Genomic DNA, 72089 nt, shown 5'->3' with positions numbered 1-72089 from the left:
CCTCTCTTTTGAATGCGAGTAGCTTTATCACTAGAGCTTGAAAAATACCACTGCTAGGAATTGTCGGACAACTAATCTAAGGCCCTATATGCCTCATCTCCCATCAAACTCATAAATGCACCTCCATTCATTGACTCGATCATACTATGGTTGGATTGAGTCAATCCTTGGTAGAAGAACTGCACGAGTCTCCACTTCTCATATCCATATGGAGGGCACTTAATTAGTGTATCTTGAAATCTCTCCCAACTCTCTTAAAATTTCTCATCCTCTTTTTGAGTAAGTGAACTTATTTCCTTTTTACACTCATTCACTTTGGACATTGGGAAAAATTTATTGTAAAACTTGTTCAGCAAGTCTTCCCAAGATGTGATAGATCTAGGCATGTTTGAATCCAACCATGCCTTGGCTCTATCATGAAGTGAGAAAGGAAATAGCCTAAGGTGCACAAACTCTTCGGAAAAATTTTGAAATTTAAAAGTTGCACAAATGTCTTTGAATTTCTTCACATGGCTATAAGGATTCTCAAGGTCTAAGCCACGGAATGTAGGTAGGAGTTAGATGACATGAGGCTTTAGGTCAAAATGGGTGGCATTGGTCAGTGGCAAAACTATACACGAAGGAGAGTTTGTCGCAATCGGTGCAACAAATCCCTAAGTGATCTAGTGTGGTCTACATTTTCTCCCTTTTGCCACCCATTCTCTCCCACGTTCATGTTATCTCCCATCTCAACAAAATCTTTAAGTCTTCTCCTAAGAGTCCTCTCAATTTCGGGATCTAATGATGTCAAGTCTAAGTTCAAGGATCTCCTACCAAGCATACACAAAACACACACAAAACTTTAACCAAACTAAAATAAACTACAAGAAATAAAATAAATAGTAAAATAATGTGAAACAGTAAAAAAATAAACTAAACCGAAAATAAAAAGAAAATTTTCCATATCTACTTCTAGTCTGTTGAAGCTGCAGACGTGTGCTTGAGCTTAACTTCGCCTAGGCTCGAGCACTTTTGCTTAGGGACCTTGTTGTCCGCAAGCGCTCGAGTGTGCTCGAGCGTGCTGGCTGTGGTACAGTACGCTCGAGCTCACCAGGGGTGCGCTAGAGCTGTGTTACAGAAACTCGGATTCTGTAGAAAATGCAGAAGCAGAAGCAGAACAGAAACAAAAATAAATAAATAAATAAATAAAAAATTGTTAGTTTATAAAAACATAAACAAAATAATATTTACAGAAAACAAAAATCTAGCTAACTAGTAGAAAAATAAAATCAATCAAACAAAAACCTATTTTTGAACTGATTTCTCCAGCAATGGCGCCAAAAACTTGTTGTAAGTTTCAAATGTACTCGCAAATACAGGAATCGTTTGCACTAATGGGTTTTACAAGTGCGAGGTCGATCCCACAGAGAAATGGTCAAAAATCAGGGTTTTGTTCAATTAACCTCATTTTAACCTAGTTCCAAATGCTGAGGTTCAAACATGCAAAATAAAAACTAAGTTAAAGATGATGAAAAACAAAATATAAAAAGAACTAAGGCTTAAGAATCCACCAAACTAAATCCAACAACACGCACTCTTGTTTTCCATTTGAACACCCAAAGAAAATTTAAACTTTGCATTGTTATTTAAGTATTTAACCATATATGTTAGGACTATTTAATGAGTCTCAACTTAGATCACAAAGAGTACTCATTTGAAATCAAATCATCCATTGTACCCATTCAAGGAACAAATCACAATGGATACCCTCTTTCAATCCGACTCGATGTACCCATTGGTTGAAGCACATCAAATACCCTACTACTCCAATAAATTCACATTCACTCTAAGGAATAAGCAATAAAGAAAATGAAACTTGAATAACATTTCAATAAAAGTTGGAATGTACAAATAGCATAACAAGAGTGTGAGTGTTATCAATGGTAAGGCTTCATCCTCAACCTTAGTTGAGGGTTCTAGCCTACCATGACTAAAAACGCTACAAAAGCTTGAATAAACAACATAAAATTAAATGAAACTTAATAGTAAAGAGTTACAAAATGGAAAGAGCTACTGAGACTAAGCTAAACCTGAAGAGAAAATGGCCTAAACTACTGTCCAACTCGTTGGGTTTGAAAAGGGAGGATGCTATGGCTTTATAGAGGAGCATTAGGGTTTGAAGGCCATATAGAAAGACTCCTCTACCCCCTTCTAGGTTTCCTCTCTTGCAAGAGACAACCAAAGTCACGAAACTAGCGTGCTCTACTACGAAAATCAGAGGGAGAAGTGCTTTTGTCATAAGAAATTGTCTGATTGGAGTTCTAGTGCAAGTTTGCATTTTTACCAGTTCTGCAGGGTGCACTTGAGCCAACAGGTTTGCGCTCGGGTTCACTCGGGCTTGAATGACTTCCTTGCGCACATCATGGTGCTCTGATGGCTGCTGGTGGACAAGTGCACTCAGGCTTAGCAGGGCTGTGCTCGAGCTCACTTGGCTAAAAGGCTCTTTTGTGGCGCATCGTTGCGGGTTGATGGCATGCTGTGGGCGCATGCCCTCGAGCCTAGTAGGGCTGTGCTCGAGCCCATTGCCTTGAAATCTGAATTTCCAACCTTTTGTGCAATTTTGCCTTAAAACCTCCATTTTTCACTTAATGACCTGCAAAATGCTAAAACACCAAAACTACAAAATACATCAGAAAATAACAAAGTTAAAGACCTAACAAGTGCAAATTAAGGAGTCCAAATATACAATATTTGGCACTCATCAATGCCAATGGGACTCTAACCCAACTGGTCTTACACATGAGCGGCTAATGGGACTTCAAGCCAAATTGTCTTACGTTCAGCATTCATGATTTCGTTCCATGCCCATGCTTTCCTGCTATATAATTATCATGTCCATACTTTCACACACTTATGCATCAATTAACATCAAATATTTTTCATGTCATTTCAATTGTATCATGAAATCCATAACTCATCATAAAATTCATACAACACATCTCAATTCTCGATTTTCATAAGACATATTTTAAAACTCATAAACTATCATCAAATCATATCTCAACATAATTCATAGTATCTAAAGCATTCTTAAAACACATATTATCCAAAATATTATCGGCTCGAATTAAAACAACTATAGCATTTTTGTATCAATATAAAACCATCAGAACTTAGTATCTTTTCTGAGTGAGTTAAATACTCACCTAAACTGCTTGAGTGGGAGCTTATGGAGGAATCGCCAACGTAAGCCTTACAATGTACCACTGCATTTCACATTACAACAACACATTATGACTAACACAAAACATTTCTAACTCTAAACCCCACTTAGGTTCTTGATTTGTCTCAAGAGCCTAACACTATGGAAACCTATAAAGTTTCCAGTGTTCCATTTGACAACCCGACAACTAAAAATACCAATCCATAGGAAAATCCTAGGGCTAGACACAAAAATCCATTATTACAACACTTTAGCAAAAACACAGGATTTGGGTCTTAGCTTGATTTCCAACCAAAGATGAATCCGTCTTCGAAATTATTTAGAACTCATCTAAACATCGAATACCTAGAGAAATTTGAGGGGTTAAGCTCAAACTATTAGAACCAACAGAAAATGTGAGAAAAACCAACACAAAATGTGAGAAAAGTTAGGGTTTGTGGAAATATTTACCTAAAACCAATCTGTTAGTTTGTAATTGGCTACATTCTATTGGACAAAATCACTTCTTTGTAATGATGCATTTAAACAGGGATTCGGCTATTCAGAATTCTTCTAGAAGATTCTGCACAGTCTACAAGCCAGAGAAATTGAATCCCTTGCAGCCGTCCGGACGACATGATATACCGTCCGGACGTCCAACTGTCGAAAGCATCATTCGTCCGGACGACGAGAACTTTCCGTCCGGACCTTCCTCTGTGTCAAGAAGCTTTGAACTATTCCAGCTTGCATCCATCCGGACGTTTCAGCAGCACATCCGGACGACACTCAGTGTTCGACCAGCTATGGGATTTCTTTCCAAAACACAGATATGGGAAGATCACTACAACTGTCCGGACGATGTGGATTCCCATTCGGACGCGCTTATCCATCAGGCAAGTTGCACATTCAAAATTTAGACATCCGAACGACAGCATTCATGGTTTGGACTCGCGAGCTACATATATCAAAATTGTGTGCATCAAATCAACCGTCTGGACGACCATTCCCTTGGTTTGGACACGCGAAGCCTTAATATGGAAATTGCTTGCATCTGAAGCGCGACCGTCCAGACAACAGGGCAACACCGTCCGGACGCGGCTCAAATTAGGAAAGAATTTCAGCGAAATTTTGGAAAGCTGATCACACAATTGTCCATTCGAACGCCTTATGTCTACTATTAGTTTGTAATTGGCCACATTCTGTTGGACAAAATACTTCTTTGTAATGATGTTGTTTAACAAGGATTCCGCTATTCATAGTGCTTCTAGAAGATTCTGCACAGTTTACAAGTCAGAAAAATTGGATCCCTTGCAGCGGTTCAGACGACATGATATACCGTCCGAACGCCCAACTATCCAAAGCATCATTTGTCCAGATGGTGAGAACTTTTCGTTCGGACCTTCCTTTGTGTCGAGAAGCTTCGAACTGCTCCAGCTCGCATCCGTCTAGATGTTTCAACAGTACGTCCGGACACCACTCAGTGTTCGACTAGCTATGGGATTTCCTTCCAAAACACAGATATGGGAAGATCGCTGCAACTGTCCGGACGACGTGGATTCCCGTCCGGATGCGCTCATCCATAAGGCAAGTATCGCATTCAAAATCCAGACGTCCGGATGCCAGTCTTCATGGTCTAGACGCGCGAAGCCTTAATATGGAAATTGCGTGCAGTGAAGGTGCCACAGTTCGGACCCGGCTCAAATCAAGAAAGAATTTCAGTGAAATTTTGGAAAGTTGATCGCACAATTGTCTGTCCGGACGCCCTATGACTACCGTCCGGACGGCGCCTAGGTTTTATCAAGCCAGGCGCTCATTTGAACCTGCAGCCTATAAATAGAGGTCCCTAGGCTTGAGAACAGCAAGAATTCGATATTGAATTCCTTCGTGCTTAGAGAGTTATATTATAAAGTTATTGTGCTGAGTTAGTCTCTCTGAAGCCATTGCTATGTGTGCTGTTGCTGGGCTGATCTGAAGTCTATCTTAGGGGTTGGCTCTAAGGTAAAGGATTCCATTGAGACCCCTTCAAGTAGGAGACCTAGTTAGGAGGCGTTCGTGTTGGGTTACACGTTAGAGTTCAAGGTACGACAAGTGCATTAGGGGTATGTGAGTGCTACTACTTTGTAACTAGTTTTGTCTTCTGAATAGTGGATATCCTGGGTTTGGCTGCCCCGGAGTGGTTTTTCTTTTGACTGAGTTTTCACTTCGTTAACAAAATATATGTCTCCTTTAATTCCGCATTTTGATATTTTGTTATACACATCTTTGCACACACTTTTTTTTTATATTAGAAGTCATTTTAATTTTTCATTTGGTATCAGAGCTTGGTACACTCTGTTTAGATTCAATTCTTGAGTGTTACTCTTTTTGACTTCTATTTGATAAAATGTCTCAAAGTCTGAAAATTGTTCCTTCCTTTGATGGTACGAACTATGGCTATTGGAAAGCTCGTATGCGGTTCTTTTTAAAATCTATTGACTGTTAGAGTATTGTTGAAATTGGTTGGACTAAGCCAGCTGATGCAACTCTCGAACTAGTCACTGAGAAAAACGCGTGACTTTCCAATGATAAAGCCCTCCATGCTCTTTGTCAAGCACTTTCACCATCTGAATTCGCAAGAATCTCAAATAGTGAATCCGCTAAAGAAGCGTGGCAAATTTTGGAAACAACATATAAAGGCACCAAACTTGTTAAATCTGCCAAACTTCAAATGTTGATTTCCAAATTTGAAGAAATTAAGATGTTGAAGGATGAGACATTTGGAGAGTTTTACTCCAAGATGAGCAACCTAAGAAACCAAATGGTGAGTCTTGGAAAAAACCGTTTCGGATGTAAAACTCATCCTTAAAATTCTAAGATCTTTGCCTGAGCGTTTCAAGATCAAGGTAACTACAATTGAAGAAAGCAAAGATCTGGAAGAAATGAAGATTGAAGAGTTGGTGGGATCTCTTCAAACTTAGGAGCTGTCCTTGCCCCCAGTTAAGAAGCTAAAAACCATTGCTCTGAAAGCTTCCAAGAAGAAGGTCGAAGTCTCATCTGGAGACAACTTTGAGGCTGAAGAAAAAGTTGTGGCCATGCTGGCCAAAAATTTCAGAAGATTAATGAGAAATGAGCGGTTCAAAAAGAAGTTTTCCGAAAAAATGAAAAAGGTCCCCAGAGAAGCTGAACCTGAGGAAGCCGAGAAGAAGGATCCCAGAGGCCCAATATGTTTTGAATGCTCAGGGTTTGGGCATATCTGAGCTGATTGTGGGAATCTCAAGCAAGGTAAGGGGAAGGCTTATAACGCAACTCTCAGTGATGAGTCCAAAGAAGAAGAAGAAGCTCCTGAGCAAGAGAAATTTCTAGCCTTTGTGGCTCCGCATGTAGAAGATGAAGATTCTTACTCAGAGCACAATGATGATGGGGAAAAACTCAAGGAAGCTTATAAAACCCTCTATGTGGGGTTTGAAAAGTTGAGGGAAGGTCGCAAGCAGCATATTCATGATCTGAACAGTTTACAGACTGAGAAAAGTTCATTGCCTTGCAAAATACAGGAGCTAAAGGAGAAGCTACTAGAGACAACTCTAATTAGAGAGAGTCACTGATGAAAAGCTGACTCGCATGCTATCAATCCAGAAGAGCCCAACCGACAAAACTAGTCTCGGGTATGTAGCTCCTCCTTCTGATAATCCCTCTACTTCCAAGACTGTCTTTGTTGAGCCTACAATCCCAGAGCATCCCCCCACTGTTGAGGATAAAGGGAAGCACAAAATTTGTTAGGTTTTGATTGGCTACATTCTGGTTGACAAAATCACTTATATGTATAGATGCTTTTATCAGGGATTCCACTATTTAGAGTGATGTCAGAAGATTCTGCACTGCTTACAAGTTAGAAGATTTTGATTCCCTGTCAGCCGTCCGGACGATGTGTCATCCCTTCCGAACGCCCATCTGTCCACTATTCCATCCGTCCGGACGACGTGCCATACCGTCCGGACCTTCACTGTTTCGAGAAGCTACTGTTTCAGCTTGCATCCGTCCGGACGTTTCAGCAGCCCGTCTGGACACCTCTCAGTAATCGATCAGCTTCAAATTCTTTCCAAGTTCAATTTAAGGGATGATTGCTTCAACCGTCCGGACGACGTGGATTCCCGTCCGGACTCATTCATACATAAGGCAAGAATCCCAATTCAAATATCATCATCCGGACGACAATCAACCTTGGTCCGGACGCGCGTTCTTTAGTTAAGGAAATTGCCAATTCAACTTCAACCGTCCAGACGACTGCCTTTCATGGTCTGGACGAGCGCATAGCAGATATGGAAATTACGTGTTGAAGATCAGCCGTCCAGACGCTAATCCCCCATGGTCCGGACGCGTGAAAGCCTTATATGGAAATTACTTACCGCAGACGTGCGACCGTCCGGACGATAGTGTCTCATCGTCCGGATGAGGCTCTTAAACAGGAAAGATTTCTCAGTGAAATTTTTGGAAAAATCTGTCGCACAGCTGTTCGTCCGGACGGCCCATGTCCACCGTCCTGACGGCACTCACATATATCACTGCAGTCGCCCATTCTATACCTCAGCCTATAAATAGAGGCCTCTGGGCATTGAGAACTTCAAGAATTCGATATTGAATTCCACAAGTGCTCAAAGAAGTTATTTTGAGAGATTGTTGAGCTGATTAAGTTTCCTCTGAAGCCATTGCAAGTATGCTGTTGCTGCGCTACAACTGAAGTCTATCTTAGGGGTTGGCCCTAAGGTAAAGGATTCCATTGAAGACCCCTTCAGGTAGGAGACTTGGTTGGGAAGCGTTCGTGTTAGGTTACACGTTAGAGAGCAAGGTACGACCACTGCATCGGGTATATGTGAGTGTTACTATCTTCTATCTAGCTTTGTCTTCTGAATAGTGGATATCCTGGGTTTGGCTGCCTCGAAATGGTTTTTCTCTTAATTGAGTTTCCACTTCGTTAACAAAAATCCTTGTGTCATTTATTTTCCGCATAGTTATTTTTGTTGACACTTTGTGCAGACACTTGCTATTTATTTTAGAAGTCAAATTTCATTTTTCAAAATTAATGGCGATGTTCCAGGCACTCAAAAGCCCCCTTCCATCAAAATATCTTCTATATGCCATCACTGCAGTTTAAGTGGGCATGTCCAACCCTAGTGCTCCCTCCTCAAAGCCCAGAAAGCGAAAGTCAAGAAAGAAGTGCATAGGCAAGCAAATTATGGCACAAGACCTTTGGCCCAGCATCAGACTCCATGGTATCAGGCTCCTTATCATGCTCCATGGAATCAAGCATCAAGGCATCAGGCCCCTCAATATCAAGCCCCTTGGCCTCATGCACCACGGCACCAGGCATCTCAGCATCAGCGGCTTCGCAGCGATTTGTACCTGCCAATCATAGTGGCAAATCCATGAACAAATCCAAGCACTTTAAAAGGCCACAAAAAGAATAAGATCTATACTACAAAGAGCCACCTATTTGGATGCAAAGCATGATGGAGTGGATGGGTCAACAGATGAAGTCCTGCCAACAACCACTCATAGGAAGGCAGACTTGGGTCAGAAAGAAGGAAGATGTTCACCCCATGAGGGGGAATAGACTCACCTAGTTGGTGAAGGTACTTGTTAATTTGTAATTGGCCTCATTCTGATTGGACAAAATCACTTGTATGTAAAGATGCTTTTCACAAGGATTCTACTATTCAAAAGTGCTTCAGATGATTCTGCATTGTTTACAAGTCAGAGATTTCAGTTCCCTGCCAGCCATCCGGACGAAGTGTCATCCCGTCCGGACGCTCATCGGTCCATAGTTCCAGCTGTCCAAACGACGTGCCATACCGTCCGGATGCCCGACAAACCAAAGCATCATCCGTCCGGACAACGTGGATTTCCGTCTGGACACTCATCTGCATCGAGAAGCTTCTGTTCCAGCTTGCATCTATTCAAACGTCTCAGCAGCCCGTCCGGACGACTCTCAGTGATCGAGCTTCAGATTTTCTTTCCAAGTTCAAATAAGGTTAGATTGCTCCAACCGTCCGGATGACGTGGATTCCCGTCCAAACGCACTCACACATAAGGCAAGAATTGCAATTCAAATTCAACCGTCCGGACGCCAATCTGCCATGGTCCGGACGTGTGCTCAACAGATATGGAAATTGCGTGTAGAAGATCAACCATCCAGATTGCCATCCCCTTGGTCCGGACACCCAAAGCCTTAGTAAGGAAATTACTTGCAGCGGACGTGCGACCGTCTGGATGACAGTGCCTCACCGTCCGGACGCGGCTCTCAAACAGGAAAGATTTTCAGTGAAAATCTCAGAATTTTGGTCGCACAGTTGTCTGTCCGGACGGCAGATGTCCACCGTCCAGACGACGCCCATCTTTATCAAGGCAGTTGCCCATTTGAACCCTCAACCTATAAATAGAGGCCCCTAGGCATTGAAAACTGCAAGAATTCGGTATTGAATTCCACTAGAGCTTAGAGCGTTATTTGTGAGATTGTTGAGCTGATTTGTTCTCTCTAAAGCCATCATTGTGTGTGTTGTTGCTGCGCTTAACTTGAAGTCTATCTTAGGGCTTGGCCCTAAGGTAAAGGATTCCATTGAAGACCCCTTCAGGTAGGAGACCTGGTTGGGAGGCGTTCGTATTGGGTTACACGTAAGAGAGCAAGGTACGACCATTGCATCAGGGGTATGTGAGTGTTACTATCTTGTATCTAGTCTTGTCTTCTGAATAGTGGATATCCTGGGTTTGGTTGCCCTGAAGTGGTTTTTCTCATCTTGAGTTTTCCACTTCGTTAACAAAAATTCTTGTGTTATTTATTTTCAGCATGTTATTTTTGTTAACACTTTAAGCACACACTTGCATTTATTTTAGAAGTCAATTTCATTTTTCAGTACACATGCCTAGGATTTGGTTCCTAATCCTAAGGCATCATGTTTGATTGCTTGATTATTACTTGCTATATTTTGTGCTTACTGTGCAATCTGGGAACCATTTTTTTCCCCTATTTCTTTTGGGAGAAATTGCAGGAAATTTTTTCTTTTCTTGACTTGTTAGATATTGCTTGTGTTTTTACCTGATATCTCAATTCTTTATGCATTAATTAACTTTGCTCAGATATGATTGGGAGTTTATGACTATATTTCTGCCAAGTTTTTTTCCTGTATATGCAAAAATTGGATAGCTTCTTTCCGCATGCAATGAAAATGTACACTATCCAAAACTCCCCTAAAGGTACATTTTTTCTTCTCCAACTTTTTGCTTCTAGAAATTCTGAATAAGAGAAGAGGTTTTTGATAAGATGGTCAAATTGACCAAACTGCTAGTTGGACCTAGAACCTAAAAATTCTGGTACTTTCTCTAGGTTGCAGCACCAAAAGAATCAAGCAATTACTCTTATGAATTCTGTGCTTATATTCACTACGTATGTGCTGAATTAGCAATATACCTTGTCCTTCATGATACATGTAAAACAATTGGGTGCTGCATCTTAGAGGGAATGTATCAGATGAGGGTGGCTAGGCCCTAGTAATTAATAATGTTTGACTTTTGACTGATCTTTCATTGATTTTCTCTCTTGTCTAGAAAATCTTGTTGCTTTATTTCATATCAGTTAAATCCATACCTTTTTGGGAAAAGTCTTCACAAACACACGCAATTGCTTGAGTTGGGAAATCTATTCAAATTTTCTAACTACATGAAGATTTTGTGCTAATTGAACTCTGGACTCTCTTTTATATCTTTACATAGTTTTGAAATGCTATTTGGTTAACTTATCAGTTGATTAGGAAAAATATTTTTTGCAAATTTTTTCTCAGTTTCTATCTTTTCAGTGTGAAGCGTCCGGACGGTCTCTCATTGCGTCCAGACGGATGTGGCTCAAACAGCCGGACAATAAAATTACACGTCCGGACGCGCGCGGCCTGTCGCATGCTTATATGGCAATGCGAGTCCGGACGAGTTAGTGAACCGTCCAGACGGGGACCCCACAGGTTATAAATCGAGGGTTTTAACCCTAGCCGCCGCATTTCCCCTACCCCACTTGGATTTTCTCTATACTTTTGGCTTTTAGTGTGTGGCTTCTTGAGATTTTTGCATTATCTCGCCCTATTTTGTCCTTTTGTGCATTACTCTCTCCATTCCAGGTACTTTTTCTAGTTAACTTTATTACTTTCAGTATTTTGATAACTGTTAGAATATTGATTATTTTGAGAATGTTTTGAGAATAAAAATTGCATATCTGCTGTGTTGGGATTTTTTTTGGGACTGTATTGTGTTCTTGCTGGATGTAACTTTTAGAAAAGTCCAATTTACTGCTGTTATACTGCCAGATTTTCTTTTGAAGCTAACAAGAATCTAATCTGTTTGGATTATTTTTGTCAAATCTTGTTGGTTATTCTTTTGCAGAATCATATCTGCTGGTAGTCCACAACGCAGAGTCCGACAGAGGATAGATGGAGAGTTGGCAGCCCTGAGAGCCAAAATCATGAACAGATCTGTCATTGCCGAATGGAATGTGGTTCGTGCAGATATTATGGTGGCCCCGCTAGACTGCATTCATGATATCATCCAGACCTACCACTGGGACTACCTCCACAACTATGCTTGTGTAGTCCTCACCATATTGGTCCACCTGTTTCATGCCAATCTTGAGATCATGCAAGATGATGACCACGGATTGGTTCTACAGTCTTTTGTGGATGGTCATATCATTACGGTTGATCCTCAGGTTATCAGCCAGATCATTGGGGTACCCGTGCTTCAGTAATCTGCTAGCCCGTACAATGAGGTAGTCTTGCTTCCGCCTCTGGATGATCTCAGAGATTTCTTTCAGGTTGTGCCTCAGGGTGAGGAGCGTGCCACTTTCATCAGGATTGGTGCCCTATCTGCCCCACACCGCATGCTTGACAAGATTGTCCAGCACAACCTCTGTCCCGTTGTTAAGCGCAGTGATCTGATATTGAAGAGGGCCCAGTTCGTATATGCCATCTGCCTTCGCTTGCCCTTCTACCTGTGCAAGTATATTTTGGGAGTTATTTTGGAGGCCAGTGATGAGGGCAATACTGGTCTCCCTTTTGGTTGCCTGCTCATTCAGATTATTTTACAGTCAGGCATCGGCATCACTAGAGAGCCACAAATGAAAATTCAGGATCCCATCAGCAAGCAAACGCTGATAAAGTCTAATACCCAGCTGAGGCGTGATGATATGGATGATGCTCCACAGTCCCCTCCTATCCATGTAGCAGTTCCTGACATGGTATCCTCTTCACATACTGTTCCTCCACAGCAGGATGCCAGCTATGCTCAGATTTTGAAGGCTTTAGCTGCACTCCAGAGTAGCATGAGCACTATGCAGCTAACTCTTTCATCTTTGCAGCAGGAGGTTCACTCGATCAACCTCCAAGTGGAGTAGAGCCAGCCGGACATTCAGGAGTGTCTTAGGCATCATCATCCATCTAGCAGTGATGATGAGGATGATGCACCTATGGATGCATCATGATTTTCGTTTGCTTCATTGTATTTTGAGACATTTTGGTTTTCTTTTTGATAATTTGCTACACTTGTTAAACTTTTGGATATTATTACTCTATTTACCCTTGTCCTTCTGAGACATTTAGGGGGAGTAATTTTTGTGTGTTTGATTCTTATTACTCTCCATTGTCTCTTTATGACAAAAATGGGGAGTATTTTTATTTTGGACCGGAATTGTATTTTTAATCGGTCAAGTGATTTTGTCCTAGAATAGCCAAAGGAGGAGTTTGTTAGTTTGTAATTGGCTACATTCTGTTGGACAAAATCACTTCTTTGTAATGATGCATTTAAACAGGCATTCATCTATTTAGAGTTCTTCTAAAAGATTATGCGCAGTCTACAAGCCAGAGAAATCAGATCCCTTGCAGCCGTCCAGACAACGTGATATACCGTCCGGATGTCCAACTGTCCAAAACATCATCCGTCCAGACAACGAGAACTTTCCATCCAAACCTTCCTCTGTGTTAAGAAGCTTCAAACTGTTCCAGCTTGCATCCATCTGGACGTTTCAGCAGCACGTCTAAACAACACTCAGTGTTCGACCAGCTATGGGATTTCTTTCCAAAACACAGATATGGGAACACTAAAAAAATTTTCGATTTTAGTAACCTAGGTTTACTAACATGCAAAAGCCATTTACACGTTAGTAAACTGTAATAACGTGAAATCAGTGGCGTGATTTTCACGTTCCTAATCCCTTAGTTACTAAAATAATTTTAGTAACGTCCAAATGGACATCACGTTACTGCATAGTAACGCAGAAAAATTGCACGTTAGTAAATATATAGTAACGTGCAAATGAGACTCCAGTAAACATAGTAACGTGATAATTTACGTTGAACGAATTTTTAATTTAGTAACGTGCAAAGTGTTGCACGTCACTAAAATTAGTAACGTAACAAAATTATCACATCACTAATTATAGTGGCGTGTAACACTTTTGCACGTTACTAAATTAAAAGTTAAAAATTAAAAAAAAAAAAAAAAAAAAAAAAAAAAAAAAAAGTTACTAATATATATAAAAAATAAAAAAATTATTATTTTTAGTAACGTGTGTTAGCACGTTACTAAAATTATGTAAAAAGTTAAAAAAAAAATAAAAAATAAAAAATAAAAAACGTTTCCACATCTGTTCTTCCTCCCAACCCATTCCGTCGACGATCACACTCCGTTGATCCCGCCGGAGCTGGCGCCGGTCTACCCACAAAATATTGCTCCCAAATTTTGTCTACCACAGAAATAAAAAACAAAAAATACCCAACAAAATTAATCCAACAATCACCAAACACAGAAACATTTTTCCAACACCACAAAATCTCCATTTTATTTGTTATAGAAATTACTCCAACAAAAAAAAAAAAAAAAAACCCCAAGATTCTAATAGACATTCGGGCTACCCACAAAATTTTGCTCCCAAATTTCTTAGAAAATCAACCCAGATCAAAGAAATTTACTTACTAGGAGCTAAAAAAACCGGATTCCCACTGTTTGGCCACCGGGAAACCAATCTTTGGCATCGCCGGCGCCAGCCATGACCTCTGGTGTTGGCGCCCTCCCAATAACGGCCGACCCACCAAGAATTTCTCCCTCTCCCTCGATCTCTCAATCTCCCTCTCTCGATCTGCCGTTCCGCTTTCGTGGTTTGGAGCACGTTTGTCCTGCTTTGGTTGATGCTTGGTGGGTTTCCCTCCTTGACAACTATAGCATTCATATTCCATAGAATTAAGAAAAAAAAAAAAAAATCATTTTTCTAAAGAAGAAAAGCACATAAACCAAATTCAAAGAGGACCCATGAACTTACAGAGTATTAGCGTGCTGAATATCAGCTTCAAGCACTTTGAGATAGTCCTTGAACGACTTTCTCATGGAAGAAGCAACGTACATCTCCAAATATTTCACTCAAAACTCTCCCAAAACTGACGAGCAGTGGGTCAGTTTCTTTTTCTTTCTCTTTCTCTTTACATTGTACGGGTCCTTCTATAGACGGAGGGAGAGAGGAAGCTGGAGGGCTGTCATGAGGAAAAGGAATTAAATTTTTTTATACAAATGCGAGGCGAGCCCGCGCAGTCAAAAATTTTGGCCAAAATTTGGGCCTTTGGGAAAGGGGCGCACGCGGGACACGAAAATTTTGTGTCCCGCGTGTAGCCCCCCAAGGCTCAATCAAGAGCTTTTTTTTTTTTTCTTTTAAAAAATAAGAGATTTTTTATTTCTTAATTAATTTTTTTGAAAAAATAAACGTTAAGTATATTGACTTAAGTATATTTACAGTTTTTTTTACGTCAAGTATATTTACAGTTTTTTTAGTAAATTTTTTTAAAAAAAAAAAAACTTTTTCATTTGTTTTTTTAAAAAAATATATATTTTTTTTTCCATTTTTAATTTCTTTTTTTTTTCATTTTTCTTTAATTTTTTTGATTTGTTTTTAAAAACAAACTTTTTTAGTTTTGGTCGAAAAATTGATTTTTTTTTTTTTAGTAACGTGCAAAATTTATCGCGTCACTAATTGTTTAAAATTATATTATTTTAAAAAAATTATATTAAAATAATATTTAGTAACGTGATAGATCAATAGGATCGATAGATCATCCGATCGATCGTGATCGATCGATAGGATCGATAAATCCATAGGATCGATAGATCATCCGATCAATCATGGTAGATCATCCAATCGATCATAATACATCAATAGGATCAATAGATCATCTGATCGATCATGATGGATCAATAGGATCGATAGATCATCCGATCAATCATGGTAGATCATCCAATCAATCATGATAGATCAATAGGATCGATAGATCATCCGATCAATCATGGTAGATCATCCAATCGATCATGATAGATCAATAGGATCGATAGACTATCCGATCAATCATGGTATATCATCCGATTGATCAATCATGGTAGATCATCTGATCGATCATGATAGATCAATAAGATCGATAGATCATCCGATCAATCATGGTAGATCATCTGATCGATCATGATAGATCAATAGGATCGATAGACAATTCGATCAATCGTGGTAGATCATCCGATCGATCAATCATGGTAGATCATTCGATCGATCATGATAGATCAATAGGATCAATAGATTATCCAATCAATCATGATAGATCATCCGATGGATCATGATAAATCATCTGGTCAATCATGATAGATCATCCGATCGATCATGATAAATCATCCGATCGATCATGATAAATCATCTGATCGATCATGATAGATCAATAGGATTGATAGACCATCCGATCAATCATGGTAGATCATCTGATCGATCATGATAGATCAATAGGATCGATAGATCATCCGATCAATCATGGTAGATCATCCGATCGATCATGATAGATAAATAGAATTGATAGATCATCCGATCAATCATGATAGATCATCCGATCAATCATGGTAGATCATCCGATCGATCATTATAGATCAATAGGATCGATAGATCATCCGATCAATCATGATAGATAAATAAGATCGATAGATCATCCGATCGATCAAATAGGATCGATAGATCATTCGATCCATCATGATAGATCAATATGATCGATAAATCATCCAATCGATCATGATAGATCAATAGGAGCGATAGATCATCCAATCAATCATGATAGATCAATAGGATCGATAGATCATCCGATCGATCATGATAGATCATCAGATCGATCATGATAGATCAATAGGATCGATAGATCATCCAATCAATCATGGTAGATCATCCAATTGATCATAATAGATCTATTGGATTGATAGATCATCCGATCGATGATGATAAATTATCCGATCGATCATGATAAATCATTTGATCAATCATGATAGATTATCCGATCGATCATGATAAATTATCCGATCGATCATGAAAAATCAATAGATGGTAGATCATGATTGATCATGATAGATCATTATTATTTAGTGAGGTGTTAAATTTGACACGTCATTAATAATTTAAAATTTAAAATTATTTTTTTATACCAACTTAGTAACGTGCAAGAATTTTGCATGTTACTATTTTTGTAATGTGCAAGAATTTGCACATTACTAATTAAATAACGTTCAAACAATTTGCGTGTTACTAAGTTTAGTAATGTGCAAAATTAGTCATGTTACTAATTCTTTAAAATTGTATTACTTTTTAAAAAATTATATTGACATAATATTTAGTAATGTGCAAATTTTAGCACGTTACTAAATAGTAATGTGCTAAATTTTGCACGTTACTAGTGTAGTAACATGCAAAATTTTAGGGTTACTACTTTAGTAACGTAACAAATTTAGCAACGTGCAAATTTTCACACGTTACTAAATAGTAACGTGTAGATTTTTGCACGTTACTAAATAATAACGTGTTAAAATTAGCAGGTTACTAAAGTTTTTAGTAACGTGCGAATTGTTAGCACATTACTAATATTAGCAACCCACGAAAATTTGCATGTTAGTAAAATCAAAAAAATTTGTAGTGGAAGATCACTGCAATCGTCCGGACGATGTGGATTCCCGTCCGGATACGCTCATCCATAAGGCAAGCTATGCATTCAAAATTCAGACTTCCGGACGACAGCATTAATGGTCCGGACGCACGAGCTACATATATGAAAATTGCGTGCATCAAATCAACCGTCTGGACGACCATTCCCTTGGTCCGGACGTGCAAAGCCTTAATATGGAAATTGCGTGCAGCTGAAGTGCGACCGTCCGGACGACATGGCAACACCATCCGGACGCGTCTCAAATCAGGAAAGACTTTCAGTAAAATTTTGGAAAGCCAATCGTACAGTTGTCCGTCTGGACGCCTTATGTCTACCATCCAGACTGCACCTAGGTTTATCAAGCCAGATGCGCATTTGAACTTGCAACCTATAAATAGGGGTCCCTAGGCTTGAGAACTGCAAGAATTCGGTATTGGATTCCTTAATGCTTAGAGAGTTATATTGTAGAGTTATTGTGCTAAGTTAGTCTCTCTTAAGCCATTGTTGTGTGTGTTGTTGCTGCGCTGATTTGAAGTCTATCTTAAGGGTTGGCTCTAAGGTAAAGGATTCTATTGAAGACCCCTTTAGGTAGGAGACCTAATTGGGAGGCGTTCGTGTTGGGTTACACGTTAGAGTTCAAGGTACGACCACTATATCAGGGGTATGTGAGTGCTACTATTTTGTAACTAGTCTTGTCTTCTGAATAGTGGATATCCTGGGTTTGGCTGCCCCAGAGTGGTTTTTCTCTTGACTGAATTTCCACTTCGTTAACAAAATATCTATCTCTTTTAATTCTGCATTTTGATATTTTGTTACACTCATCTTTGCACACACTTGTTTATATTAGAAGTCATTTTAATTTTTCACAATCGGTGAAAATAATGATTTTGCACAAAGGTGATGCAATCAAATAGCAAAAGAACAAAGCGAAAAAGGATATGGGCTACTTCAAGGGAGCCGTGACCTCCAAGACACCAAAAGATGTTCTAGGTTTTTGATAATAATCAGTATACTGCTTTATTCATCAGGGTTATACTTAAATAGAAGACGGCTAGGTCATAAGACTTAACCATTAGGTAAAGCCGTTGTTACAACATGCAGGAAATCTAACTAGGAAAGAACAATACTAGTGGAATTCTATTCCTTATTAGCTATAACATTTATGGAAAGAAAATATGAAGAGACTACTCCTTATTCATTGTCGGCTTGAGGGCTATAGTACTGCCACGTAGCCCTTCCAAGATTCTGTCTGTATCATCCCTCTTCCCTAACAACTTCCATGTCCCCAAGGAAGAACTCAGGAAATTGAGCCTGGACCATGACTTGATCTTCCCACGTAGCTTCTGCCGGCGAATGGCCTTGCCAATGGATCAACATTTCTAATTTCTTGTTCTTGATTCGAGTCTCCAATACTGCCTGTGGTGTGGGAGTTATTCTGCAGTGTTTTAACTTTAGGAAGATGCAGACAGGCAATGTGCTTGCTGCCAAGGTACCTCTTTAGCAAGCTGATGTGGAAGATTGGATGGATGCAAGATCCCTGAGACAGGCCTAACTTGTATGCAATTGGGCTGATCTTCCTGATGAATTGAAATGGACCATAGAAGCGGGCTACCAACTTGGTATTCTTGCGCATATAGACTGAAACTTGTCGATAGGGTTGCAACTTCAGGTATGCCCAGTCGCCTTCCTCAAACTCCTCTTCTAGGTGTTTACCATCATACAGCCACTCCATTCGCTCTTGGGCAGCATGGATGTTGTTCTTCAGCTCCTTAAACATTTGATCTCATGCCATTAACTCCCTTCCTACAGCTTCCACTCTAGCTGTACCTGGGAGATAGGTTAATAACATAGGAGGATCCCTGCCATATACCATTGCAAAAGGCGTGTTCTTGATGGTGAAACACCAGCTGGTGTTGTAGCTATACTCCGCCCAAGCTAACCATTTGCCACACTCCTTTGGTTGATTGCTTGTAAAGCACCTCAAATACATCTCTAATGTACGATTCACCACCTCTGTTTGCCCGTCAGTTTAGGGGTGATAGACTGAACTGAAATTGAAAGAAGTCCCCTGTAGTCTAAATAATTCTATCCAAAAATGGCTAGTGAATGCAGGGTCCCAGTCGCACACTATGGACTTTGGCATCCCGTGGAGCTTGAAGATATTCTTGAAGAAAACTTGTGCTATGCTCACTGCCATGTAGGGATGGTTGATTGCTATGAAATGGGCATACTTGGACAGCCGATCTACCACCACAAAAATGGTTGTCTTCCCTCTCGAATTCTGCAAGCCATCGATGAAGTCCATAGATACATCTTCCCATATTTTTTTTTTCTGAAATTGGGAGCGGCTGTAGCAATTCTCCTGGTATGAGATTTTCACTCTTATGGCATTGGCATACATCACAATTCTTGATTAATTCTTTTACTCGACCCCTCATGCATTTCCAATAGAAGTTGGCTCGTACTCTTTGGTAGGTTTTGTGATACCCCTCATGGAAGCTGCCATGTAGTTTTTCCATAATCGTAGCAAGAAGTGCTGAAGTTTCTGGTAGGTATATTCAGTCTTATAGTACAAAAGACCATCCCTGAAATCCTAAGGGCCAAATGCTTCCCCTTCCTTAACCTTCTCAAAGAACTCTTGAAGGGCTGAATCTTTCCCCACTTCTTCTTTGACAATCTCTTACCACAAAGTGTTCCCCAAGGAGGTAAGGACACCATTTATGGACTTGTGATAAGTGCTGAATGTTACACATTCAAGCCCTTTAATTTACATATGTTAAGCTCTTAGTTTTGTTATAGTTTGATGTTTTGTGTTGTTTTTGTGTTTTCTTGTATTTTACAGGTTTTGGAAGAAAATCCATCAAATTCCAAGATTATAATGAAGTCAGCAAACTCAATTTTGGATAGATTCAATTCCAATCAATTTTGAATTTAAGGAAAGAGAAGTTGGCAAAAATTCGTTATTTTTGGAAAGAATCCAGAATGAGCACATCTCAGTAATTTAATCATAACTTTCGGCTCAAATATCAGATTGCAACAAAATTTGTGGAGTTGGAAAGCTAAGGAAAAATTAAACAAATATGTAAGAAATAGGTTTTTCCTAATTCGGAAATTTACCATGCCAAAATCACCCCGTAATAAAAGACAGCAAATCTGTATGAATTTTGGAATCCTTTTCCTACTTGGATAGAAATTTCAGAAAAGGAAAAGACTTGTAATTACTCTATTTGGACTAGAAGACCTACTTAGAATTGTAATAGGAATTCTAGAGCTTCTCTAATCCCTATAAATAGGCCTCTAGCCTTTGAAGAAATGACACACAAACTTGGAGGAAGAATCAAAGACTACATCAAGGAGATTCTTTCTAGTTTTTATTTTCTTCCTTTATTTATTTTCTGTATGTATATAATTTTAGTTTATATTAGTTGTAACTAATACTTTAGTTAGGGCTCGATTGAAGCCCTAATCATGTCTCTTTAAGTTTATCAATTTGCTTTGCTACAACTTATATATTGATGTTTAACTTGATTAATTCTAGTTTCTTGAATTCCTCGCATGTTTATGTTTGGCCATCATATGCATGCGGTATGGATTTGTTATTTATGTCAATTTGGATGACCGAGTCCTGGGCATAATAGAGTAACAAAAGAACCCCATCACAGGTTCTTGGATTAATCAACATAAAGACAACTGGAATAGATATCATATTCCAATCTGAGTGTGTTTACCGATTTCCATAGATTTATGCTTCCTTGAAGAACAACTTAGTAGATACCATGCTAAATCCTTCAAGGAAGAAAAGAGTTAGAGTAGATACCATGCCTAACTCGTTGCTTAGGGAAATCAATAGCTTTAGGAGAAGATACCATTCCCTTGTGGCTGGTAAACATTAAGCATCATGTTATGATTGTAGTATTGTGCATATTGCGAATCTTATTTGAGTATGATTAGCGGTGGATATCGAAGCCCTACCTTTTCTTCATAGTATTTTTAATTCAATCTTTTATCCCGTCTTATTCAACATATCGCTTTTAGGAATTCCTCTTTAAATACAATTTATACCAATCCTCGTGGGAATGATCTCGTATTTGCCTGCTATACTATTGTTTTGATCTTGTGCACTTGCGAGTAAAACGTACAAGTATTTGCCTATTTATTTAGGTAGATATTTGCACAACACCATCACCAAGGCTAACATCTCCTTCTCGTACGTGGACAGCAAGAGCTATGTTCCCTGCAGTTCTTGACTAAAAAAAGCTATGGGCCGCTCCTAATGTAAAACAACACCTATGCTCACTCCACAGGCATCGCATTCTACCACGAACGCCTTAGAGAAATTTGGTAAAGCGAGTACCAAGGCTTTGATCATGGCTTGCTTGAGATTCTCAAAGGCATTCTTTGTTGCTGCAGTCAAAGCAAAGTTGTTTTTCTTCAACATTTGATTCAATGGGGCTGCTATCTTCCCATAATCCTATATAAAGTGCCGATAATACCCCGTGAGGCCTAGAAACCCTCGCATGGCCTTGGGCGTTTCTGGTTTGGGCCACTTCTTCATTCCTTCTACCTTCTCGGAGTCAACCCCCATGCCTTTAGGGGAGATTACATGGCCCAGATAGTGGACTTCTTGCTGCCCAAAACTGCACTTGGTTCTTTTGACATAGAGTTGCTGTTTTTCCAACAAGTCCATCATCTTTCTCACATGTTCCATGTGTGGTGCCCACTCACTACTATATATTAAGATGTCATCAAAGAAACCAAGACAAATTTGCAAAGGTGAGAATGGAATACCTCATTCATGAGAGATTGGAAGGTGGAGGGAGCATTCGTCAAGCCGAACGGCATGACAAGGAACTCATAGAGCACATGATGAGTGCAGAAGGCGGTCTTCTCAATATCTTCCTCTGCTACCCGAACTTGGTGATATCCCGAACTCAAATCCAACTTGGTGAAATTTTTGGCCCCATTGAGTTCATCTATGACGGGTATTGGAAATTTGTCCTTCACCGTGCTCTTGTTTAATTCTCGGTAGTTTACACACATCCGCCATGTTCCATCCCCTTTCTTGACTAGGAGTATCAGTGATGAATAGGGACTGTTGGAGGGCCAGATTATGCCTCTTTTCAGCATATCCTTTACTTGCTCTTCAATCTCCATTTTCTAAAAAAATAGATACTGGTAGGCTTAACACTGATCGGACCAGCTCCTTTTTGCAAGATGTTGCGATGATCGTGGCTACGTGGCGGGGGCAGCTCCCTAGGTTTTGCAAAAACCACTTCATTCTCTTCCAACATTTGCTCCATCTCTTCTTTCTTCTCCTTACAATTCTGTTTTAGCACCCCCTGCTATTTTCGGCTTCTTTTGGATGGAGAGATAAGAACTCTCTTGACCTGCCAAACCTATTCTTAATTCTATGTAATACTATGTGCTCCATATTCCACACAAAGTGCATCTCCAAGTTCTCAAAATCCCAGCGTATGGGTCCCAAAAACTGTAACCATTGAGTGTCTAACACAACTGCATAACCTTCCAATTGCATAATATAAAAATCTACTATAAAAATTCTGCCTTGTAACTCTACTGGAATCTAATCGCATTTACCTGGACTGCGTATTTTTTCTCCTAAGGCGATGATCACATCCATCCCTCCCTCCTTTGCAGGCTGCAACTTCAACAAGCAGGCAAGGGCTATACTCATAAAATTATGAGTGCTGCCCGAATTAATGAGGGCTAGAAAAATTGATCGCCCAATCCTCCCATAGATCTTCATGGTTTCGGGTGTGTCCTTACAGGTAATGGCGTGCAAGGAAATCTCCAGGGTGTCCTCCTCATCTTCTTATGTCATCACATCCCCATCTTCATTTTCTCTCAAGTAAGCTTCAATCATGAAAAGCTATTTGCAATGATGCCCTAGACCATACTTCTCATTACACTTGAAACATAGACCCTTCTCTTGCCTCTCCTCTAGATCTTCAGGTGTTAACCTTTTGATGGGATGAGGTGGCTGACCCGTAGTGCTCCGGGGGGTCAGGTGTGGTCTCCGTATCTCTAAAGGGACGTGTTTTTTCATAGCCATGTTGCGGGCCTCATAGACTCTTGCTATGCTAATGGCTGAAGTGAGAGTAAGGGGTCATCTAGCAGTGACTTCCGCCTTGATTACCTCCTTTAGGCCGCTTACAAAACAGCTAACATGTTGGCTCTATGATAAAGTTCCTATCTTTGAGAGTAGGGACTTGAACTTGGCTTGGTAATCCCTTACACTTCCTTCTTACTATAATTTGGTTAGTTCTCCAAAGGGATCATAGAATTGGGTAGGCCCAAAACAAGCGAATACCCCTTCCTTAAATTCTATCTAGCATATTTCCCTCCCTTACAGTATCAGTATTTGAAACCAGAGTTGGGCTTCTCCTTCTAAGTGGAAAGAAGCCAATGCAACTTTGTCTTCTTCGTTGGTTCCTTGGAATCTGAAAAATTGTTCTGCCCTGCATACCATTTGGTTGGATATTCTTCCCCATTGAACCGGGGAAAATCTAGCTTGACTCCCCTTCTTCACGTCAGTTCTTGCCTTGGGTGGACAACATCTCTTAAACTTCAATAATTAAAGCCATGAGTTACTGATGTCCCTCATTTAGGGAGTGCACCGACTGCTGCAAGCTGCCCATCCATCCTTCCATGAGTTGTTGCTGAGTTCTTTGCATGAGGGAGCGTGATGCTGGCTTTGACTAGAGCGAAAAATCATGGTAGGCCCTACTTTTGTTCCGGGAACGGCCTATGATGACTATCTTTCTTTTCTCTCAAATTTTTTTATGGTTTCTTTTGAAGGAAACCGGGCCTCTTGGTTTAACAATTTCTTGCTAAAAGAAGAGGAACCCTAGCTTTGATACCACTTGATGCAATCAAATAGCAAAAGAACAAAGGAAAAAATGATATGGCTACTTCGAAGGAGCCGTGACCTCCAAGACCCCAAAAGATGTTCTAGTTTTTTGATAATAATTAGCATGCTGCTTTATTCATTAGGGTTATACTTAAATAGAAGACGGCTTGGTCATAAGATTTAATCATTAGGTCTAGTTGTCTTTACAACATGTAGAAAATCTAGCTAGGAAAGAACAAGACTAGTGGAATTCTATTTCTTATTAGCTATAACATCTATGGAAAGAAAATATGGAGATACTACTCCTTATTCACTGCTAGCTTGAGGGCTACACTGCCACGTAGCCCTTTTAAGATTATGTCCGTATCACAAGGATCGTGTTTCCTACCAATATTTATACCAAAACATTCTTAATTATCCTAATAAATTCCTTGAGTGTTACACCGAGCTAGACAGGCAGTTACTCATGTCGTAGATTCAATTTGAACGGAAGGAATTCCACGCAGCATCTATGATATTATTAATAGCGAACCTTTTGTTCCTATTTCTTGACAACAGGTTATCTTGTGGATATCAATGTAAGATGGATTTTGTTCTTAAAAACTAAAATTAAATTAATATTAAAATTATAAATAACACTTAACTAAAAAGACCTCATAACTGAGCAATTTTAATGCTAAAGTACAGATAGGGAGAGAGAGAGAGAGAGAGAGAGAGAGAGAGAGAGAGAGAGAGAGAGATGAAGACGCATCCCTTGATTCAATTTGAAGGATTAATAGTTTGTGATTATTTTCATGATCTTGCTGAACAATGCTGATTATGCATTGCAAAAATAATTTAGAAGTCAACTAGAGTAAAAAATGAATTATTAGCATCCATCCATATTGAGCAATCATTTTCTTAAGGATAAAAATGCTTTCAAAAAGTGATTTCAACTTCCCCTTTTCCCGTTCCCCTCTTCCAAATTAAAAGAAAGAGAAAAAAAATGCAGTTTCAACTTGTATGGCAACAAGATTATAACCATGAACTACGCACACACTGAGCACAAAAGAGTAATACTATTTAGTAGACTCTTATACGACTGTCATGCAACTTGATGATATGACAGTGAAAATCAGTATTTAGATCAATACTTGTAAAAAAAAAAAATTCCAATCAAGAAATAGTATTCACTGCCACATCATCCCCCATGTATATTGCAGTCGAATAATAATCTACTAAATAGTATTACTCATGTTACCAATAGGAAAACACAAAAGCGCCGATGCGGTAGTAGGCAAGATTTAAGTTGGTCAAAATGAAAGCATAAGTATTTGGAGTCTATGCCTCATTATATTAATGGGGTAATCATTAAATCTATATATATATATATATAGATAAAGAAAAAGAAATCTCCCGCATTTTGTGAAAGAAAATAATATACTAGGAATGTAGGTATGAAATTTTTCAATGGTCAAATAAAATTTCCATTGTTTTTCACTTTTTGGTGGTAATCAAACTTAATTAAATTTTGGAAAATGAAATACCATAATTGTGATGGACAAGCCCACTTCTCTCATCCATAATTTGATTGAAAATGAATCATTCTTCTTCCTTGGCTATTATTTTAAAAGCCACATCATTTTTGGAGGAACACAAAAGTGACAAATTAAAAGAGTGACTTTTAGCATTACTCAGTCCAAACAGTATTTTGTAGGAAGAATGATCTCTCTCTCTCTCTCTCTCTCTCTCTCTCTCTCTCTCTCTCTCTCTCTCTCTCTCTGTGTACTACTGTTGGTACAGTTTTCGATACGATGAGAACTCCACGTTATTTGATGTTTTTCACACTCCCCAAGAATACTTTCAAACAACTAAAATTAAAAGACCCTTCTGGGGTTCTCACTCCGATATCTAAGTCAGCTTCTAAGAGAAAAGTTTGCTCAATGCATAAGATAATCAATCTCTCGTTTATACCTAGAGTATGCGCTTATTTCTAGGCAAATAGGTGGAGTCAAACCTAAATTAGGTTTTCTACTCCCAATTGAACTAGGGATTCCTAAAGTTTGATTTGGTCTAGGAGTCTTATTCCCAACTAGGAGTTGGACTGTTGACCAGATTCTTCAATTAGTCATTATTGGACCCAGATTGGGACTACTGTCAATTCGACTTGGAGTAGGATTATTCCAAACAATTACCCCTCAATTCCCTTATCCAATGCATGCTCGAATAATTGAAATTTTATGTTTTGGAAAATCCGAGCCTTGGCTTGTTCTGAGGCTTGAACAATATTTAGCCTCCTAACTTCGAATGTCTCGGGTCTGAAGTTGCCGATGGTGGTGCTCCTTAGTGAACTTTGTAATTTTCTCCCAGTAATGAATGAAAGAGCTTTTTCATGTATTAACTTCTGAAATTATGTGATGCCTCTGTGATTTCTTCAATCAAACTTTGTTAACACGCAATATAATATGTACCCCCCATAGCCTGAGTTAAACTTGAAAACCGAAGGTTTTCTCCCTGTCTTGTTTTCTTTGAAAGGTTGTCTCCTTATCTCCACGATAGCTCCCTTATACCTGTAAATCTATAACCTAAAAACCGAGGGTTAAATCCGACCCCTCATTCTTTTTTGTTTTATTCTTAGGGTTTTCTCCCTATCTACGGGGATTGCTCCATGCCTCCTGAAAACTTGCAAACCTATAAACCTTAAACCAGAAATCAAGGATTACCTGTGATGAGTGTCAAATATTGCATATGTAGACCCCTTAATTTGCATTTACTAAACCTTTAGTTTTGTTATTTTCTAATATTTTTTGTTAGTTTTGGTATTTTAGTATTTTGCAGGTCATTGAGAGAAAACAATAGCTTTATGGTGAAAGAAAGCACACTTTGAGAAGACCTAGATGATGTGGTTATGTTCAACCAAATCAAGAAGAGGACTAAATCGGAATTTCTCTAATTGGAGTCAAAATCGGATTGGACTAAATTTTAAATTCAGCACATGTTATAGTATTTTGGCCATAACTTTCAGCTCAAATATTCGATTAAGATTAATCAAGCGGTGTTGGAAAGCTAATTCAATTTTTTACAAATCATTGTGAAATAGGATTTTCCTAATTCGGACGTCTGCTATGCAAAAAGTACCCCGCAATAAAAGGCCACAAATCTGGACGAATTTGGAGTCCTTTTCCTTCTTGGATTAAGTTTTGAGTCTCCTACTCAAACTATGAGACTAACCTCCGATTTTTCTAGGAATTCTATGGCTTTTAGGATTTGTTTTCTCCCTATAAATAGACCTCTAAGGCTCAAGAAAAAAGGGGGTGAAGCTAGAGTTCAAATATATTTTCTTCTTTTTAGTTTTTCTTTAGGGTAGGTTTTATTTTCAATAGCCATGTGTAGCTAATTTTTCAACTAAGGTTGAGGATAAAGCCTCACCATTGAAGAGCAACAATATTTTCATGTAAGTTTATACTATCCGATTTTATTTGGTTTAATGTTTCCTATGTTTTACTTCTTTTCAATGTGTGGAATGATTCTTGGATATCTTTTGTGATTCAAGGATACATTTGATGATTTGAGATAATTTCACATAATTGATTGCTTGGATTTTTATTTATCAAAACGTTGGATATTCATTGTGTTTCGTTCTACGGATACATTTTATGATTTGGTTTAAACCGGATATATTTTGTGATTTGTGTAAAGAACGGATTCATTGAATGATTTAATGATTTTTTTAAGCATAGTAGAACATACATAAGATTTGTATGGTGAGAACTTCGGATGTGTATTGATGAACATGAGAATATGTTGCTATGATTTGGTGGGTGTGGATTCCAAAACCTTAGTACCTTTTCTTTTGTTTTATTCTACTTTATTTACTTTATGTTGTTTTTCTTTTTATAAAAAATCAAACGTTTTTTTTTTTGAACTAGGTTAAGATTTAATTAATTTAGTCATAAATTTATTTTCAAGAACACAATTCCCTGTAGGATCGACCTCGCACTTGCAAAACCCTTTATTGCAAACGATTCGTGCACTTACGAGTACATTTAAAATTCACATCAACCTGAAAACCGAGGGTCCTCTCACTTTATTGTTTTTTCTACAACGTTATCCCCATGGATTTGCCTTATGGTTTTCTCCCATCCTTGTTTTCTCTGCATTATCTCCCTGGATTTGTCTTAGAGTTTTCTCTCTATCTCATTGTTTTTAATAAGGTTATCTCATTACCTTGTTTTCTCTGCAGAGTTGTCAATTCCACATAAAGGCATTATTCCGCCAAGGGGCGGGGGGTTCATTCTTTGTCATCTTTGCAGTATATATATATAATGGGTTTAATTTTTCTCCAAGCATTCGAATATTTGCCCTTTCAGCAATACCAAACAATGATTCTTTGGCAGATGGAACTACTTTATTTTTTGTTGGTACTTTGCTTGACGCCATGTTTGTTTCGGTTAATGGAGCCATAGCTAAGTGCATAAAAGGTTGATTTGGTGTTGGCTGTTATTGGCCTCCATATTTTTTCTTTTCCGTGGCAAAAATCTTCATGCTTGTGACTGCTTGGTAAATCACTTTCAGTGTTTGATAGAAACTAGTACTGCACCAATCGTAATCACACGGTTTGAAGTTATTTATTAGATATATATGTTTAGCAACTTCTCTACCTACTTAATTGTCTGCCGATGAACTTCCTATATATTATATATATAATAAAAAATAAAAATAAATTATATAGATAAGCAAGTTAATGAGCTGAATAGTCGAGGGCATTATCTTTGGGGTAATTAATAAGATTGACTCTATGCTTGATTTGATCAGTGATTACTTTGTGGTCAATTTATGCCGAGTGCAAGAAATAAAATTTCTTTCACCATTGGATTAATTTATCCATTATACAATTAAACAGCAATGAACTATGAACTTTGTCCATTTGATAATAATTGAATCTAAGACCGTGTGATTGTTTGCTGACAGAAGGCGTGACATCTTTATTACTGAAGTAATGTTATAAGTCACTCTTTTGCCAATCTTATCCAAAAATGACGTGGTTTTTAAAATAACCATTGAACTTGTGATTGAATACTCTTGAATTTTGATCAAGTGATGATTTTAAAAGTCACATCATTTTTGGATGGACACAAGCAGAGAGAGCCAGAAGTTCTTATGGGTAGGAGCCAAGGGCCAGGGGCCAAAAACAAATTGTTGGTAAGGACCAATAGGCTAAATTTTTATTTTTTACTATATAATTTTTTTTTACCTTTTTTTCTTTTTTTGGAATTGAGGGTGGGGGAGAGGGGGGGCATGGCCTATACCGGCCTCCCAACCCGTCCTTAGACGCAAGAGTGACAAAAGAATGACTTCTAAAATTACTCGTTTGGACTAGCAATTCGCGCATATGAAGCTAGCTTTGTATCATATATGGCTTAAAGGGGAAAAAGAAGATACAAGCTTGATTATCTGAAATTAGAAATCGAGCAATTAAATGGTTGATACATGGAATTAATTGAGAATGCATAGCATCATGAGCACTCAGCCTTAGATTACTGCAGAGTGACTGCTCATGATATTATGTGATTCCATGCATGCATGCTCCAGCTCAGGCTGCTTAATTTGTCAAAACCCACTAGTCCCGTAAGCCGGAGCCCAATAGTCAGGTCCACTGTCATTTCCTACATGCTGAGTGCAAGACACAGGAACCAAGCACAACCCTCTACTCGCTAGGTCCTTTGGTTTTTCTTGGGGATCCTGATATCCAGAAAAGAGAAATAAGAATCTTTGGGAATTTGATACCGTTCAAACAAGAATCAACTTCTTTTCTTCTGTTATCTATATATATATATATATATATAAAGCATTCTTTTTATCAAATAAAACAAAAATAAGGGCTTTATTTTATGTGAAAGTTCCAGCAATGCCCAAGATGCATGTTTACTTCTTTATTATATATACTAATAATAATAATAGCAATGATGGTGATGAAAATAATGATTCAGATGCGAAATAAATTTATGATGATCTCATCAAATCAATTGAAGGAGAAACAGCTTTCATAAAAATTAAAAAAAAAAAAATGAAAGAATACCTGGTTAGAAGCTCCCTTCCTTTTCAGGCAGGTCTCATTCAACAGCTAGATCGATGGGAAAAACAAATTGAGAAACTTAATAAGTATTTTCTATCTTTCTCAAAACCTTTCACGACTCCAAAGTAATTAGGCAGTCATAAATTATACTTATATTTAATTAACCTTTATCAATCAAAAAGTTTTATAAAGCTAAGAACCTTGTTCTTTTAGTGCTTTTCTTAACGAATATTTTAGTTCATAAGATGCTTTCCAATGGCAAAGCCTCCTTTACTTGCTTTTGGGGGTTGATGGATCCAATAAAGCATACCTGTCCGGAGTCTTCAGGAAATGCACAGCTTCTTTCTCCTTGAACCTAAAACAATTTCTCTCTTATCATTTTTATATTTTAGTACAATTTGTCACACATGCATGCTCTCTGAAACATATATGTGCGGTGTGCCTAGCTACTTTGTGTAGAGGGAATTGTAGTTACCCATTGGGAAATGGGTAAATGGTATACATATATGGGTACTTACAGACTGCTGGTTCCTTGTGTTTTTTGATTCGTTACCCAGGTAAGGGGAGCTGAGGGCCTGCATTAATTTCAAGGTAGGGAAAAGAATAAACTTTTTTAACTCCCACAACTAAAGCATGAATTATTGAAACTTTAAGTGCATGCTCTCACTGATTCTAAGTTGCTTCCAGAGCATAATATGTAGAAGGAACATCACCTCAATTTGACCCACAAGGAATCTGATATACCCAAAGGCTTCTAGCAAGACAGAAGCAGTGTCAGTCTGCAAAAGGGAAAACCCTAGTCATCTTTATCATGCATCTTCTTTAATGTCAAAAGAGAAACCCAAATGATTAGAAAAGGATAAGAATTCTAAGAAATCTCTCTATGGGTTATTTTTTTTTTTTTTTTGGAAAAAAAAAAAAAAAAAAAAAAAAAAAGAAGAAGAAGATAGAGAAAGAAATAAAGAAAATTAACCACTAGTATTCTTTGCGTTCAGAGTGCTGGGTTTGGTTTACCTTTCCAAATGGGGAAACCATCTGGTGAAGGGCTGTTATTCTATCACCTAGCTTCTCCTTTCTGACCTGCCTCACAATAAACACAAGGAAGAAAACCAGAATATGACTTCGTTTTGTTATACCAACTGGTATTAAAGGACAGTTAGTTATCATACCGTGTTGTTTTTTCTACCCATCTTTCTTTTCTTTTCCCTAATTCTGTTGATGGATTGTCACTACTTACTAGCTAGCAGAAGAATAATACATGCTTAAAGAAATGGACAATCAAGAAAGACACAGAGATTCTATGTCACCTTTAGAGGTGGTTGGCTTGAAGAGGACAGAAGCTTAGCCTTCTTAGGTACCCCACCACTGGCTGTGCTACTAACCTAGTGAAAGAGAAAATACATGTTCAGGAAATATATAGCTTTAATTAGTCATACAAAACAAATAATATTTTAAATAATAATAATAATAATCTTTACCTGATCAGATGACTGATCTGGATGTTCAATATTCCTTCCATCCACCTTGTTATAAGAGAAGTCGAATAAATTATTATTATTATTATTATTCCTGAAACTGGTAACACAAGAGCTAGGGGAAGAAACTGGCATCATTTGGGACCAAGCAGATCTAGGTGCCTGAAAATCTTCATCTCCGTGACTGTACAAATTGCTGTTTTGGGAAACTTCTTGCTTTATTGCATCAATAACGGGAACCCTTGGAGATGGATTATTTAAGATTTGGTGATCCTCCCAATTCTCTAACCTTTTAGGTTGAAAATTATTCATAAGAAACTTATCTTCGTCGCCTGCCGACAATCCTCCTCTGCAAAACAATCACCAAATTAAATGAAACCCCTAAGGCATGTCATTGCAAAAACCAAAACCCAGGAAAAAACTAAACCAAAATAATAATAATGTATAATTAAGCAGAGAGCTAGGGAGATAGTTCAGCTCAGTTTGTAGATCAAAAACCCATGAGAAACGAAAGTTGATATATATATATATATATAGTTTAACAAAAACTTGAAAACACAATATATGATTAAATTAAGTTCAACATTAAAAATCCAATGAATAAATGCATTAAAGCCAGTGAAGAGTATATATATATAAGAAACAAGCTGAACTGGAGAGAGGGGGGGGGGGGGTTTTACAGTAGTAGTTGGCTCCATGACTGTGGATGCTCTTGGTCATCTGGCAAAGGGTTCAAAGGAAGCGCATATTGAGGAAAGAGAGATGGTGGATGCATGCTCCACCGGTTAGGGTTTTGAGCCATCATTTGGTGCACTGATGAGCTCTATCTGTAAAAACACTTCAATTCATGCCACAAAGGAAAAAGGGATTCCTTTCTTTTTCTCTTTTACTTTCTCGATCTCTTCACTTTGTCATGTTTCCGAACAAAAGCTTTGAGACTTCTCTTCGCTTTCTTGATGAGGTTGAACAAACTTAAGCCTATGATCTTAAAACAATTTTATAGAGGGAAGGGTTCAGAAACTTTGCATATATGTTTCTTCTCTCTTTCCTTTCTTGTTTCATTTATTCCTGCCTTTTGCTTTATTACAAAAGTGGGACAGAAAGCTGGTGGGCAGTATTTTCAGCCATAAATTAAACTAATGCTATGTAGTAGCTTACTTCCTTAATTTGGGGTCTGATCTTGGGATTGTTTTGGGGTTAGGCTTGGTGTAGGGTTAGCATATAATAGTATTCAAATCAATAGCATTTGCTTTCTTTATTGAATCCTGGTGCAATCATTCTCTTAAAGAAACAAAAATACAAAATCCAAGTGGCTGAATGAAGTAGACATAAGACCATGTTTGGAAAATTCCAATATAAATGCTTGCCAAGTACTTGTGCATATATATATATTAATTGTTCAGACGTATAATTTGATCTCACAATTTCACATATATCTTAATTATTTAAATTATCATTCATTTATGTCAAGTGCGCGCCAAGTTTATTATATAAGAAAACAAATTCTAATCATTTGAACATTATTTTAAGGTGAAAATTCACTTTGGCTCCCTCCCTGCCACTACTTTTTTCCTTATATATATATACATATATACACACTACGTACTAAACTTCAAAAAGTGGTATCGGAGTACCTCAAATTTCAACTCCGTCATAAACTAGCATCAAAATAAACGGAAAAGTGGTCATGTGCATGCGTCACACATGACTCATTTGGCTTCTTCTTTTTTTTTTTTTTCCAAAATACCCTAAAGATTAAAAAATTAAAAAAAATTAACAAAAAAAAAAAACAAATAACAAAAACAAAGGGTGGCCGAACCACCCCATATGGGTGGTTGGGCCACCCCTTTAGTTTTTTCTTTTATTTTAAAGTTTTTCTTTATTTTTTAAATTTTTTTTATTTTTAAATGATTTTAAGAGCATTTTGGGAAAGAAAAAAAAAAGAAAAAAAAAAAAAACGCCAATTAAATAGCACATGATCGATCAATTTTCCATTCATTTTTATGTTAGCTAGAAGCTAACGGAATGTCTTTTTTGTAATAGAATGATAGTTTGAGGGAGTAATTAGGTGTCATGACTTCTTGAAGTTTTGTGGTGTACGTAATTAGTGCAAAACTTCTGGTATAATAGTTTAGGGGTGGCTAAAGTGTATTTTTTTTTTTTTTTTTTCCTTATTTTAACATTTTATAGTCTCATGTGCTCTCCTACGTTTTCCTCGATGATTAATGAAACTCAATACATGAAATTGTTATCTATAAAAAAATATAGATAAATAAATAAATTAAAATTATACATGAAATTATTAATTTAATGAAAACTGTATCGTTAGGATTGTGTTCCAATTAAAGACTATATATGTCTATTAATATTGTATAAAATGACAAACTTTTCTAAATACCTTTCGATCATTAACATGCAATGAATATATACGTACAGTTATATGTATTCTAGCAATTAACAACTCGAATATTATAATTCAACACATAAGATGTCTATTTGGATTTGAATTCCAAAAAATAATTTGCTTATATTCAAATTCAAAGTATTCAAAACATCTAATATATATACCGGTTCAAATATTGAAGATGGAAAAAAAAAAAAAAAAAAAAAAAAAGGGTAATCCAAAAAGACCTCTCATAACTGAACAATTTTGATAAATTCATTGTGAATGCGCAACTCCCACTATCTTAATATAAAGAGATCGATGGGATCGATGATGCAAAATTTCTAGTGAGGGCATCACGAGAACACCATTAAGATCTACTGGATGAATTAGGCATGGATGGGATTCTCTAAGAACCACCATGGGCTAGGGTTTAGAGACTTGGTTAACTAAATAAGTTTGGTGTCTACTGCATAATACCAATTCCCTGGCTGCATGCATCTCCAAAGCAAAAATTTTATCCTAGTCTTGGCAGTATTTCAAGAAGAAGAAGCACGGATCATTTGCAACATCCCTAGCTTTGAGCCCACTTCAACCCAAAGATCTCTTGATATAGCGATGCACTACAAATGGGTTTATTTTCTGTTAAGAGTGCGTATCACATAAAAAATGATCTACAAGCTCTTAGCAAGGGAGGGAGTTCAAGCCCCCAAGAAGGGTGTAAAAGCTGGAAAGCGGTATGGAACCTCGATGTTTCAAATGCCATCCATCAAAATGTTCCTCTAGAGAGCCTGTAACAATCTCCTTCCCACAAAAGAAAATCTGTACCAAACGAGTGTGGTGTCCGATATGATATGTCCTATTTGTTGCGGAGAGAACGAAATGGTGGCTCATATTTTATGGTACTGCCCTTATGCATAAGATGTGTGGGTGTGTGGCCCAACACGTTCTCAAAATGCAACATTATGGGGAATAGTTTTTTGTGCACTTCATTGATGGTACTAGAAAAAAAATTGAGCTCTTTAAAGCATCTCGGGTAGCCCATGTTTGGCGAGAGGCAAATTCAATTGCACATATTTTAGCTAGATATATGGCTATAAATAAAATAATATGTTCGACAACTCGCTTGGTTTAGCTCGATCCGAACTTCCTCTCGATACTGTAAAAACCCGCTCGATTTGTAAGTGATACATACCCGACTCGCTCGATAAAACTCGATAGGGGCTCGCAAGCTCAGCTTGTTTAAAGCTTGACTGGATCGTTCGTCCAGCTCGTTAATTCGACTCGTTAGATCGTACATATCTCTTGTGTGTGTGTGTATATATATATATATATTACAAAAAAAAAAAAAAAAAAAAAAAAAAAAAAAAATTTTTGTTATATAGATTTAAGCATGTATATTAGTAATTATGTAACATGTGTTATATATGTTACTTAATATTTATGTGTGTGTATTAGTTAACATACTAGCTAATTAGTTCATAAACTAACATATTATCTAGTTAATTAACATATACTAAGTAAATATTTATATATTTATATATAGTAGTTAACTATAGTCTATAGGTCATTTTGATAAAAAAAAATATATATATATATATACACACACACTAAATAAGCATATATAGTATACTAGCTAAGTAAATATAGTATTACATATTAATTATAATACTCTAATAATAGTATTTAGTGTGTTAAACAAACATATTAAGTTATTAATAGATAGTATATAACTATATTGAATAGTTAGGATATAACTATATAACTATAAGCGAATTCAACTTGGTATGACAACACGGGTAAAAACCATGAACTACACACACTAAGCACAAATGAGTAATATTATTTAGTAGGCTCTTGTATGACTGTCATACAACTTGATGATGTGACAGTGAAAATCAGTATTTAAATCGATCAATATTTGTAAAAAAAAAAATTAAAAAAAAAAAATCAAAGAATAATTTTCACTGCCACATCATCCCCTATATATATAACAGTCGTATAACAATCTATTAAATAGTATTACCCGTGCTACCAGTACGAAAACATAAAAGTGCCCGATGGAATAGTAGGCAAGATTTAAGTAGGTCAAAATGCAAACACGATTATATGGAGTCTTTGCCTCATGATATTAATGGGGTAATCATTAAATCTATATATCCTTACCTTGTGACATATATATATAAACCTCGGCATTCTATGAAAGAAAATAATATACGAGAAATGTAGGTATGAAATTTTTCAATGGTCAAAGAAAATTCCCATTGTTTTTCACTTTTTTGGTAGTAATCAAACTTAATTAAATTTTGGAAAATGAAATAGCATAATTGTGAGGGGCAAGCACACTTGTCTCTCTCATCCACAATTTGATTCATTCTTCTTCCTTGGCTGTTAGAATTAGCAAGTATTCGATCTTTTGGAAGTCGCAATTTTAGCACAAAAGTAGTTCATGTTTGTCTTTTTGGTCCAAGTAGATAATCAAAACTTACTGGCAACCAACTCCCAGCTGTCTAATTTGGCGTATAATAATAATGTATTATATTTCTGACTATGATAACCACCCATTCCCTTCAAGCTAGGCCGCCTTAAATATTAGCTTGGATATTATTATAAAATGGAGTCAATGGACAAACTTCATTGCTGTACGTTTAATTGTATAATCGATTAATTAATCCAATAGTGAAACAAATTTTATTTCTTGCACTCCGCATAAATTGACCACAAAACTAATCACCAATCAAATCAAGCGTAGAATATTAATCCAATCTTTACTTCCTTATTACCCCAAAGATAATGCCCTCGACTATTCAACTCTTTTTTTTTTCTTTTTTCTTTTTTTTAATTATGCTTGCATGGGTGAAAGAGAGCAGAAGAATATATATATATATATATATATATATAAGCAGAAAAGCAGGTAGAGAAGTTGTTAAACATATCTTATAAATAACCTCAAACCGTGTGATTACGATTGGTGCAAATTAAAATCGAGAATGAACCAAGCAGATTTACTTAGTGTCTATCAAACACTGAAAGTGATTTACCAAGCAGTCACAAGCAAGCATGAAGCATTTAATTTTTTGCCACGGAAAAGAAAAAATATGGAGGCCAATAACAGCCAACAACACCAAATACTTTTTATCCGAAACAAACATGGCTCAAGCAAATTAAGTACCAACCAAAAATAAATAAAGTAGTTCCATCTGCCAAAGAATCATTGCTTGGCATTACTGAAAGGGCACCTGCTTTTTCTAGAGACCCACTTCAAATATTCGAATGATTGGGGAAAAAATTAAACCCATTACGATATATATATATATATATATTTGTAATAAATACACTGGAAAGAAGACAAAGAATGAAACCCCCCCACTCCATGGCGGAATAATTGCTTTCACCCGGAATTGATTTCTTGATTGAAAATTTTAATGGGGGAGAGAAAAAAAAATAATAAAGTAGTGCTACTACCTGTAATAAATGCTTTTAATTTATTTTCTTCAACCTCTCTGGAGATTATTGTTTTGGGACTAAATTAATGCTGACACCAGCATGCCGCTGCATAGCATTGACAGGCTCACTGCACCTGGAACATCTGAATGATGGAACTGCAGCACATCGCGTCCTAAGGCAGTAATAACAGTATCTGCAAACAATACAAATTACACTACCTGTGTTGACAAGGAAGATCGAGCCAATTATTAAGGCGAAAGAGGACAAACACGCAGTTATGTGTACCTGTGCTGACATGGAAGAGCCAGAAACGGAATGGTTGGAGTAGCCAGACAAATGGGGCAAGCAGCGTCATCCTCTGCAGAACTCGAAGATTTATGTTTAGAGAATGGGAGAAAGTTTCTAACGGATGATGAATTGAGAAGAGGAAGAAGTAACAACAGCATCTCCTGCCATCACCCAAAGATCCAAAATTGTAAGCTCTAAAATAGATCATTATCCACAATGGATAATAGCTTAACTTTGCGCTTCAAGAAGCTGTCAGAGAAGAAACAAGAATTCCAAATATTCAAATATTGTTATTTACTTGGATAAAAAGTACAGTAATAAATCTTTGAAAGTAACCCAGGCAACAGAAAGAACTAAGAACCACATGAAGTGGATGAAAAAGATGAGTCGATCAATCTATAAGCGAGAAAATTAAACATAGAGTTTCTAGTTATCTTCTTAACCCTAGGAAAGGTATGCATGTCTTGCCCATGTGATAAGGATCACTTCATAGATTCCAGAATCTGGATATTTTATTTGCTTTACAAACTCAAAAAAAAAATGTTTCTCATTTGTCGGAATTGTGCATCACTAAAGAAATTGCTACATTTTCCAATTTTGATTGATTTTAGCAGATTTAGCTTAGAAATTTATAGTAAAAGAATGTCTCAAGCTATTTAGCAAAAATTGAAAAAATTGCGACAAAATCTGAAGTTTAGTTGATCCAAAACCATGCAAATACATACTTAAGAACAGCAAGTAGATGTTCGTAATGCTTGACTACACTAACAGGGCACTGAAAGAAAGAAAAGGAGGGTCTTACAAAATTGGTCTTGTGTCTCCAGAACTCAATCTGGCAAGAAAAATTTGTTAAAGAATGACTTGCAATCTGTTTTGAATGCTTCTTGGACTTGTGAGATTATACCTAACAATTGATTTTATTTTTTTTTTTATATAAACTTGAAAAGTTATGGAGAATAAAAAATAAAAAATAAAAATAAAAATAAATAAAAAAATAAAAAGAAGAAGAAGAAAAAAAAAAAGGACTAAGATCATACTTCATATGTAAAAAAGTGAAATAAACAAAATGAAAAATTAATAAAGAATCTCCACCATTACACTGCATGAAGTGGGAGAGGATTGACAATAAATACAGAAAACCACAAGCAGGAACGTACTTGCCTTTGAGAGTGTCAATGCCTTTTACCTTTATGATGGCAATGGTTTTTTTAATTTTTTTTTTAATGAATATAATGGCAATGGTTATAAAATCAATTCCTAGCTTTATAGGTGAAGATGGAAGTTTTCAGAACAAACGTGTCTACGTATCATTTCTTATTTTCTTATGAATAATAATTTATTGTAAAAAGAGACAAAAAGCCTTCGTACACGAGAGGTATACAAGAGATGCAACCACCCTAAAGGTGTCGAAAAACTAAAAAGTTAAATAAATCTACAAGTTGAGGAAAAATTGAAAACATAAGTTACAGCTCAATCTAAGAGATATGTCAAAAAGGCGGATTTTAAACATCGCACATTAGACTCGCAATCCTCGAATAAGCGCCGATCTCTCTCTCAAAATGCTCCTCATTAATAATGCGGGCATAACTTTCTAGATGGCCTCGTTGGAGGGTTCTGGCCCTCGAGTCTTCAACAATTAAGCAGCTCTAGAATATTGCTAGACATGACCCACAAGTGACGACTCATGCCCAATGACACAATATTGTCCGCTTTTGGCTCTTCCGAACCAGACTTTCCAGAAGATCACACATCCTACTAATACTCTCACAGAAACACACTTAACTGTGGAGTTTTAATAGGTTCATAGCCATCACGGCTTTAAAACACATTGGGTCAAGAAATGTGCAAATATACATATAAGCACGCTCCCCATTCCCATACCCAGACGATGTTGAATGTTACAATCACCCTCTTGGGACCCAACGTCCCCACTAGTGATCCTCATGGGATCATCTCATTCTTGGCATCCCATTAAGTGCCCACTGGCGACCCTCATGGGCTTATGTACGCTCCCTCTATCTCAAGTTGGACAATGGCTCTAATACCATTTGTAACAACCCACCCCCCCAATGACACAATATTGTTCGTTTTTTGCTCCCAAACATCGGACTTCCCAGAAGATCACCCATCCTGATAGGAGTTCTTATAGGTTTATGGCCATCACAACTTTAAAACACGTTGGGTCAAAAATGGTGCAAATATACATATAAGTGTTAAATCACCCCTTATCCTAAAAACTTAAGCTGATAGGAAGAGATAAATTTAATCACTTAATCAATTCTTTAACATTCCCCCTCACGTATGGGCTTAAACTCCCTTTTAATGGGTGAGACCCAACACATGGAATATTTAATTGAAATGAGAAGTAAATGAAAGAAACAGTATTCGAACTGAGAACTTTTGCTCTGATACCATGTTAAATCATCACTTATTATAAAAACTTAAGCTGATAGGAAAGAGGTAAATGTAATCACTTAATCAATACTTTAACAATAAGCACATCCTCATTCTCATACCTAGGCCATGTGGGATGTCACACCACAAAACTCTGAATAAGATGAGAACCAAGTCTGAGATCTCGCTACTAAACTCACAATGGATGAGGAGGTGGTTTACTGTCTCCTTGTTCTTTTTGCAAAGGCAACACCAACAAGTGTAAGACCATGCCTCCTAAGATTATTGATTTTACCCAAAACTACAGTCAAAGTGCAGAAAGTAATTTGAGGTGGAGCTTTCACCTTCCAAACGCTCTTCCAAGGGAACAGACAAGACTCTCCACAATGTAAAGAGTTATAGTAGCTCTTCACCTCAAAGCCATGATTGCATGTTGGGTCCACAGGATTCTCTCTCTCCCCACGATAGGCTTTTGAGGACTACAATAGGTCAAGAAATACGACAAGGGACTCTAGCTCCCAATGCTGGAATGCCTTGAAGAAACTCAAATTTCAATTTTTATATATGTCAGAAGGGTCCAAGTAATTCGACACTAAGGTCTCTATGTCGCAAGCTATAAATAGAGTTCCGGGAATGAGGACTTCAGAGCCGCTTCTCCATACCAAACATCATGCCCAAAACGAATGTGAGACCCATCCCCAAGTCTATAGGAGACCAAGTTGGATAAATTCCCCCAGCCATTCCTAATATTCTTCCAAAGGTCTCTATGTCACAAGCTATAAATAGAGTTCCGAGAATGAGGACTTCAGAGCCACTTCTCTGTACCAAACATCATGCCCAAAACGAATGTGAGACCCATCCCCAACTTTGAAGGAGACCAAGTTGGATAAATTTCCCAAGCCATTCCTAATATTCTTCCAAAGGCCCACCTCATATGTTTCCCCAGTTTCCTCAAAACACCAACTCCCTCTTTAGATCCCATACTTCTCAACAATCACCTGTCTCCATAGGAAATTCTCTTCTTGCATGAATCTCCAAAGTCATTTACCTAGTAAAGCTTTATTAAACAACATGAGATTTTTCACACCCAACTCCTTAAGGAACTGGGGAGAAAACAGTCTTTTAGTTCACTAGATGAAGCTTAGGCTCACCACCTATTCCATCCCAATGAAAGTCCCTTTGAAGACGCTCCAATCTTCTAGCTATACTGGTTGGTAAAGAGAAAAGGGACAAGAAATACATTGGTAAACAGGATAACGTGCTCTTCATAAGGTTAGACGACCACCTTGAGACAAATAGATCTTCTATCTAGCTAATCTTCTTTCCATTTTCTTAACTACCCCATCCCAAATAGCTTTTGATTTGGAGGGGCATGGCAGAAGTCCCAAATATTTCAATGGCAAAGAAGATATACTACAATTCAGAATGTCGGCCAACTCTTCCAGATGCAGTACCTCTCCCGACCACAACTAAATATTATTTCCAAAGATTGACCTTCAAACCCAAAATAGCCTCAAAACACAAGAGAATGTGTCCCAAATTAAGGATCCGATCTCCATTTGCATCACACACAATAAGAAAATCATTTGCTAAAAGACGAGAGATTTCCAAAGGGGCTGCGTTTTGGAGGTCGACCCAAAATCTAGATAAATAACCCCCAACCATAGCTCTAGACAACATCCTACTAAGAGCCTCCATGACAATCACAAATAGGAGAGGCAAAAGTGGGTCCCCTTCGCAGAGGCCCTTGGAACTAGCAAAGAAACCATGCGGGCTACCATTAATCAAAATAGAGAATCGAGCCATGGAGATACAAGCAAACATCCATTTCCTCCATTTTGAACCAAAGCCAAGGCGCCCTAGAAGGTAGGAGAGACTCTCAGTTGACATAGTCGTAGGCTTTTTTCAAGTCTAGCTTCAAAAAAAAAAAAAGGAATTCCCGAATTTAGTATGTTGTCCAAACACTCATTGGCTATAAGAATTGAGTCTAGAATTTCTCTCCCCTCTATAAAGCATTCTGCCTATTCAATATAAGCGAACCCAACACCTATTTCATTCTAATAGCAAGGACCTTAGTCAAAATCTTATAGACACGAGACCCCACCAAACTGATAGGTCTGAAATCCCTTACTTCCAACTGCCTAGTCTTTTTAGGGATAAGAACAATAAAAGTTGCATTAAGGCTCTTTTCAGACAAACCATGCTTGCGAAAGTTATGGAAGATGCGGATAAGGTCATCATTCACTATAGCCCAACACGATTGGAAGCAGGTAGTAGTGAAGCCATCCGGCCCCGATGCTTTATCACTATCTATACTAAGCAACACCTGATAGACTTCTTCCTCTTGAAACAGCCTCTCCAACCAATCTGCTTCTACAGTGTCTAACAAGGGAAACTCCAAGAGAATCATTTCTACGGAATTACACTTTTTGAACTCCAACGCTTGACGTATCATTTCTACATAATTACACTTGATTGTTCAAGAGTGTTAAGTATCGAAAGCATAAAAAACAAAAGGCAAAATCCTTTTGCCTTAATTTCACCAAAAAAACAAAAACAAAAACAAACAAAAAAGAGTAGAAAACCATGCTATAAAATTTATAGTACAACAATTTACATGCAAATGATGCCCAATAGCACCACAAGATAAACACCCTAAATCAAGAAGATCAAAAATATCTTTTTACTTTTCTTGATGCATATCGATGGACATTTTCACAGCCTAAAAAATTAGCAAAAAACCTAAAGGTCAAAGATGAACTAATGATTAATATTTCTCCAATAGGGATCAATTACTGGAAGCCATCTCAAGTCCCAACCCTCTACTTTCTGAATCAAAATCAATTTCCAAATCATTAATTTCATTCCTATTTTTTTAATGCCTAACTAGACAACCATGAAGAGTGATTTTAACTTTTTAAAAATAATTAACTCGACGACCATGATGAGAACTAACACAAGCATTGCACATGATCATAGGTAAAATATTTGTGTGATCCCATTTTGATGGCTTGTGGCATGAGCTAAAGTCCATCAACATCTCATTTAAATAAAAACCCAGAAGCTCCAACACAAAAATCAATGTCAAAGGTTTACATTAGGCATTGCACTTGAGCAATTTCTATGATGTAACACGAACACAAGTAACCTTGATAGCAAAAATTGATCCTTTTGAGTCTTTAGTAAACTTTTCCCTTTTTCTTTTTAACTCAAGCAAATATTGGCTCTGATATATATATTAAAGAGCGTGCTACATGCTGCAATGACATAACTCATGGCAAAAGGTGCATATATTTTGCATATTTTTCATGAAAACAGAAGCACCATCCCAATAATCATCAATTTAAGGCAAAGTAATTTAAAGGTAAATTATGTCAACAATCGTTCTCAATATCAACAATTAATTCAGGAAAGGAAATAAAGAAGGGCATAAGGTAACAATACTGTATCAGAGGTCTCTATGATTTGCAGTACCAATCATATATCATGTATTGAATATCAATTATTTGAACATAAACAAAATACTTTGAAGATTGAGATGGTCAATTAATTGAAACAAACAAATAGCAAGGGTAAAGAACTTTTAAAATTTAAGCACAATTTGGAGCAAGAAGCAAATCAAGGTTTGTTGGCCTAGGAAGGACAATTCCTCAGACCAACTCACAAGTGTGTGACCGACAGAAATTATAAGAGAATAAATAGAATATTATTTGAACTCGGATTTTCCTGAATTCGACTGCTAAACTCAACAAGGAAGATCAGAATTACCGAGAATTCATTCCACACTAATTGGCGGTTCATGTACTCAAAGCTAACAGCTCGGTTCATATTAGGGCTACCATAGACAAGCCTAGCTCTCAAAGCTCTTTCAATAAGATTCCTGTACCTGCATAACGAATGCACAATTTTTTTTTTTTAAGTAAACATCACAGAAACACAATATGAAGATATGTGAGAGCTGCAAGTTGGTCAAGGGGATGATGGTCATTGTCATAAATTATCATTATATTATTTTTAAAACCAATCAGTTGCAAGTTACCAACATTCCCATTGTTTGAAACACATGTTTACTTTTTGGGTGGTTGAATTTGATCTCATATGCTAACATTGGGTTCGAATGTTAAGTGTGCACACAGAATAGCAATATTGCTCTATTTTCCTCACACTAACAATTAACCTTCATGTTAAAACATGTGCTTTGCTTCAATTAGCCTCATGCCTTCCTTTTGCACTTTGCATATAGCTTTAAGAGATTGTGGCGGTTATGTGCACCTTGAACCTTTCATCACATTGGTATATTATACGTGCCGACATAGTTATATTAGGAACATAAAAAGTTAAATACTAGATTGGTAACAAACTATTAGCATGATCAACAGTGCTCAGCATCTACTGCCTTGTCACATTATTCTAGTTAAAATCAAAGGGACTTTTTTCTTGATGAGTGACAGTCACAAGGAGATGGACTTAAAGAAATCGATAATTCTTCTCCTTTAGTTCCATGAATATGCAAGTAAGGTGGTATCGATAAAGAGTCGACTATTACTTATCCAAAAATAAAAAATAAAGAGCCGACTATCAAAACAATCAAGAATATTTAGCTAGTTGAGATCTATCCTCTATATTTAACTTATTCGATGTTACCATGTAGCTTTTTCCATTATTCATTTGTGCCATTCAATGTTTTCATTCTGACACAATTTGTTTAGTTCATAAGCATAATACCATCTCAGGATAAACAATATCTTCGGTAGACTGGATTCAAGAAGAAAAAAAAGAGTAAGAGAACAGGTTCATGCTTGAAAGCATACCTTCCCGTATAAAGAAATATGAGAAGGTTGCCGAATGAGGCAGCTTTATATAATCCTTCTACACGTTGTATCAACATCCACGCTCGCCGTGCGAATGACCTCTGAGGCAAATGCCAAAGACAAATTAGTGCCAGTTCAATCTACCCCCATCTATGATGTCACACAGGTAGGTAGGTGGGGTGAGGGAGGTGGGTCTAAGGTGAGCAAATAGGCCAGAAGAAACTATACCTGCTCAGAATCGCCCCATCTGCGAAAAGCAGAGAATGACTGTAAACGAGCCCAGATGTATTGACCACCAACAGTGGCAACACAATACCAAATCTTCTGAGCCATGGTAAGTCCAGGACCTTCCAAACCCGTTCTGACTGTATGGAAAATAACATACAAAAAGCATAAGTGCAACATATAAGTCATAAATAGCAGTGAGGTTGAAAAACAGGAAAGACAAAGTTAAAAAGGGTGATCTATTCAAACAAAATATTTCTTATCAAATATAACAGGGTAAGCAACTATAAAAAGAAACTGAACTGAAAGAAAACCAAACCAAATTAAATTCTAAACAGCTATTAGAAAAACTATAACTGTGTCCTGCTCAGTCAATAATTGAGCATTAGAACAGCCTGATCTCTACACAACACCCATTACTATTTTAAATATTTTCTTTCATCATCAAAACATGTTGAACAATCTCATTTGGGAAACTTCTATAAAAGCTTCAATTTATATTTTTAGATAAATATATTTGGATATTAGTAATATCCAACGGAACCAAGTATATCTTTGTAGAACACTATAGATACTAATACTTATGAATACATATTATTGTCAGTTTTCCTATAAAAAATTTTATAAGAGAGAAATGAATCGAGTGTTTGAAAGAATATAACCCCTTTTGAGTCAAGCTCAATGACAAGAATAGTAAGTAGATTCATTTCAAACCATAATTCAAGTTGGTGCCACAACCACCAGAGTTGTAACATGAAGTCTCCACTTTTGTTTCTTAGTCTGTGTAACTAATTTAGCAATAACAAAATTAGAATTCTGAAACTATCATATAACAGTTAGAGACAGCTTAGTTAAGAAGGAGCATATATTCAGACCATCATTACCTTTTCCTCTTGCCTCCATCGCACATTCATCTCTATATCTCAAGTTCATGAGAGCGATTCCCGGAGTAGGCTTATCTACCCAAATTGAGAACCGCCAAATGAGAAACTCAAGGAAAGCATCGAGCTCTGCTTCATATTGAAATAACATTCCTGGCTAATCCCAATAAAATGAAGTAAACGGTTTTAAATAATTTCCAAGCAGTTTCATAGCTATACTACTACTGACCCTTGTTAATATTGATAGCTACAGCTATGCTATTAATTGCTTTGGTAAATACCACAAAAAGTTGTAAGATATACCTTCATCAAAGAGAAGACCTTAACCAGCTGCTCTTTCAGCATGGCTGACATTTCAACGTCCAGTCTTGCTGCATCGACTTGATTTACTCTCGAGATTGAAACTGGGATTGTTGGCTGTAAAAGAAATTCCAATGAAAAAATAAATTAACAAATAATACACATCGGAAACACGATTAAATAATTAAAAATAAACAAACAACAAGCACAACACGGGACTGTTAAGTACTAGAACAAATTGGACGGAGTTCAATAAATAGAACAAACGCAGAAACATAGAAATTATACAGAGAAGAAGCAAACCCTAAACTGCAATAAATTGAAGTAAACGTTAGGGGCTGAAGAAAAATAAGAGCTTAATGAAAACAAAATAAGCTACAAATAGAAATATTAATTGGATGCTAGGGCAAAGGGAGGAAAAAGCACCAGGTGAGAGTGAGAGAGGGATTGCCAATGAGGGAGCAACTTGTGGTAAGTGTCAATCCAAGCGTCTTCTGGTGGTGGGAGATTGGTGTTACTCAAGGAAGCCGTTGAAGAAGAAGAAGAAGAAGAAGAAGAAGAAGAAGAAGGGGATGATGATGGAGCAGCTAGGGTTTCTTTGACCATGGCTTTGACAGGGTTTCAGAGAGAAAAGTGTGAGCGAGCGAGAGAGAGAGAGAAAGGAGGGAGATTGGGATGCTCAACTATGCTCTGTTCCCATCTCACAAGGCGGTTCGGAAAATGAAGCAGCGGGGGGGCAAATCGCGATGTGGCAGTAAAATGTATGTTTTTTTTTTTTTTTGTTTTTTTTTTTTGGTCCTTTTTTGTGGTAGTTACTAGTTACTGTTAAACAAAAGGGTACTTTGGTCCATTGGTAAGTCCATTGGTAGAATTATTATGGTCTCTTTTTATCAAACGAATGCTATTTGGATCTTTATTCATTTTCATTTCGAGTTTTAGGGCCAGAATTTTTTAGAGTTCAATTGGAAGTAATGTATCAATATTTTGAAATTCATCTATGGTGATTATAAGGCTTAAGGCCTAACAAGCACAACCACCCCATGGCCCATGGGCCCGAAAGTGGGTTCGGCCCTAACCAAAGGCCCATGTTAATCAAAAGGGTGTGCATGGGAACATTTCCCCTCAATGACCCCAGCTCACCAATTAACCAAATTTTGTGCTCTTGAAACTCGGATTTGGATCCTTTCCAGTTGATTTGAACTAGAGGGTAGCCGGTTCACAGCTTGGATTTTCCTAAGGCCAAAAACTTTCCACGTTAAAAGATAGAAAGATTGAAAAGTTCACATTTTATTCTAACACTGTTAAGTCTACAAATAAATAAAGAAATAAATAAAAACTCTGCAAAAGTTTTCCTCCCCTCTTCCATCCTCACATCTAGAAGCTTAACTCTGATCTGACGATGATGGTGAAGGCGATGGAAGTGAAGAAAGAACTGTAGGAACTGGTGTGGGAGTTCTCATCTTTTTTTTCTTTTTCTTTTTCTTTTGTAACCAACCAAAAAAAAATTATGGGTTCTTTTTTTTTTTTTACTTTCGTAGTTCATGGGTTGTTCTAATTTTCTTCATTTCGAGATCATTGTGTTTGATTTTGTTTATTTGCTCCTCTGTTTTGTGCAGAATTTTTCATCTTTTTAAATTTAAGCCGACAATAATTTTTATTTTTTTTCTTTGCTTCTTCATTTTGTCGAATTTCGTAGTTCATGGGTCATTCTAATTTTCTCCTCATTTTTATCTTTGTTTGGTAGCTAAGAAACTTCTATTTTCTGGTTTTTCTGTATAAACTTCTATTTTCTGGTTCTTCTATTTTTGGTGGTTAGTTGAATGATTTGCAAGAATGGAAATATTGTTGTTAGGGGTATTATTGTATGGCAGTATTTTATTTATGAAAATTATTTCCTAATCACATATGCAGATACAAAGAAATCTGAATAAGATACATAATTCAAATGTTACAACACAAAGGTTATGTTTTGTGCGATTTTGAACTCTATCTTCTCTTGATTTATCTTTGGTGGCTGCAACTCTGTTTTGTATTACTTTATTAGAAGATGACAAAAGATCATGATGCCACGTAATTTCCTTGTATGAGAATGATTTGCATTTGCTAGATTTGAATTTGTTGTTTCCTTTTAGATTGGGGATTCTATTTCTGTCGTGACAGCATGGAGAAGGTGAAATCATTCTATTTTTATTGTAGCTTTCCTTTTCTACAATATTTCTATTTTCCTTTTTCTAAATTGCAATAGCATATCTTTTCCACTTAATTTATTGATAATTGATGACCATTAATTACTTAAAGGATTTGCTCTTGCCCAATTTGCTGCTACTCCACAATCAATGCGTGGATTGATGTTGGTTGGCAACTAAGCTTGCTGGCAATAGCTGTGGTTTTTATCAGTAAATAGTTTAACAGGAAGTTAGGATAAAGATCATGAGTAAAGGTAATTTTGGTTTGTGTAGAGAAAATGTGGGCCTCTTTACTCTTGGAATTTGCCAGCAACTCTCCTTTAATGATTTATTTTAGGAGATAGTGGGTTTTGAAGTAGTTCTTAGTTTTGTATGTATATGTTTTGTTGTTTTTAAGAAGCTAGTCTTTGTTTTTTAGTGGTAAATGTTTCTGGTGTTAATGACTTCTATAATTCTATTGGTAGATGTTTATGAAACTGTTGGTTAACAACTATGATACAATTTTTACTAGAGTATTTGTTGTAATTGTTTTGTTTGGTTATAAAAGACAGAATGGACATTAACAAAATAGCCTTATGTGAAAGATCAAGAACATAGTTTTTATTTTGTAGTTATGAACAATTATAAAACGAATATGTTACAGTTCAAAATTAACAAATGGAACAAACCTCTACATATGTGTAACTTTATCTGTTGGGTTTGAAACCAACGTTTGATCTTCATGTTCTGCGAGTGAGTCATTGTCTTCTAGTGAAAATGGTGATCGGGACATCATGAATTTTCTTTCTTTAGCAAATACCATGAAACCAATACATATCTAAAGCAAAGTACATATCTGAAACCAATACCGTGAAACTTCATGAATTTTATATCTTAAGCAAAAAATTTAATCCAAAAATCACTACAATATGGTTATTCCCTTAAAATCCAAACTACGCTCATCTTAGATTCAAGAGCCAAATATATGGTATCACAAAATGATCAAACTGCTAAACTACAAAACCGCATCTTCCAACGCATATTGAATATTTTTTGCCAATGACATTTAGTTCTCTCACATCATCCTCCTTCGCTTCCTGATAAATTAAAAAAAGAAACTTTCAACCAACCTAATCACTTAAAATGTTAAATTAAATTCTTAAATGAAAAAAGAAATGTAACAAAAAAAATAACAAGGAGTTGGAAGATAATATACCTTCAATTTTGAACTTATTTAGTTGTTTGCTTTTGTAGAAAGTTTGGATTAGGAAAACTTCGAAATGCAAGTATTTAGAAAGAGAATTTAAAAAAAAGTCATAAAGAAAACAAGGCATAATGGAATTTATGATAGCATAGCGTGGGCTACCGGAGGTCGGACTTAGTCGAGCTACTAGTATATGATGGTATGCGTACATATCCGGTGCACCAGTGTTGTATTACAAGTCCATCGCCTGGACAGTGCCAACCCTACCAAAAAGGTTTTAATATCCTAGGTCGACCATTTGGAATTGAACTATGACATGACTTTTGTTATAAGCATATATATATATATATATCATTTTGTACAATGAAAGAATACTCTCTTGCATGTGATTTAAACTTAAACTGAGTTCACCATATGATAACCTATGTATCATGAGTATTATTACTCACTAAGTCGTGGATTTACGCTTGTATCTTTCTACATAGGAAACATGAATTGTTTTATAGATAGTTTTTGTGATGATGAGTTCGGAGCAGCATAGTCCTACTAGTGGGAGTGCTCAAGATCATCTTTGAGGAGTTAGTTCACATTTGGCTGATGCGGATGTGGAGAGGAATTAGTGAATCCCGCCATGATATGATAGATATCATCTTTATGCTTTATCTTCTTAAATGTAGGATTTGACTCTTGATGTTAGTGACTCTTAGACCTTTGGCTTTGGATCTGTACTTATTATTTTGATGACTGGTAGTTTGACTGTACTTTAAAAGCTTCAGCTATTTATGATGATGTTTTAGTTACTATGGCTATCCTTGTGATCATTGATTCATTGTGGATTTTAGAATGCTATCTTCATTTTTTTAAGTGAAAGTCTTCCGCTGCAGACTCTCTTCAGAGAGGATGAGATCCCAGTGGTCTTGTTCTTCTTAAAATAAGATTGGAAAATGAACTATGAAGTTAACTACTAGTTAGTTAATTTCACTAGTGTTACAAATTTGGTCCAGGATTTTCTGCAACTGGATTCAGTCCCGGATCTCTTGGGATCGCAATCTTAGCCGATTGTGGATGGTTGTGTCGATTCACGAGGCAACCTCTTCCCAGGACTTCGAGGGAGTCATACTCTGTGCCTGGGACAAGTTTATCTCCAACTATGCCCAGACACATTGCATAATCACTCATCCCTAGGAGTGACCGTTTCCGGGGATAGCTAATCCTGTCACTTATTCTACAGGGCGACATTTTTCGAGAGCTCATGCTACACGGGTTCAGGGCTTACAATCCTCATTGGGTTGAGGTAGGTTTGGAGGCCCACAATTTTCTAGGTGGGTCGGGCTGAATGGGATTATTCCCAACAGCTCATTTTACTTTTGTTCTTAAAAGTGCGTCCTTAATAAAGGTAGACGTTATAGTCTAATCCTTGGAAGTTGTGTATCAAGAAATCCGATCGTACTGAGTTAAATGCTCTAGGAGGCACGAATCAACCTTTAAGGAAAACGCTATTACGTGATTATATAGCATTTTCAGATCTTTCCTTGTTTTAATTTTAATCTCTTATATTATATTTATTTGATTGTTAATTTTCATATTGGTATCATTTAGTATCAACAAGAATTTTCGCACCATGAAAATAATATTCCAACAATCTTAAAGGTTGATTAGATGGATTCTAAAATTCTTGTTGCTGCTAAAGTTCTCACAAATGCTCAAAAATTGTGGAATTAGTATATTTTGGGTGACTTTTTAATCAATATCAAGTTGATAAAACGTTGCCTTGAGGGGGGAAAAATCTATTTTTGAACAGCATAATCTGGAATAGCATAATTCCTCCTCAGTCGAGTCTCCTGCCGGGGCCAAATCACTAATCCTTTTCACCCTTTGCCAGTGACAACATGACTTAGCAAAATACTTAATTTATCTTTAACAGTCCAAAAATGATGGGTTTTCTTGCACTTCTCTTGGAAAACCTGAAAGCATGTAAAACACTACAAAAGATTAAATTGTAACAAAGTTAAAGAATTAACGTATGCAAATTAAGGGGATTGAATGTGTAAAATTTAGTGCTTATCACACCCCGAAACTTACATATTGCTAGTCCCTTAACATTACAAAATTGAAAATAAAATAACTACATACTTCCGTCTTTTGTGGGATGTACAATTGCATTTAGTGTATGCAACAAGCATTTTAAACCCTAGGCATTCCTAGTAGGACGAATGAAGTCTCGTGAAGGTTTAACTGAAATGCTACCAACAAACATTTATGTCACAAATATGTTATGAAGAAGCATAAGGAATCACATCAACAATGCTTTTCATTCATTAACAAGCTTAAATTGACAAACTCCATTTTCAAGACGTTTAAAAGAATTCAAAGTCCAATCACTCACAGCTGGCTAGCAGAGACTTTACAAGATTAATTAGTGTAAAGTGAATTACCACATAATCATGAAGTTTCAACTCAATCCTAATATGAATATATCATTATCTCAAAATCCAACGAAATCTTCATCAAATAAATGACCAAGGCAATATGGGGACTTCCTTTTTTTTTTTTTTTTTTTTTGAAACACAGGCTATGCAATGTTTAGCTCTCTTAAGCTTTCTAATTGACCCATGTATCGAGTGTTAGGCCAGTGACTCCCAACCCATATGGCTTTAGGGCACTAGATGTAAAGTACCCTTAAGACTTACTAACTTGAGCCAAAAAAGCTACAAAGCTAAACTAGCCATGTCATTAACCAATCCAAACCGTTCATCTTTTGACGCGAACAATCATTGCTTGGTGGCAAGAGGCCCGGTTACTCAGCAAACAACTTAAAAAAAGTCATTAGTCATCATTGTTCATCATGCCATTATTCATTGCCAATAACTCATGCCAAAGTCATTCATCTAATAAAGCATCTGACCGAACTCTAGATTTTGAAAACAAGCATCATTAGTTTTTCATTTCATACCCTACGGATCATGTGCTAATGTGCGGTTACGTTCAGGGTGGCAAATGTGACGTCCCACATCACTTGAGTATGGGAATGAGGATGTGTTTATACACCTTTCTTGATACAACGCATTTTAAACCCGTGATGGCCATGAAACTATCAGAATTTCGCAGTTAAGCGTGCTTCTGCGAGAATAGTACCAGGATGGGTGACCTCTGGGAAGTCTAGTTCGGGGGATCCAAAAGTGGATAATATTGTGTCGTTGGGGGTGAGTCGTTACAAATGGTATCAGAGCCATTGCCCAGCCTGAGATGGGGGGAGCGTGCACAAGCCCATGAGGGTCGCTAGCGAGCACTCGTTGGGACACCAAGAATGGGGAGATCCCATGAGGGTCGTTAGTGATGATGCTAGGTCCCAAGAGGGGGTGATTGTGACGTCTCACATTACTTGGGTACGGGAATGAGGATGTGCTTATATGTATAAACACACCCTTCTTGACACAATGTGTTTTAAAATCATGATGACGATGAACCTATCAAAACTCCGCAGTTAAGCATGCTTCTGCAAGAGTAGTACCAAGATGGGTGACCTTTTGGAAAATCCGGTTCGAGGGAGCCAAAATCGGACAATATTGTATCGTTGGGAGTGAGTCATTAGAGCAAAACTCCATCGTTTCTGCTTCATTGGCATAGCAATTGAGCTCACATTGAGCTGGTGTACTATTACCTAGGGATCCCTGACATGTCCTCATGAGTTCAGGCAAAAACATCTGAATTACTCCTAAGAAAGCTTTCAAGCTCTTCTCTGAGTTGTTTGGATAACTGTGACCCAATTTTCACTTTTTTTCCAGGCTCATTCAATGGGACTTCCACCAATTCTTCCCTTGATTTCCCTTGTTGGAGCGTCAACTTGTCTCGGAGATCTTTCGGAGTTGTATTGTGACATCTTTGAGCTGCTAATGGATCCCCTTTGATCTCTCCAACCCCATTATTTGTTGGAAACTTCATTTTCAGGTGATGGGTCAAAGTTATCGCTCTTAGCTTATTCAGGGTCGGTCCCCTAACAATAGCATCGTACGCAGATGGGTTATCTACCACCAGAAAATTGACCATGATTGTATCCTATCTCGGGGCAGTTTCAGCTGTCACCAGAACTACACCCATTGGTTGGACTCCTTCCCCTACAAAACCGATTAGAGGGAATCGGATCGGTTTAATTATGTCTTGGCCAATCTTCTTTTGATGGACAACATGATTTGCTACTGTCATCATTGTAACTAGGGCATCATCATGTGGCATCGACACACCCATCTTATCTTCATCAGAGAACGTCAGGACAAAAGATTCTTTTTTCGGGATCTTAGAAGATCTCTACAGAGTGAGAACCTCTGTGACGATCCTTTTTTTTTTTTTACAAAATGGAATCGCATAGTGGCATGACGATTAGTCACAAAGCCAACATATAATGCATACCCCATAATATATACCTGGTATATCAGAGAATAATATATATGCAGTGGAAAACATAAATCTCATAAACATAAAATGTTAAATTACAACAAAAGAGCCAATACATCATCTATCTGTTTAAGGCTTAATCATAATATTAATTACATTTCCATAAGAATGGCTTTACAAAAGAATATGTATCACAAGCGACACAAGTCATAAACAAAACTCTACAAGACATGGACTACCCGTGAGTCCGAAACATATGACTGTCGCAAAGTGCTTCAATCATAGTATCCTAAATATAGTGCATCTAGGTCATCATCTACATCTGTTGTACCTGCAGCCAAATTAACAATATCTACACAGTCGTGGTGTTAGCCACGTCCGCATAGGTGAAAGTGTGAGTTCACCAACTCAGTAGTATAATACTCACTAAATTTTCGCATTGAACCAATATTTCTAATTCTATCATACGTTTACAATATATAACAACTACTGTTTATAAAATCATTCCCTTTAAAACATTTCGTAGCTAATAAGGTAAACACTGATATTTTATAAACAAATCAAATCATATTACGCAGTTGTGAATATATATATATATATATATATATATATATATATATATATATATATATATATATATATATATATATATATATATATATATATTTGTGTGTGTGTGTTCCAGTCTCCTATTTGGAAGTACACATATACAAGCCCATCTGCACATATTATCTTTTATACATACTAGGTAACTTAGTTATACTCGTATACAAGCTTTCCAACCTTTAGGAAATACTAGCATACAAGTTAGTTTTTGTGTTGACTGTATTCTATTGGACAAAATCACTTCTATGTAATGTTGCTGATTTCACAGGGATGCCGTATCAGTTCAGAGTCTTCAAATATTCAAAGTTTATTTCTCTGATATGGAAATGGCCTTATTATGACAAGGTCAATGTCACAAGCATCAAGAAGGAATTTCTGGACTCCAAGAAGACTCTGCAAAGTCTACAGCTCAGCTAAAGTCGAATCTCGAGTTTATCGTCCAAACGGCCTAGTGAAACGCCTGGACACTCATTAGTCAGTAACATAAACAATGATGCTTTTATACAGGGAACCTGCTTTATCCAGAGTCTACACTTTTGTTATGCTCTTCAAGAAGACTCTGTGCGGATTTCAAAATAGTTAAATTCAGTTCCCTTGCAGCTGTCTGGACAACGTGATATACCGTTCGGACGCCTAACTGTCCAAAGCATCATCCGTCAGGATGACAAGAACTTTCCATCCGGACCTTCCTCTGTGTCGAGAAGCTTCAAACTGCTCTAGCTTGCATTAGTCCGGACGTTTTAGCAACATGTCCGGAAGACACTCAGTGTTCGACCAGCTATGAGATTTTTTTCCAAAACACAGATATGGGAAGATCGCTGCAACCGTCCGGACGATGTGGATTCCCGTCTGGACGCGCTCATCCATAAGGCAAGTTGCGCATTCAAAATTCAAACATCCAGACAACAGCCTTCATGGTCCGAACGCGCGAGCTACTGATATGGAAATTGTGTGCATCTAATCAACCGTCCGGACGACCATTCCCTTGGTCCGGACGCACGAAGCCTTGATATGGAAATTGCGTGTAGCTAAAGTCCGACCGTCTAGATGACAGGGCAACACCGTCCGAACGAGGCTCAAATCAGGAAAGAATTTCAGCGAATTTTTGGAAAGTCGATCGCACAGTTGTCCGTCCGATCGCCTTATGTCCACCGTCCGAACGGGGCCTAGATTTTTCAAGCCAGACGCTCGTTTGAATCTGCAGCCTATAAATAGAGGTCCATGGGCTTGAGAAATACAAGAATTCAGCATTGAATTCCATAAAGCTTAGAGAGTTATATTTTAGAGTTGTTGTACTGAGTTGATCTCTCTCAAGCTGTTACCAAGTGCTGTTGTTGTGCTAAAGCTGAAGTCTATCTTAGGGGTTGGTCATAAGGTAAAGGATTCCATTGAAGACTCCTTCAAGTAGGTGACTTGGTTAGGAGGCGTTTGTGTTGGGTTACACGTTAGAGTTCAAAGTACAACCACTGCATAAGGGTATGTGAGTGCTACTACTTTGTAACTAGCTTTGTCTTTAAAATAGTGGATATCCTGGGTTTGGCTGCCCCGGAGTGGTTTTTCTCTTAATTGAGTTTCCACTTCATCAACAAAATATGTCTCTTTAATTTCCGCATTGTGATATTTTGTTGCACACTATTGGACACACTTGATAAATTAGAAGTCTATTATTTTTCAATTGGTATTAGACCAGGTACACTCCGTTTAAAGGATTTAATTCCTAAGTGTGATCCTTATCTTTTGTGAATTCTTTTTTTTTTTATTACACCTTTTTATCATGAATTCTTCTCAGTTATCTATTAAGGATTTTGATATTAAGCTCTTTAAGGTTTTTGATAAATTGAAGAATGCTAAAAATTCTAAAGTTTATCATAAAGAGCTTAAAAAAGTGAAGTAAGAAAAAAAGTCTTTGATTGTTTAGTTATCTGAATCACATGTTTTGATTGACTCTTTGAGATCTGAGAATACCATGCTATTTGACATTATTGATACACTTAAGAATAAATTAAAAGAATCTGAAGATCTCTTGAAAAAATTCTCAAGTGATAATTTGAAAAGCATGCTTTGAATTCATTCAGATATTTCTAACAAGCCTGCTTTAATTGTTGATGATATGAGTACTTCTACTTCACATGCTCCTGATTCTGAATTAGATTCTGTTGATATTAAGCCTGTGATAGTAGATACAACTTGTTTAGAAAATTATTGCTTAAATAATCATGTGATGCCAAAGTCCAAGGAATCAAGAACACGAGGTAAGTTTGTTCTTACTTGTCATAATTGTAGGAAAATTGGTCATATTAGGCCAAAGTGTTATTTGTTGAAATCCCACAGGCCTTGGATTAAGCAAGATGCTCTGAGGAAAAGTGAAGTTGAAGATTCTTCCTCATCAAAATATGTCCCTCCGCATAGGAGACATATAAAAGGTAAGGGCAATGTTAATTGTAAGAATGCTAACCATAATTCTGCAGAGATTGTCAAGAAGCATTCAAACAAAATAAGCTTGCCCACTTGTGATCAATGTGGCATCACCAGTCACAACCGACCCAAATGTCCACAGCTCTAGGCTCAGAAGTCGAATGTTCAAAGGAAGCTGCCAACAAGAGCTACATCAGGCACTCTACCTCCTACGGCACTTCAGGCTCCATGGCATCAACATCAGTTTGTTCCTACCTATCAGAGTGGCAAATCAAAGAAGAAAAAATCAAGGCGCCACAAGAGAAAGCCGCAGAAGCCCACTAGCAATCATGGCTATGAAAGGTTGCTGAGACTGATGCAAGGTATGTTAAGAAGAACGGCTAACATCGACATGACCTGCAAACCATCTCCACTAGTCAAGCAAGTATGGGTCAAGAATGATAAGACCATTCACCCATTGAGGGGGAGTGGACTCACCTAGTAAAGGTGAAGTCTCCCATGCCTAGGATTTTGGTTCCTAAATCCTAGTGCAAGTTAGGTATGTGTGCATTGCATTGTTTATCATGTCGTATCTTATTCATGTCTTGCATTCTGTTTGAGGAACCATTTATTCTGTCCCTAAATTTTCTCTTGTTGTCTTGAGAAACATCTGTAGGTATTTTTTTTTTTTGGGATGACAGTTAAAAGCACATCAGGCGGCTGCTTTTCGTTCTAGGTATTTCTAAACCTCTCTCCCTGAGGACAGGTTCAATTTTACCTTACATGTTAGGACTAGATGTCATTTCCTTTTCCATAAGCATGTCTTTGTTGTTTTTCTGTTTATTGGTTTTCAACAGAAAAAAAAAAAAAAAAAAAAAAAAAAAAAAATGGGGCAAAAGATGCGGAATTTTTATTTTTTCTTTTGATAGCTTTTCAGATATTGTATATGTTTTTGCCTGATATCTCAGTTCATTGTGCATTAATTGAATTTGCTTATATATAATTCAGATTTTATATCTGATATCTGCTAAGTTTTCTTGTTCCATCTTAATGATAAATAGTTGTTTTTCTCATGCGATAAAAAATTGTGCACTATCCGAAGTGTTAGTTTGTAATTGGCTACATTCTGTTGGACAAAATCACTTCTATGTAATGATGCTTTTAAACAGGGATTCAGCTATTCAGAGTTCTTCTAGAAGATTCTGCATAGTCTACAAGCCAGAGAAATCGGATCCCTTGTAGTCGTCCGGACGACATGATATACCGTCCGGACATCTAACTGTCCAAAGCATCATCCGTCCGGACAACGAGAACTTTCCATCCGGACCTTCCTTTGTATCAAGAAGCTTCGAACTGTTCCAGCTTGCATCCATTTGGACATTTCAACAACACGTCCGGACGACACTCAGTGTTCGACCAGCTATGGATTTCTTTCCAAAACACAGAAATGGGAAGATCGTTGAAACCGTCCGGACGATGTGGATTCTCGTCCGGACGCGCTCATCCATAAGGCAAGTTACGCATTCAAAATTCAAACGTCCAGACGACAGCATTCTTGGTCCGGATGCGAGCTACATATATGGAAATTACGTGCATCAAATCAACCGTTCGGACGACCATTCCCTTGGTCTGGACGGGCGAAGCCTTAATATAGAAACTGTGTCCAGCTGAAGTGCGACCGTCTGGACAACAAGGCAACACCGTCCGGACGCGGCTCAAATCAGGAAAGAATTTCAGTGAAATTTTGGAAAGCCGATCGCACAGTTGTCCACCCGGACGCCTTATGTCTACCGTCCAGACGGCGCCTAGGTTTATCAAGCCAGACGCTTATTTGAACCTGCAATCTATAAATAGGGGTCCCTAGGCTTGAAAACATCAAGAATTCGGTATTGAATTCCTTAGTGCTCAGAGAGTTATATTGTATAGTTATTGTGCTGAATTAGTCTCTCTTAAGCCGTTGTTGTGTGTGCTGTTGCTGCGCTGATCTGAAGTCTATCTTAGGGGTTGGCCCTAAGATAAAAGGATTCCATTGAAGACCCCTTCAGGTAGGAGACCTGGTTGGGAGGCGTTCGTGTTGGGTTACATGTTAGAGTGCAAGGTACGACCACTGCATCAGGGGTATGTGAGTGCTACTACTTTGTAACTAGTCTTGTCTTCTGAACAGTGGATATCCTGGGTTTGGCTGCCCCGGAGTGGTTTGTTTTTTATTGAGTTTCCACTTCGTTAACAAAATTTTTGTATCTTTTAAATTCTGCATTGAACTTATTTTGTTAATACTTTGTGCACACACACACACTTGTTTTATATTAAAAGTCATTTTAATTTTTTTACAAAGCTCCCATAAGGTACATTTTTCCTCTCTGGCTTCTTGCTTTTGGATATTCTAATGAGAGAGATATTTTTGATAAGATGGTCAAATTGACCAACATACTAGTTAAACCTAGAGCCTAAAATTTCTAGCATTGTCTCTAGGTTACAGCACCAAAAGAAATAAACAGTTATTCTTGTGAATTCTGTACTTAAATTCACTGGTTCTGTGTTGAAACAACGTTATATTTTGTCCTTCATGGTGCAAGTAAAATTTTATCTTGTCCTTCATGGTACAAGTAAAACAATTAGGTGTTGCATCTTAGGGGGAGTGTATCAGATGAGGGTGGCTAGGCCCTAGTAAATAATAAGGTTTGACTTTTGACTGATCTTTCATTGATTTTCTCTCTCGTTTGGAAAATCTGGTTGCGTTAAGCCATATCAGTGATCTTCATACCTTATTGAGAAAGCTTTCACACACACACACACACACACACACTGTAACACCCCATATTTTAAGATATTAAAAAAAATATCTTAAAATATGATTTATGACCTAATAATAAGGTAAAAGAATAAATATGAATATTTATGAAAATAAATATTCATTTAGAAGCATTTATAGTTTTAGTTTGATAAAAACTCAAACGGACCTTAAACTTTGGAATAATGAAAATAGGGTCAAACGAACTCCGTTTTGGTCGATTCAAAAGCCAGAACGCTCGTCTCGGAGTCCTCTATCTACATATAAAATTTCATAAAAATCAGAGTTTTCTAGATTTGCCGAAAGTGTCCGTGAATCTACTGCCCCTGGACTGGGCAGCATGCATGTGTAGATTCTGCCACGTCATCGCCGCGTCACCCTATTGATTTTGTGATATTTTGTAACCAATTAGTCCTATTTATAACTTAGTTTCATTTCTTAGGAAACCCATGTGCCAAATCTAGTTAGGATAGAAATATTTGCTATAATTGGATTTGATTTGTTATGATTGAGATTTTAAGATATTTTGTGGGGTGTCAAATTTAGTTAGAATAGAATTTATTATATTAGATATTATTTGCTTTTATTTGATTTAAGTAATGATGAAACCCATGTGCCAAAATACACATGAAATGCAAATTCATATGAAATGCAAATGCATGTAGATATTTATCTAAGTAATGATGACACCCATGTGCCTTGGAGGATAAGGCTAACTCCCATCCATTAGATCAAAAAGTGCCTACTTGATCCTAGCCAGTCATTCCCTTATAAATAGAACTAAAGGGGAAGGATGCAAAAACCCATCAAGCTTCACACACACACCCACAGCAAAGAGAGAGAAAAGTGTGCTTTTATGTGCTTTTGTGTGGTCCAAGGCTTGGAGTGTGTTCTAGGAAGTCTTTTGGTAAGCTTTCAATCATTAATTTCATTGATTTTATGCTTTAAGTTTTGATTTCATTAGTTTAAGCTTGATTATGTTCATTATGGGTTTATGTTCAAAGTTGATCACTTATTTACCAAATATGCCATTATGATGCCCAAATTCAATTGGGTATTCCTTAAATGTGCCGTTATGCTGTCAAAAGTTTTGAAAGGTTTTTTAAGCATTAGTTATAAAAGCGTCATTGTTCTGCCAAATTTTATAAAGGGAATTATTCATAATTATGCCGTTATGCCGCCCAATATTCTAAAAGTATTTTTAGATATTACTAATACTAATTTTGTTACTCAGCTCAATTGGAATTGGTTATGTTATATAAATATATAGCGTTTATGATTAAAAGTGTTGGTAAAACGATTCTTATGTTAATAAGTATTTTAAAATGCAAAAGGGTATTTTGGTCATTATTTAAAAATGTTGTTATAATGCCCATATGGAATATGTGGCATTATAATTAAACCATTTTTTATATGATGTTATTATGTTTAAATGATTTTAGCAATTATGTCAAGGTTTAAAAGGTTAAAAATAAAAATAGTGTTAATATGAGTTTATTAGTGAATTGTACTAATTCACTATTATTGGTATTAAATTATACAGCAGCTAATATTTATGTGAACACTTTTCTGAAGCAAAGAAAGAACTGTGAGTATTTCTTACTCACTGAGGGTGATGCTGAATTTTCATAATGTTGTGGTTTCTGTTTTATTTAATTGTTTGTGCATGTGGATTTTGCATATTTTGTTATTTAATTAACGAATTTAATTATAAAAGAGTTAGGAGTGGCGTCTGCCAATGGATCAGAAAGTGACATCTGCCTGTGCCAAAAAGATAATAAATTGTTAGAGGAGTGACGTCTCCTTAAAACTCGCTAAACGGGAGTTACGTCTCCTATAACACGTTAGACAGGAGTTACGTCTCTTAAACTCTATTAAATGGAATTACGTTTCCTTAAATCTATGCGTTAAAGTTACGTCTCTATAAAATCGAATGCAAGAAGCTCATGATTCATTTTATAATAAAATTGTGCATATAAAACTGTCATTACTTTATATTATTGCATTGTGTTGTATTTACTTAAATAAATCAGCACTCATATTATTATTGAAAACAGTGGACTCACTTTAGTATTTTGTGTTGTTTTCCTCTCCGTATTGTGTGATAATACAGGATATGAAGAAGAAGAATATCAGGACTATCCAGACTCTTAGATGGTTCATGATACTAGTTTTTGAGGCGAGACTGCCTCCTTTTTGGGAACTACCATGTTGTAGTTCATTAACTTAGTTTAAAGACAATATTTATAATTCTGCAGTTATGTAGTCATTAAACCTTAGATATTTTGGCTTGTATTACTATTTATGCCCTGTGAGGCATGACTGCTATTACTTTGTATAATTATGCTGACTTACTTATTATATCTAGCTTGAGGTATTTCAGTAGAAGCTCTGAAGTGTTACTTAATCCCTAAGTCTGTATTATATTTATATATATTCCGTTGCCAATATTTAATTATGATGAGTTAGTAATGTCACGTGAAAAATCAAAAAATTTCACTTACGCTTTTTGTAAAAGCGGGGCGTTACACACACGCATTGTATGAGTTGAGTAATCTATTTAAAATTTCTATCTGCAGGAAAATTTATGCTTATTGAATACTTAACTCACATTTATATCTTTGCATATTTTTGCAATGTTATTTGACTACTTTATCAGTTGATTATATATGTGTGGTCTGAAGCTAACTTTCGGGAAAAATGTTTTTCTGCAAATTTTTCTCCAGTTTTAGATCATCAGTGTGAAGCGTCCGGACGTACCTATTCTTATGTCCGGACGAGAGCAGTCTTGCCATACACTGTCCTAGTAGTAGCCGTCCGGACGGTTAAATGACACGTCCTGTCACGCCCCCGTTTTGGGAAATAAGGGGAATGCAAACTTGAGCCTAAAAATACATTTACATAAAACACACATCTTTTAAAGATAGATCTTAATCATCTATTTTATTTTTATGAACATAAGAGTAGCTCTTTACAAAGCTATAAACTTCAAAAGAGAAACATACTATACAATACAAAGGTACATCAGTCCCCCAAACCACCTATTGCTCTTAGCCAGGTCTATGCCATTACCAGAAGGTGATTCTGATTATTACATCCTGAAAAAGGTTGAAGGGGTAAGGGGTGAGTTTGATAACTCAGTAAGTAACACAACATAGTACAAGGTAGTATAAAAAGTTTAGTTTAGAAACTTAGAATTTTCAGAGTTCACATATAGAAACATCAGCATCAATAATAAATATGCATATGCGATCATCATTCATAGTGTGTAAGTTTTGTCTACCACTGGCCCACTTCTGCATTTTTACCATGAGTGGTGCACGTTGGGCTCGTCCAAAGGACCGATCCCGAAGGATCCATGGCTCATCCTGTCGTCACAGGGGAGAGCTGCCGGGTTAGGAAGCTCCCTAGGTGAGAACCCCCCCGCCGATAGCCCCACACTTTTGGTGTGTTGCCCCGCTACCCATCATTATCATTATCATAAGATCCGGATCACAACATTATGGTACCGTGGGACAAACCTTTGTGTGATGCACATAAAACAAATATTCAACACAATTTCATCATCTTGTTCATATAGTGCACATGTAACATATATATATATATATTGAGAGTCATAATCTCATCATTATCTTCTTTCATATGGTGCACATGTACGAATATTCATAGCAAAGTCTTCGCATTCATTCATTCATGTAGTTCATAGGTAACATATTCAATATTTCATTCTTGAGAGTTATCATATAATCATATGGAGGTTCAATTACTTTTCATAAAAGAATCATTATAACTGAAGAAAAAGAGCAAGTGAAAGAGTCTTTTGAAAATTCCCGGTGTTTTTCTTTTGAAAAGATTTTATTTAAAATTTCTCCGGGTTTTAAAGTTGTGTTCCCTTACCTGGACTGACTATTAGCATCGGAGTCGAGCTGTTACCTAAATAAATTGAAAGACGAAGCTTAGACGAATATTCTGAAATTTGATGTCTAAAACTTAATTAAAGTATACTTTGTATATATACTACAAAACACGTAACCAGGGACTCCAAATTGAACTGCCTGTCAATAACCGTAAGTCCACATTATTATTTAGTGACTAGATCACCAACAAACATGACCCCACTTAGCCTAAATCATGGAAAATCTTCCAAAAACAGCAACCCCATGAATTACCCAATCCTTAGTCCCAAAAGTCCATGACCCCAGCAACCTGATAATAAACCAAACTCATGCGAATAAAATCCAGCAAGCACTAAAACAGGAAATATATGTGTACCTTAGCATAAGACCTAACTAGACATCCATGAAATCTTAACCGTATAAATTCTTAAATCACCAAATCCGTAACTCATATCAAAGTCATTTACCAATGTCATCTTTTAGAATAAATCACCCAAACCATTTACAAAAACAACATTCGAAAGTCACACAATAACTCAAGAAAATCATCAAGGAATCATAATTACCCAACAATACATCTATTCGAACTTCTCACAAAATCCTCTATAAAGTATCTCCAAACTCAAGTTACAACATTACAACTCAATTTTTTTTTTAAAAAAAAGTAATTTTCCTGCCATCAAGATCCTAATTCAACAATAATATCCATCACTCAATCATCAATACTCAGAAGTTATACGTTGAATTAACCAATATAAATTCAACAATTCAAACATAAATTAATGTCTAAAATCTCTAATATTCACTCTGTTATTATAACCAAAAGTCCTCAATAATCGGCTGCCCAAAACCCAGGAATCCCAATTAATCCAACAATCAGCATTACAAAATCCCATTAGAATATCTAGAATCTTCCATACCCATCAACTGAAAAAATCTAAGCAATATAAATTGAAACCCCAAAAATCAAGAAAACCGAATCCCATCATCAATTTAAATTTCAACCTTATAATCAACAACCCATCTACTAGAATTTAAGCTACACAACCGAAACCCAAAATCAAAACACCCATTCATTAAACACCAATGATACTCATCCGTTTTTTTTTCCTCTACTAGCAGTACATCTTCATTATTCCAGAAATTCTTATAAAAATCAAACTATGAAACCCAGAAAAAACCCTTTTAATTTTCAAGAGAAATCCCCAAAATTTCCAAGACCCATCTCTTAAAAATCAAAATCTGAGAATTTTACTTACCTAAAACGGTTTCCTCTTGGTTTGGGTACTGAGAAAGTAACGGAAATCAGGATCCCTGTGGCTTCGTCGGGGCCCAGTCGTGGCCTATCGGCCCGGCATTCCTGTCCGCTCTATCCATTAGCTGTCCCACCGGCTCTCTCGTTCTCCCTCTTTCGGTCTCTCCCTCATCATTGTCTCTCAGTCTCCCTTGCCTCTTTCTTTCGGTGTGCGGATAGAAAGGGAAAGAACAGGAAGAAGGGAAAGCAGGGAAGAGGAAGATAAGAGGAAGAAAGAATGAAAAGAAAAAGAAAAGGAAAGGGGAGACGCGTGTGTGTTCGCGTGGCTAAAATCTGCAGGAGTATGGTGCATGTTTGAAACTTGTCAAAAGCTTGGGACACGTTTAAGGCTAGATGTTCCACTTGTCCTAAAAAGGCTTTCTTTTTCTTTGTTCTAGAGAATTCCATAATATATGGCTATACAACATACAGTTGCTTTATGACCCTTGGAAAGAAAAATTAGTTGCTTTTCTTTGATTTAGGTTATAGCGTCAGATGTAGTGGATAGGGGCAAAAATAGAAATTACGACTAGTGAAGAAAATGAGGTGAAAAATATTACAAGTACTCTTATTATTACTATATATATTTTAGCAAGTGACCTTTTAAACTTCTTTTAATAATATTTAATATTAAAAAATTCTTTGGTTTCTTAAAAAAAAAACTAAATTTTGCTAGGGTGTTATACGTCTGGATGGGATCTCTACAGGTTTAAGACTTGCGTCTCTTTCTCTGCTATACACACATCTCTGCATTTTTTATTGATTTATCATGACATATTGTGTGTTTTTCTCGCGAATTTCTCCCGAGATTTTGGCATTCTCTGCACATTTCTTCTCATTCCATGATATTTATTGTATATTCCTTTGTTCTTTTAAGTTTTTGTGCTTTTTAGAATATTGGAATATTTGGTGATTGGAATTTTTTTTGAGATATTGTGCATGAAAATCCTATTTTGTCTGTCTATTGGGTTGATATTGATCTATCTAGGTCATTTGGATTGTGATCTTTGCTTTTATAATACTTGGGTATCCAATTGACAGCTGTCATAATACCACTTTCTTTTTGGGACTAACAAGATCTAATATTTCTTTGTGGTGTTATTTTTGGAAATATTTATTTTAAATCTTTTCAGGAATATGTCGTCCAGCAGCTCCCAGCACAATATCTAACAGGTGGATCATTTGGAAAACTGACTGTTGTTGAAGTCGGATGTTTAAATTCCAAAGGTCTCAGGATTAAGATGAGCCTTTTCCCCTAGCTCATGCAGAGCCTTCCGTCGCATTCCCTCAGATCTATATCAGTTAGAGGTTCAGTGGTGAATCTCCTCATTTATCTTGCAGACCAGTTGCTTAGAGGATATCAATCTGCGAATAACCAGTTTCAGGCTTTGCAAAATCAAGAGATTGAAGGTTTTTCAGTCCATGGTTTCCGGCTTCCTGAGCAAGAAGCCGAAGTAGTACAAATCCAGCCTTTTTGTACAGCTTTCTCTTCGCAACTATTTTAGTAGATCAGCAGGATTCGATACTAGGAGGATTGTTTTGTTCCTCTCTTGTGGGCCACTTGCAAACTCTTCTCTATTTTCCTTTTGTTTTGGATTATAGAAAGTTTTTGTTTGTGGATTTTATATACTCTGTTTACCCTTGTCATGTTGAGACATCGAGGGGGAGTATTTTATTACTGTGGTCCTTTTATACTATGTTTACCCTTTGTCCCTTTGAGACAAAAAGGGGGAGTATATGTTTGATTTGGACTGGGATTGTATTTTTAACTCGGTCAAGTGATTTTTGTCCCAGAATGGCCAAATGGGAGTTTGTTAGTTTTTGTGTTGGCTGCATTTTGTTGGAAAAAAATCACTTCTACGTAATGTTGCTGATTTCACAGGGATGCCGTATCAGTTCAGAGTCTTCAAATATTCAAAGTTTATTTCTCTGATATGGAAATGGCCTTATTATGACAAGGTCAGTGTCACAAGCATCAAGAAGGAATTTCTGGACTCCAAGAAGACTCTGCAAAGTCTACAGCTCAGCTAAAGTCAGATCCCGAGTTTATCGTCCAAATGGCCTAGTGAAACGCCTGGACACTCATCAGTCAATAACATAAACAATGATGCTTTTATACAGGAAAGCTGCTTTATCCAGAGTCTACACTTCTGTTATGCTCTTCAAGAAGACTCTGTGCGGATTTCAAGACAGTTAAATTTGGTTCCCTTGTAGCCGTCCGAACGATGTGATATACCGTCCGGACGCCCAACTGTCCAAAGCATCATCAGTCAGGACAACGAGAGCTTTCCGTCCGGACCTTCCTCTGTGTCGAGAAGCTTCGAACTGGACGATGTGGATTCCCGTCTGGACGCGCTCATCCATAAGCCAAGTTGCGAATTCAAAATTTAGACGTCCGGATAACAGCATTCATGGTCCAGACACGCGAGCTACTGATATGGAAATTGCATGCATCTGATCAACCGTCCAGACAACCATTCCCTTGGTCTGGACGCACGAAGCCTTAATATAGAAATTGCGTGAGGCTAAAGTGCGACCATCCGAACGACAGGGCAACACCGTCCAGACGCGGCTCAAATTAGGAAAGAATTTCAGCGAATTTTTGGAAAGTCGATCGCACAGTTGTCCGTCCGGACGCCTTATGTACACCGTCCAGAAGACGCATAGGTTTTTCGAGCCAAACGCTCATTTGAACCTACAATCTATAAATAGAGGTCCCTAGGCTTGAGAACTACAAGAATTCAGTATTGAATTCTGTAGAGCTTAGAGAGTTATATTTTAGAGTTGTTGTGCTGAGTTGATCTCTCTCAAGCCGTTGCCAAGTGTTGTTGATGTGCTAAAACTGAAGTCTATGTTAGGGGTTGGCCCTAAGGTAAATGATTCCATTGAAAACCCCTTCAAGTAGGTGACTTGGTTGGGAGGCATTCGTGTTGGGTTACACGTTAGAGTTCAAGGTACGACCACTGCATAAGGGTATGTGAGTGCTACTGCTTTGTAACTAGCTTTGTCTTTTGAATAGTGGATATCCTAGATTTGACTGCCCCGAAGTGGTTTTTCTCTTAATTGAGTTTCCACTTCGTCAACAAAATATTTGTCTCTTTAATTTTCGCATTATGATATTTTGTTGCACACTATTGCACAAACTTGATAAATTAGAAGTCCTTATTTTTCACAAGTACATCTAAGTAGAAAACATATGGCATCATACCTAGCTATTCAGAGATACAAGCATTTCCAAACATTTGGGAAATTCAAGTATCTAAGCACAATTAAGCGTAGAGCCTTTAAAGTGTCATATGTACTAGTCGTAACCATATGCATATGTTATGTTCCATTCAAACTCATTGGCATATCGATACGTCTAGCATGAAAACCTATTTAAATCATCAATGCAAACTAGCTATAACTGTATACATATGTTCTGTTCCATTCAAACTCATATGCATACGGAAACATCTAGTCATGAAAACAACTTAAAACATCACATAAAACCATGTCATGCATGCTTTCTTTCTCTTCACTCTGAGACTTGTCACGAAGGCTCCTAGGATATCTTTTTGTATACACATTTAACATCATGGGGCTTGCCCCGAGGCAGTGAGAGCTTATAACTCACTCATTCAGAAGACTTGTCCTCCATAACATCATTAACATTTCATTTACAACATTGAGGTCTTGCCCCCATGGACTTGTCCATTAGTGTGATGCTGGGGACTTGTCCTGATACCGTAATCTCTTATGCATTTATCTTGCTCACATCCATGCTCATGCTTTATGCTAAATCATCATACTTTTACTTTCATGTTCATGCATTTAACACATATCTCTTTCATAAATCTTAAACATTTCATCAGGTCATTTTCTCATCATAAATCACATAAGTCATGTCTCAATCTCATCATACTTTAAAACTCAATCAAAACATTCTTCAATCCATACTTTCATACTCATAGCTTAAAACACATAAACTTCATTAAAACGTACTTCAATCCATACTTTCAAACTCACATCTTAAAACACATCAAACATCATCATCATATCTCAACATATTTGAAAGTATTCAAACACTCAAACACATATTATCAAAATATTGTCGGCTCAAATTAAAACAACATATCAATTGGCATTACTATAAAATACCCAAAACGTAGTAACTTTTCTCAGTGAGTAGAATTCTCACATTGGCTCCTTGGTCTTAAGTTCAACAGTGGACTCCTAGTCAATGTCTTGCAATGTATCTTTGTATCAACACATTGCATGACACATTAGTATTTCTAGTTCTAAACTCTCAAGTAGCTCTTGAATTAATCAAGGGCTATACCCATGGAAAACCCATAGATTTTTAGGATTTCGATTAACAACCCAATAATAAATAACACTAACCCATAAGATTTTCTATGGGTTGGTGAAATTCTTCTCTATTCTTAGCAAGCTTTTTACTTTTATTGACCTCAAATCATTTTTATTTTCTATGATTATGAGAATGATGATTATACAACGGGTTTGATTGACATATGATCAAGAGGATTAGATAGGCCATGCCTAAGGAAGACAGATCGTACTACACCCTAGTTAAGTATAATTTAGGTAGACGGTCCGTGCCAATCGAATATGGGTTATACTATTCCATTGATTTTATGTATTCTATTAAAGAATTAGATAATCCATACCTAAGAAAGACGGGTCGTACCTCATCTTAGTGGTTAGGTGGACAGTCCGTGCCAACCAAAGATGGATTATACTTATTCTTTAATAAGGTAATTTCTTATTTATTTATAACATGCATAGAATGAATTTCTCTAATTAAATATGATTGACCATTGATTTGGTGATAGCGGTGAAGTCAATAATTTGCTCTCTCTCTCTCTCTCTCTCTCTCTCTCTCTCTCTCCCTCTCCCTCTCTCTCTTATATTTCAATTCTCTTTTGCATTTATTTTATACATTTTAGTGAACAACAAAATTAACAATATTTTCCTAAGGTATTTGTAATCTTCATAAACTTGATAACAATACCCTTGCAGTCCTTGGAGTTCGACTCCCTCTCTATAGTCTTATCCTATAAGGATTCGTTCTATTGCGAGTGGTAATTTATTATTGATATATTTTTGCTTTAAAAAGACCAATCAGTTGTACCCTGAAGGACTTCTGTAGTCACAACTCCGATAACTTCGATGGGAGTGGTGATCACTTCAGTGCATAGAATTGGCTAAATGACACCAGGGAGCTTTTGAATACGATTGGCTACACCATTGAGCAAAAGGTGAGATACGCTACCCATAGACTGACTGGCGAAGGAAAGAGATGGTGGCAATCGTAGAAGGATCTACTCAATTGGACTTGGGATCAGAACATGCATCACTTGGGAGATCTTTAGGGATGAATTCCACAAGCAATTGTTTCCTCGAGTGGTGAAGGAGGCAAAGGCCAAATAATTTATGGATTTAGTTCAAGGAAGCATGACTGTGATGCGACTAAGTTCATTCAGTTATCGAGGTTTGCTATATACCTCATTCCAGACGAGGAAAAGAAGGCCAAGAAGTTCGAGAAAGGCCTAAGACCACGTGTTAAGACCATGATAACATGCTTTGACATCTGCAACTTTTCTCAGTTGGTGGATCACACCTCGATATACGAAGAGAGCCTGAAGGAAAACATAGCGGCCCTTGGAGAGTAGAGGAAAATGACCTTTGTTCAGGAAGTTTCCTCTGGAGGGGCTGGACCTAGTAAGAGAGTTGTGGGAGGTTAGCCCTTTCAACAAAGCTTTCAAGGAGTCAGACACCTGAGTTGTGCCGGAAGTGCAACAAAGTTCACTGGGGAATTTGTAGAGTAGGAACGAGCACTTGTTATCGGTGGGGCCAATTTAGTCATTTCAGGCTTTTCAGCAAGGAATGTACGGCAAAGACAGGAGCCACACCACAAGGAAACGTACCAAGACTGTTGGCTGGAGCACGAGTCTATTTGCTTATTCCTGGAGAGCCAGAAGGAGATATAGATGTGGTAACATGTACTAAACCCATCTTTGGATTTAAGGCATTAGTTTTATTTAATTTAAGAGGGATCCGGCTACTATGCGGTACTAAAAAGTACCGCATATCTGCTGTGATTACTTCTATGGTTAGGATGCAAACATCGAACATATGAATTTAAAGCCAACTAGGTTTACTGATACAACAAACATATGTACGATTGCATATGAATTTCTAGATAAAAAAATTAGTGATTTGGCCCTGGCAAGAGACTTGGCTGAGGAGGAATTATGCTATTCCATATTCGGTGGCTTTTCGCTTCCCTGATTTCAATAAAGGGGATATCATCAGCGAGAAGTACTTAGAGGTTTGCCTTTATGAAAACATGTTCAAGGCGGGCCTGAGGCTTCCTTTCCCGGCCTTGGCCCAGAATCTTCTGGGTGCCGAATGGATGGAGGTATTTCTCGTCTTGTTGCATTTTGTGGCCTTTTGTGTTGGGGGAAGATGATGTCTTGGCGATTAGAGAGTTCCACTACGTATATCGCCCAGTTAGGTGTGACTAGTTATTTTCTTTTAAAGTTCGAGAGAAATCCAAGATGATTTACTTAAAGTCTTCCAATTCCAACAACAAGAAGTGGGAGACTTTCCTCTTTTTTGTCTCAAGGGATTGAGAGTTTTCCTATACCGAGGGTCCTGTTGGGGCAGAGGATTCCTCTCCGATGGATGGAACCGAACGACCGTTGTAAGTTTCATTGATGTTGTGCAAATATGCACCTAAATAATAGGCGAATAAATATACGTTTTACCCGCAAGTGCACAAGATCAAAACGATAGTATAGAGAGCAAGTACGAGATCATTCCCACGAAGATTGATAAATTATGTTTAAAGAGAATTTTCTAAGATAGATATTTTAAATAGAGTAAAATATGATTGCAATGGAATAAAGTAAACAACATAATTCAAAACAATAAATATAAGGCTAGGGCTCCAATATTCACCACTAATCATACTCTTTTTAGGAAACGATATGCACAATGCTACAAGCCATATTGCGATGCTTAATGTTTGCTAGCCACA

At 37.1% G+C, this 72089-nt stretch overlaps 3 protein-coding genes across 3 annotated transcripts; all 3 read right to left on the bottom strand.

The window, feature by feature from the left end:
• Positions 1–14058: 14058 nt before the first annotated feature.
• Positions 14059–14673, bottom strand: LOC133862708 (uncharacterized). Its single transcript, XM_062298561.1, has 2 exons — positions 14505–14673; positions 14059–14401 (listed from the first exon to the last, which is right to left on the bottom strand). The coding sequence occupies exons 1-2, from the start codon at positions 14585–14587 to the stop codon at positions 14161–14163; spliced, it is 324 nt and encodes a 107-aa protein (XP_062154545.1). The 5' UTR covers positions 14588–14673; the 3' UTR covers positions 14059–14160.
• Positions 14674–29362: 14689 nt separating this feature from the next.
• Positions 29363–32664, bottom strand: LOC133864768 (transcription factor bHLH68-like). The gene is made up of 9 exons (XM_062301182.1): positions 32254–32664; positions 31577–31922; positions 31406–31480; positions 31113–31178; positions 30812–30877; positions 30617–30673; positions 30409–30453; positions 30102–30146; positions 29363–29764 (listed from the first exon to the last, which is right to left on the bottom strand). Exons 1-9 carry the CDS (start codon positions 32376–32378, stop codon positions 29633–29635), a joined length of 957 nt encoding a protein of 318 aa, XP_062157166.1. The 5' UTR covers positions 32379–32664; the 3' UTR covers positions 29363–29632.
• A 4389-nt stretch (positions 32665–37053) lies between these two features.
• On the bottom strand, positions 37054–47044 carry LOC133864801 (peroxisome biogenesis protein 2). The gene is made up of 8 exons (XM_062301216.1): positions 46729–47044; positions 46306–46419; positions 46006–46159; positions 45125–45261; positions 44897–44997; positions 43854–43971; positions 37689–37852; positions 37054–37596 (listed from the first exon to the last, which is right to left on the bottom strand). Exons 1-8 carry the CDS (start codon positions 46906–46908, stop codon positions 37467–37469), a joined length of 1098 nt encoding a protein of 365 aa, XP_062157200.1. The 5' UTR covers positions 46909–47044; the 3' UTR covers positions 37054–37466.
• Positions 47045–72089: the final 25045 nt, after the last annotated feature.

This window comes from Alnus glutinosa, chromosome 3 (assembly GCF_958979055.1).
Source record: "Alnus glutinosa chromosome 3, dhAlnGlut1.1, whole genome shotgun sequence".
NCBI classification, from domain to species: Eukaryota; Viridiplantae; Streptophyta; class Magnoliopsida; order Fagales; family Betulaceae; genus Alnus; species Alnus glutinosa.
Note: the sequence above shows the minus strand (reverse complement) of the source record. Positions and strands in the feature narration are given on the sequence as shown.

Coding starts and splice junctions, on each gene's coding strand:
- LOC133862708 (XM_062298561.1), bottom strand. CDS start 14,587: ATGTACGTTGCTTCTTCCATGAGAAAGTCGTTCAAGGACTATCTCAAA. Junction 14,402..14,504: donor ATTCAGCACGCTAATACTCT/GTAAGTTCATGG, acceptor TGAATGCTATAG/TTGTCAAGGAGGGAAACCCA.
- LOC133864768 (XM_062301182.1), bottom strand. CDS start 32,378: ATGATGGCTCAAAACCCTAACCGGTGGAGCATGCATCCACCATCTCTC. Junction 31,923..32,253: donor TCATGGAGCCAACTACTACT/GTAAAACCCCCC, acceptor ATTGTTTTGCAG/AGGAGGATTGTCGGCAGGCG. Junction 30,878..31,112: donor TGGTTTCCCCATTTGGAAAG/GTAAACCAAACC, acceptor TCCCTTTTGCAG/ACTGACACTGCTTCTGTCTT.
- LOC133864801 (XM_062301216.1), bottom strand. CDS start 46,908: ATGGTCAAAGAAACCCTAGCTGCTCCATCATCATCCCCTTCTTCTTCT. Junction 46,420..46,728: donor CCCTCTCTCACTCTCACCTG/GTGCTTTTTCCT, acceptor TTTCTTTTACAG/CCAACAATCCCAGTTTCAAT. Junction 37,597..37,688: donor GCTCTTCCATGTCAGCACAG/GTACACATAACT, acceptor TATTGTTTGCAG/ATACTGTTATTACTGCCTTA.